Source organism: Syzygium oleosum, unplaced genomic scaffold (genome assembly GCF_021117445.2).
Source record: "Syzygium oleosum isolate NSW1041296 unplaced genomic scaffold, Sole_v2.1 Sole_v2.14, whole genome shotgun sequence".
Classification (NCBI taxonomy): Eukaryota; Viridiplantae; Streptophyta; class Magnoliopsida; order Myrtales; family Myrtaceae; genus Syzygium; species Syzygium oleosum.
This window is the reverse complement of record NW_026607498.1, coordinates 7,191,497-7,247,442: the sequence shown is the minus strand read 5'-3', so window position 1 is coordinate 7,247,442 and position 55,946 is coordinate 7,191,497. Positions and strand designations below refer to the sequence as shown.

At 40.7% G+C, this 55,946-nt stretch overlaps 7 protein-coding genes and 1 non-coding gene across 10 annotated transcripts; 5 read left to right on the top strand and 3 right to left on the bottom strand.

The window, feature by feature from the left end:
• Positions 1-651: 651 nt before the first annotated feature.
• On the top strand, positions 652-2,434 carry LOC115691297 (protein BRANCHLESS TRICHOME). Its single transcript, XM_030617896.2, has one exon. It carries the CDS (start codon positions 1,040-1,042, stop codon positions 2,210-2,212), a length of 1,173 nt encoding a protein of 390 aa, XP_030473756.2. The 5' UTR covers positions 652-1,039; the 3' UTR covers positions 2,213-2,434.
• A 9,326-nt stretch (positions 2,435-11,760) lies between these two features.
• Positions 11,761-14,201, bottom strand: LOC115691282 (NAC domain-containing protein 43-like). Its single transcript, XM_030617882.2, has 3 exons — positions 13,813-14,201; positions 13,416-13,684; positions 11,761-12,721 (listed from the first exon to the last, which is right to left on the bottom strand). The coding sequence occupies exons 1-3, from the start codon at positions 13,982-13,984 to the stop codon at positions 11,963-11,965; spliced, it is 1,200 nt and encodes a 399-aa protein (XP_030473742.1). The 5' UTR covers positions 13,985-14,201; the 3' UTR covers positions 11,761-11,962.
• A 16,520-nt stretch (positions 14,202-30,721) lies between these two features.
• LOC115691274 (uncharacterized) lies at positions 30,722-31,909 on the bottom strand. The gene has a single exon (XM_030617872.2). The coding sequence runs from the start codon at positions 31,568-31,570 to the stop codon at positions 30,944-30,946; it is 627 nt and encodes a 208-aa protein (XP_030473732.2). The 5' UTR covers positions 31,571-31,909; the 3' UTR covers positions 30,722-30,943.
• A 2,176-nt stretch (positions 31,910-34,085) lies between these two features.
• Positions 34,086-37,828, top strand: LOC115691276 (uncharacterized). 3 transcript variants are annotated; one of them, XM_030617875.2, is made up of 4 exons: positions 34,086-34,228; positions 36,791-36,913; positions 37,002-37,126; positions 37,280-37,828. In XM_030617875.2, the coding sequence occupies exons 2-4, from the start codon at positions 36,832-36,834 to the stop codon at positions 37,523-37,525; spliced, it is 453 nt and encodes a 150-aa protein (XP_030473735.2). In that variant the 5' UTR covers positions 34,086-34,228; positions 36,791-36,831; the 3' UTR covers positions 37,526-37,828. The 3 variants fall into 3 exon arrangements, with proteins under 3 accessions (XP_030473735.2, XP_030473736.2, XP_056173583.1); XM_030617876.2 differs by lacking the exon at positions 34,086-34,228 and having other exon boundaries at positions 34,803-36,913; positions 37,280-37,551; positions 37,654-37,828; XM_056317608.1 differs by lacking the exon at positions 34,086-34,228 and having other exon boundaries at positions 34,806-36,913.
• A 3,261-nt stretch (positions 37,829-41,089) lies between these two features.
• On the top strand, positions 41,090-43,131 carry LOC115691292 (GDSL esterase/lipase 7-like). The gene is made up of 5 exons (XM_030617891.2): positions 41,090-41,471; positions 41,646-41,767; positions 42,114-42,362; positions 42,475-42,727; positions 42,826-43,131. Exons 1-5 carry the CDS (start codon positions 41,111-41,113, stop codon positions 43,038-43,040), a joined length of 1,200 nt encoding a protein of 399 aa, XP_030473751.2. The 5' UTR covers positions 41,090-41,110; the 3' UTR covers positions 43,041-43,131.
• A 4,073-nt stretch (positions 43,132-47,204) lies between these two features.
• On the top strand, positions 47,205-48,244 carry LOC115691275 (glycine-rich RNA-binding protein 7). Its single transcript, XM_030617873.2, has 2 exons — positions 47,205-47,387; positions 47,682-48,244. Exons 1-2 carry the CDS (start codon positions 47,274-47,276, stop codon positions 48,048-48,050), a joined length of 483 nt encoding a protein of 160 aa, XP_030473733.1. The 5' UTR covers positions 47,205-47,273; the 3' UTR covers positions 48,051-48,244.
• A 257-nt stretch (positions 48,245-48,501) lies between these two features.
• On the top strand, positions 48,502-48,653 carry LOC115691298 (small nucleolar RNA snoR137). Its single transcript, XR_004006965.1, has one exon. It is a non-coding gene; the product is annotated as a small nucleolar RNA snoR137 (small nucleolar RNA).
• Positions 48,654-51,941: 3,288 nt separating this feature from the next.
• LOC115691273 (uncharacterized) lies at positions 51,942-52,865 on the bottom strand. Its single transcript, XM_030617871.2, has one exon. The coding sequence runs from the start codon at positions 52,702-52,704 to the stop codon at positions 52,069-52,071; it is 636 nt and encodes a 211-aa protein (XP_030473731.2). The 5' UTR covers positions 52,705-52,865; the 3' UTR covers positions 51,942-52,068.
• Between the last annotated feature and the right edge of the window lie 3,081 nt (positions 52,866-55,946).

Genomic DNA, 55,946 nt, shown 5'->3' with positions numbered 1-55,946 from the left:
ATTGTAATGGCCATAATTTACGAGATTAATGAAATCTTTAAGGGCCATAATTTACTTAGATTAGCATGGTCATCCTCCAAAAGGAAGAAAGAAGGATCTTTGTGGATGAGGTAGGCCTAATATAGTGGCAAATTAAGTTTTGATTTAGGTCAGTTGACGATAGAGAAATTTTTAAGTCGGCATGGTCGCTTTGATAACACCTCATAAATTTATTTATGTAGTAATAGAGTTTTTGTACATGCCGATAGCGCTTAATCATATTGTTATAATAATAACGGTATACCTCATAATGCAATACTTTAAAAAGCTTTTGTTTTTCCTTTTTATTACTTTAAAAAGCTTTTGTTTTCCCTTTTTAGACGCGAGACGAGCCATTCAAAGGAGAAAAGTATAACGAGGTACGCTAAGACCAATCTATAAAAAACGTTGTTTGAGGGACGTGATGACATTTGTTAACGAGCATTTCACTTAGTAATCCATATCCCCACATTCGATAAACCATCTATCAAAGTACTTCGGTAAATCAAATATATAGTTTGATTAGACATGACTACCATCAATCATATGTCGATAGACGGGACGGGTTCATTAAATAAAATGGCAGAGGAAGAGAGGGCCACCTTCAAGGCCACCCCCACACCATAAATAAAACGAAGAGGCAGCATCTGATCGTATCTTCCATTCCAAATGCAAACTTTTTTTTCCTCTTTCTTATTTTTTGGTTGCTAGACATATGATTATTCAATTCAAGACGAGCCTCCCCAGTACAATAAAAAATCCATGGCCCTAGCACCTCCCCCTCCCTACTGCTTTCATGATCCCCTTCATCCCCAAAAGATCAATCATCATAATTTCTTAGCTAGCCCAGAGAAAGGAGACTGAAAGGGGGGATCGACAAAGGGAAAAGAAAGAGAGAAAAAGGAAGCAAAAGGGGAGGCCCTAAGAAAGGAAGTGAAAAAGGCTTCTCTAATAGAAAAAAGGAGAGACCCGGAAGGAGGAGAAGAGTGAAGAAGGAGGAGAAGAGTGAAGGAGAAGGACAATGGAACGTGAGGAAGAAGAAGAAGAGGATCAGCTCATAATGATGACGATCGGTCGCAGCATTAGCCCAGAAGATCAAGACCACCCCACATTCGAACCGAGCTGGAAACTTTACGAGAACCCCTTTTTTATTTCCCCACACAATCATCAACCTCATAACCAACATCACCATTCATCAGCTTATCATCGTCGTCATCTTCTTCATCTCCCTCTGTCTAACTCTCGCAAGATTGCTTCTTCTTCTATCTTGGATCTCGCCTTCTTGAGAGCTTCCATGGACTCCGAGCTCCAGCTCCTCCGCGCCCAGATCAAGGACGTGAGGTCCGAGCTCGAGCATGAGCGCAAGGCCCGCAAGAAGGTCGAGCACGTGAACAAGAAGCTGGGAAAGGAGCTAGCCGAAGAGAGGCGGGGGCGGGAGGCTCTAGAGCGGGTCTGCGAGAAGCTCGCGAGGGAGGTGTCCTCCGACAAGGCCGACATCGACCGGATGAAGCGCGAGATGGAGGAGGAGAGGAAGATGCTGAGGCTCGCTGAGGTCTTGAGGGAGGAGAGGGTCCAGATGAAGCTTGCCGAGGCTAGGGTTTTGCTGGAGGAGAAGATTCAAGAACTCGAGAGAGCTGGACGTTCCACCAAGCATGGAGGGCCAAGTGATTATGAAGATGATCGCGTCGAGTTGGTGTCGAGGAAAATCGGCAGGATTTTGTTATTCGGAGACCGGTCGAAGAGTCGGCTGGTCCTGAGCGAGAAGAAGTCGACTTGCATCGACGACAATGTCGTTGATCATTTGACTACGAGAGACGATTCATCGTCGGGCCATGGTGTGGCTTCAATGAGAGAGACAGCGCCGGGCGACAATTGTGACCGCGGGTCCAGTGTCAAAGAGCCCAACAAGGCGGGCTCAATTAGCGGGAAAGCATGCGGTGATCACGACAAGATCGGGGCGGTCTCAGCAGCAGGAGTGGGTCAATGGAGGCCGTCGCCGGAGCCGGAGAACCCGCACATAAGGAGAGGGATCAAAGGGTTCGTCGAGTTCCCGAGGGTGGTGCGGGCGATCGGGTCAAAGAGCAGCCGGCATTGGGGAACGAAGCTGGAGTGCCAAAAGGCTCAGATCAGGATTTTGCTCAAGCAGAAGAGTGCACCAGCTGCAGCTAGATCCAATAGTCTCATTTGGAGCTAGACGACGATGGTCAACCGGTGATCAAAACACATAATTGACCAGGTTCTTATGATTGGGTAAATTTGATGAATTTTTTTTCATATCTTTTTCAATTTTTTTTTCCTTGTACAAGATTTGTTGTTTTCGGTTAGTGTATCTGCTGAAAGTGGGTTACTACTGCAAATGTTGAGATGGCTATGGTCAATGCTGAATGTGAATACTTTATTGTTTTGTTTCTTGGAATCTGATCGAAAGCAGGCATTGATGTGGATCTGCATTATTTGGACCCAAATCATGTACTATGGTCTATGAAGTATATGAAAGTTTTAAAGGTGAGAATTCACTTTGACCACACAAAAAACAAATAAGAAAAAGCTCTGAGAATTTAATTTGATGCAGTAGGTATTGTTGGGTATCGTTCCTGAAAATGAAGACAGCTGCACATGCTTCACTAGTTGACTTTGGAATTTGTCTTATTTTTTTTCAAAAAGTCCTAAACTTATTTGAAAGGCGGCCAATTCGCTTCTAAACTTTTTTAATTTGGCTAATTTACTTTTAAAATTTTTGACGATTTTCCAATGCAGTCCTTCCGACCAATTTTGGATGGAAATCGTTGCCGTGGATGCCGAACAACTTGTGTGGCAAAGTGACGTGGACGATTTTTGCAATTTTTTTCAAATTTTCTGAATGTTTTCCTGTTATGTTCTTTTCCTTTTCACTTGTGGCTGATCTCAGCGATGGCTGGCAACCGGCCACAGGCAAGGGCCACGCTTGTCGGGCCACATGTGAAAAGCAAAGGAAAAAAAGAATAAAAAATTAAAGAAATTGCAAAAATCGCTCACATCAGCGTTGGCCCTCTCTGGCCGTGCCACGTAGACGGTCGGCGCCAATGGGAGCACCACGTCAACAAATTCTAGCTAAAATTGGCTGAAAGAATTATATTGAAAAATTGTCAAAAAATTTATGATTAAATTGGTTAAATTAAAAAGTTTAGAGCTGAATTGACAATAGATTTATGACTTTTCATTGCCAATCATCTTAGAAAAAAATTTTAAAAAGGCATTTTCGCTAGGTGATAAGAAGTCTAATTTTAACACATAAATACTCTACAGTGCATTTAGAGGTGACATTAAAGTCATCATTATGACAAGCTATATAAGTTGAGCAAAAAATTGGTATGATGCAATTTACAATCCTTTGTTGACATAATCCTAGCTCTCTCTTAAATTTTCGAAGAATCGAAGATAGAGAGGACTTGAATGTGTCTGTTATAACTTTCAAGAAGTTAAATTAACTCAACCATCAACAACAATATTGTATAAAGTTTTGAGATGGCACCAACAAATTGACATGATCAATCGAAAAAGAGAGATGAAACCATTTTTTTAATGTCACAAATCAATTCACTTGAAGATTTAAGCATGCACAAAGACACAGAAGTGTGACCTAATGACTTGTATAGAAGGTGTCAATTCATTATTGTCTATCAATTTCATAATCTAAACCACTACACAAGTGATGTTAGTAGAACTAATTGATAGCTTAGCATTAGAGCTGGGACAGTACTAGCTCGTAATTGCATCAATGAATTGTAAAGCTCCTAGAATGATGAAGCGTGCGTGCAAGTCTATGCGTGTGTTTATAGTATGTCTACAAGAGAACAAGCTATAATGATCATCAATATCAAAAGCTAGATCCAAACTCTCATTCTTTAGTTTTTTGGATCTTTAATCAATTGAAATCTCAATGGAAAGAAGCTAAAGGTGTCATAAAATATGATCAAGTATCGTTAGCTAGATAATTAAAAGTAGCAACTTTTGTTAAAAGGGTGTACTGGATATCGTCGCAGCTTGGCAAACAAAACTGTCCTAGCCTTTGGCATTCACATGTTATTCTTGCTTCCCTGATGGTTGTTCATTTTAGATCCCAACACTATTAAGGATGAGTAATCAGGCCGAGTCTATTCAGGAATCGAACTGAATAGGCATTACCTAATTTGTTCACACGGGGATCAAGTAAGTCCTTGGATAAATAAATAAAAAAAGTAGAGGAACCGGCCTTTGTTGGTTCGGTTCTTCATTTTATACCGTGAACCCTCGATTCTTGATATGGTGGAGATGGGTTTCAAACATGTGAAGATTTGGAGATGCATCAGAGCCTTAATTATTATGCCACGGATTGTTCATGTGATTTGTTTTCCTAAAACAATGGTTACATTACTCAAAATTTGGGTTTGGTTTCTAGGTCGACCCTTGAATCCACCTGAAACCTATCGGTTCCAGGCCAGTTCCTAAGGGAGCTGGTTTGGTTCGCAGCTCCAAAAATCGAGAACCGACTCTGACAAGATAGGGTATAGGTTCTCGCTTTGAAATCTATCTGCCCTTGAACTAATCATCCCCAATAATTATGATCCTACGAGGCTAGTAAGTTTCCGTATCTTAAAACAGGAGGACCACAAAAAAGGTTCGCAAGGAAATGAAGATACTACGGGGGTTCGACAATTCTTTACGTTGGTTCGAGTTTCAAGCTACTTAGTTCTTGCACGAATTATACAAAATAAACCTAGTGAAGAAGATTACGCTACACATGGTCTTTACCGGACACGGGCCAAGACGTTAAGAGCGTGTTACGTGAATTCTTTCATGGGCCAAGCCCAATGGACCGACGACGTTGAATATTGTTGGGCCTAATATTGTATTTGGGCTTTCACCTGAAAGCCCAAAACCTTTTGCTTAGTAGTCTTGCCTAAATGCTGGGCTTTCATTGGTTCTTATAGTACACGGCTATAATCGGGCTTGGACTTTAGTGAGGGAAGCCTGCTACAATGGAGAGCAAATGTTACCAAAGTTTGAGCCAAGCCCATCTAAGTTGACCATTTTGGGCGCTTTACTTGTAGACAGGTAATCCCTTGTCCCCTTTCATTTTTAGGGTTTAGGTGAACCCAACACCATCTCTCATGAGCCCTTACCAAAAAAAAAACACCATCTCTCATGAGCTATAGTAAAGTTTTCACGGCTCTTTGAGTACCCGACTCTTGTGAGATGTGGTGTCTTTGTCCTTTGGGAAAGTAGAGGTCGAGGGTTCGAACGCCGGGTCTCGAGATAGGGCGCAGAAATAAATGAATTCTAGTAGAATTGTCGAGTCATTGCCTTGCTTGAGAATGTAGACTAATAATCCCTTTTCCTCTTTCATTTTTAGGGTTTAGGTAAACACCAACACCATCTCTCATGAGCTATAGTAGAGTTTTCGGGGTTCTTTGAGTACCCGACTCTTGTGAGATGCGGCATCTCTGTTCTTTGGGAAAGAAGAGGTCGAGGGTTCGAACGCCAAGTCCCAAGATGTGGCATGAAAACAAATGAACTCCAGTAGAATCATCGAGTCATCGCCTTGCTTAAGAAAAATGAAACAAGAAATACGAGTACATCTCCTACACACACCACACACACTAATAAAATGTAAAGAATTACCAATGCAAAAATGTCCATAGCTACAAATACACAATAGAGCTAACCCTCATCATGAATACTTTTGAATGGGTGCGCATCACTTAAACAGCGCAACTCTATGTTTATGATGACTATAATGTATACATGCGGATCGAATTTCAAGTGGAGGCAGGTCCAGAGCTTAAAAGTGCACGTAGATGCAGAAAATAATACTATAAATTCAGTAAAGCAAAAAGTGTGTTTTGTCTCACTTTATGCTTTCTCATTTAATTCTCCTCCGTGTATGATTTAATATTGTAATGCAATTTTCACTTTAAGAAGGATAAAAAAAAAGGGTATAATTGGCCAACGAAAAAGGATAAAAAGACAAAAGGTTACTATGCAATTCCTTAATTATCGTTACAGTGCAATAGCTGACCTCATCCTTCTTGCACATTCTTTTTCTAAATTTTGAACAAATGTTCGATTCTAAATTCTGAAGGAACAGTAAAATGTCATTCAATGTTTGTTTTTCGGGAAAAGAACGGGTATAGGGGTAAATAAAAACGATAATGCTTAATAATTTATTTCTCTATACGCTAAAGTGATTAATCTAATGGCGATTTCATCGTGTCATCAGACAAGAAATCGAAAATTAATCGGGCATGAGCGTGGCGTACGCAAAAGTTTGCAATCGTTCTCATTCTTCTTACCAAACAAATCCTTGTGGTCCAAAAAGAATTTGGCAATAAAAAATAGAGTTAATATCACGAAAAACCTCAAACTAGTACATTTATGACAAATTTACCTTGAACTAATAATTTACCACCAAAAACCTCAAACCGGTACACCTGTGACAATTCAATCCTAAACTTTTCAATTTTAACAATTTAGTCCTAAATTTTTGCGAGAAATTTCAATGTAATCTTTTCGGTAAATTTTCGTCGGAAATCGCTGAAGTGGCGGAGTGCCATGTAAGACAACCAGCGATGACTGGATTGCCACGTTATCGATTTCCGGTAAAAATTGACCAAAAAGGCAACATTGGAATTTTGCGCAACGATTTAGGACTAAATTGACATCCGCAAAATATATCCAAGACCGAATGGGTAATTTTTCCCTTGGAGTTAAACTATACGTCGGATTAAGTAGTCGGGACGACATGGCACCATTCAAGATTCTTTATCCTTCCTCGAGGATTATGACTTGATCCTATGTTGTGTCCATTACCTACGGCACGGGGAGCTTATGATAAGACCCGTGTTATTTTGGGCGAATAATCGATCGAGCCCCACCAAAACGAGGGGAGGAGGGAAAAGGAAAGGCAAACGACTTGCGTAGGGTGAGGAACATCGTGTAAAAGGACAAAGATTTTGTATCTGATTGCCGTGGATTAGGGTTAGCCACTTTGGAGCTGCCATTGATGAGCCATCAAGTGGGTTTTGATATTAAAGTGGACGAAAGTGCTCTCTACCTCGGTCAAAGAAAAGATCATGTCGTGCCAATAAATCAGCAATTGCTGTCCCGATTTGCCCCGACAAATTTTGACTCCATGGAATGCTATCGTTACATGTGTATATATGGATAACGTCGTCTGCACATTGTCATGTGCTATATTTTTGTATTTTATGTAAAACCCTCACTCCATATTCTTTTCTTTTCTTTTTTCGCGCTTGGCCAAACGAAAAATCTTTCTAGTGCGCTGCAATAATAAGCGATCAATAAAACAATATGCCCTCCCGGTTTGAGAAAAAAATGGAAAAGATAAAAGGATTTGTAGTCTCTTGGCAATCCGGAAACAAAGACAAATTCAAAGGTAAGTTTTCCAACAATTTTTTTAAAGAAATGCATCGCTATTTTCTTGTTATATAGATAGATTTCGATGACCGCCCCCTCCCCCTATCTTCGTCGATGATAAGAGCTAGGGGTGAATTTTGAATGGGGGTGAGCATGACTTAGGTTCCAGGTTCTAAAAATTAGGAAACTTATTTCGACGGGTAAATTTCAGGTTAACAAGTCTTCGTAAGTCTTTGTGTTTTTCTTATTCTATGTCTTCGTGCAATCCTATGGCATTTCATGTAATCTGAAATCACTAGCACGAACTTCCATTTCCGGCAATATTCATGATTGAGACTTTTACTTTGTCAATGTTTCATATTCTTCATGTGTATAAATATGAGTTGTGATCAGTGGATTGTAACAAATAGTAATTATTAGAAGTGATGATTCACTATAATCATTCAAATAAGAGTACAGGTGAAATCTGGGTAGACTCTGGAACCTATGACAGGGTAGGTTCCAGGTTTCTGGGTATGCAGGATGGGTTCCCGATTAAAAAAAATTAGAGAACATATTTTGACAGGTAGGTTCTAGGTTCTAAGTGGAATTTGGATGGAAACTGGAATCACTTATCCCTAATTTTGGCGCTGTCTAATACCGCAATTTAAAGCTGAAACGCCTGTTATTGCTAATCAATCTCAAAGCTGCAATCGACGTCAGTGAGAAAGAAACAAGCCGTGCAATGATTCTATACAAAATTACAAATCGAGTCAAGAAAGGGGGAGTCGGCAAGGCGAGGCATATCAAAAGTGTCTCCACCTTTTCGTGTCTTTCATAATTTTCCTTCTTTTTCCCCTCTTACAAATAAATTCATTAATTGAATATCATCGAGCCTGTCTCTTCTAATCATAATTTTGGCTTAACTAACCTCATTAGTCTTAAATATGTAGATTTTTTTCTGTCGTAGAAGAGATGTCACATGATGTGCCTTTCGGGTCAGATGTCGCATGCTTCATAACACACTTAAAATACCCTTGGCACTACTACTAACACATAATCATTAGAGAAAGACCGACGTCCTTATTTATTTTGACCCTCATTTTCCGCATACAACGATAGTTTATTGGGATAGGAGAGACTTAATTTTATCATTTGGCCATTTATTATATACACAAAAATATAAGATAAAATTAAAAAAAGTAGCAATCGTATTAGAGCTTATGACGAATCGCTTTCGATATTAACTTGCTAGAGACGTTTGTCCATCGATCAATGATTGGTTGATACATCAGCATCGAGTGAAGATATCAGCTGCATGGTAATCTTAGTAAATTGGCCTCTTTGTCGCTTGTTAACGAACATAGTAATAACGTATTGCCAATCACGTAGAAACGAGTCAATTCAGGATCATGCATGGAGATCTACGAAAGCCCATGAATTAATTAAGAAAGCGATTTCTTCATTTTGTAATCTCATGTCGTTATTTGATTCACATAAAAAAACTATGATATAAAGTTCATTATAATACTAGACGTAGAGGTTTTTATTTATTTTTTGGGTTTTTTTTAATGTTTTCGTTTGTTTTGTGCGCCTCTCGCCCGTGAAATCCCAACTTGCGGACGCAAGTGTCGTTCTCAAGCATGAGGAAGTTGTGGATTTCAAGAGTGGTGGCAAATAGTTAGTAGTTATGTATAAAATATTTTATACATAACTACTAACTATTTGCCACATCATACATAACTGCTAGCTATTTGCCACCACTCTCGAAATGTCAAGCGTGCTTCGTGGCCGCTTCAACGATTAGACGCTGAACATCCCGCGAATTCGAACTATTCAACGTCTTTTTTTCCATACTAAGAAAAGAGAAGGGTTCTTGTCAACTTTAGTTATTATTTTTATCATCATGTATCTATAGATGAGTGTAATTGTCTGACCTACTCTCAAGTTGGAACCTAGTGTACTTACGTTTCGGCTGACGACCGAGACCCTCTAAATTTAAAGACGTGAAATTGGTTTATTAACGTCCCTATGTGAAGATAAACAGATCAGCCAAAGAAAGAAAAACTTAAGGGTCTAGACCTGACCATATTATCTGTTGAACAAGTCAGAGTCATCTCCACCAGAATAGGTTTAGCAAGAAGTTCCACCAGAATAGGTTTAGCGAGAAACTTCCGGCTCCTCTCCATATCTCTAAATCTTTATCTATAACTCATTCAATTTTATTCAAACTTCAATTGAATTTTGTTATACAGATTCTCTACAAGTGTATATAAACCCATCATCTCTTTGTAAATCATTAACGGGAGAAATCAATACGAAGCATTAATTTAAAATCTCTGTTTTCGTTCTCTGCTTTATCAATCTCTCTTTTACTGTTCGTAGTTTTAAATTCTCCTTTATTCCTCTGTACTTCGGTTCTTCCTTTATCTAAAGGTCCTCATTTTAATTTACTTTTTATCGAGATATCCACAGTGTACCTGACCCCCGGTGTTTCAAAAGGAACACCACGTACACAAACCTAATCTGATTTTCTTTGCTAATAATGTACTAGGAACCATGGTTGTTGCTTAAGCACTATGGTGGTGTCGACGATCGCAATCCTAGCTCTATAGTTTGTACTAACACTATCACTTGACCGTCTGTACGACACATTGACTACTTCCACCATTGCTCTCTCTCTCTCTCTCTCTGATTAATTGATTATTGCTATAGGTCATCGTCGCCACCAACCTAGGAAAGTTGCAACGGTCGCTGGCCTCAGGCGACCTGGTTTCACGTCACAACCTTCAATTGCAACCTTTTGTTGCAGCAATTTGTGTGTGCGTTCGCATGTGTGCTTGGGGAGGTGGCAACCTCTCGAGATAAGGAATTTTCGACATGTGAATTGAGAATTTGAACAATTGATTGCCAATTGCCAAACCTTAATCGATAGTACTTTGCAGGTAGTTGGTACGATTTAAACGTGCGATCTCCAATGCTTGAGCCGAAAATCCCCCGACGCCCAATTAATTGCCCCAATCCCGGGGTTCTTGTTAAGCATATTGATATGGTATCATGGAAAGATTTTGACAACACATAAAATGGTGAAAAGGATAGCCCATTGAAAATCGCAGAAAGTTGTTAATAAATCACTTAAAAAGTGTCCTGAGGCACTCTTACAATATTTATAGGAAACCCATTAAGGTCATAGGTTTATAGCTGATATTTCCTTGGCCAAGTCGGATGGCTAAAAGCTACATATTAAAGACTTTAACGAAGGATCATAGTTTCCCCAGTTCTGCAATAATGAAACGGTTCCAAAATCTTTTAATTGCTAATCAAATACTTTAAGCACAAATTTCACTGTCAATTATATAAAGAAGCCATCACCCTGACCCATAAACAAGGGGAAGGAATCTTGAATCCCCCCCACTCCGAACAAGACAAAAGATGGTAAAGTTTTTGGCTTTGTGATACTCGTGCTGTTATGGCGAACAACATTCAAATTTTTTTCCTAGAACAATGAATCTCTCCACACAACATTTTCTTTTTTTCTATTATAAATATTCAAAGGTAAAGTTAGGTGAGATAGCTCTCTCTCTCTCTCTCCCTCTTCTAGAAAAACATTAACGGATTGATACTCTTCGAATGACATCTTACCAATTGGTGTTTGGACCATGTCAAGTGGGTATCATGTTAAATGTCTGTGGGGGATGTCTGAGACCCAGCTTCTGCTTCAAAGTCAATTTAGCGCCATGATTAGGCTTTGTCAATCTTTTCGATGGGTTAACGATTTTTTTCCTTTTCTGAGGAGGAAGAAAGGGCCACAACCACGGACAAAAGAGAGAAAAATAACGAAGCTCATATAATGATTGATATTAGGAAAAAGGAACTTGGTACCCCAGCTCAAGCTCTTGTACTCATACTTATCGAGAAACTCGTAGTTTTTTCCTTTATGCTAAGTGGGACTCAATCAGTGAGGAAAGCAGTTGAATTTCCTCCACACGAGGAATATCCCGATATATTCAGAAAAGTCAATAATCACTTGTTCAGTCGATTGTGATTGCATACAGCTCAATTTGTTATTAATTGTATCATCGCTTTTTTTGCACTAATCGTATTGGACGGAAATGTACTTTTTTGTTTTCTCACGAGGGTTTTATTGAAGAAAACCTTAAGCGGTCGCTAAATAGATGATTTGCGGACTCTACTGATCCTTAGGCAATAATTCCTCATTATTGCTCGTGGGAAGATAATGTTAGCTTGAAAAGAAGCCCCATGTGCAAAATCGTTATCGGTTGGTGAGTGGAAGATATTTGGTCATTGTGGAAAGATATGGGCTTGACAAAGCCCCACCATCTCAATTTACACATACGTACGAAGATATATAAATATGTAAATATATATGTGTATGTCTATATATTGCCAAGAATTGATTTCGTTTTTTTTTTATTCACTACATGCATGTACGTAACCTGTATATTTCATAAACCTAGGTCGTCCCTTCTCTTTGTGGTTACAACATATCAAACCCTAGGAATTAGGCAGCGACTAAAGTTTTAATATGATATATCTCAAAGCACCTCCGTTATACTGACAGATGGCGTAATGGGTCTGATGACGACGACGCCGACTTCGTGAAGCTCCACAAGTCGTTGCTCTCGCAGACGTACATCTCCAGACCTTGCTGACTCGAAGGCTTGTTGTTTAATTTGATGTGAGAAAACTGCACCTCATCATCCATGCTCAGGCCACCGACGTCAGAACCGGGGTCGTCACTGAAGCAGCTCGAGAGTTGCTTCGGCGTCTCGGCAACTTGGCCATTGAGCTGAGATGCCACCAGCCGGTCCACGGCAACCCAATCCGGGGTGGAAGACCTGCCGATCCCATGGTGCCCAGAGGTCTCGGCGAGCATCTCGTCCAGCGTGTGGTAAGACAGCTTGAAAGAGCAGTCTTGGTGGTCGAACGGCGAGCTCGCCGCAGGGATTAAAGGGAGGCTCGGGCTGTCAAGCCTCGGGAGATGCATGAACTTACCGTGCAGGAGATCGGTGTTTGAAACGGAGTACTTGATGTTGTTGTTGTGGTTGTAATTATTGGGGGAGAGATTGAGTTTGATGGGAGTCTCGCTTTCAACCTTGCACGTTCTTCCCATGTAGGAGAGTATCTGGTCCAATACGCCGTCATTGGCAGTGGCGGCGAGCATCTGTTGCATGGCCTTTGAGTCCATGGAGGTCGAAGACGATGGGCTCTTGGGGCTGTCTAGGGTTTTCTGATAGTTCTTTTTCTTGAACACTCGGCACACCACCCACCCTTCTTCTGGGGATGGATCTCCAGCTGGACTCAGAGCCTGGATTTTAGATATACAAGGGATTATAACGTTTGGCCAAATAATTTTGATTTTCGCGTCTGTGCGTTTGACTGCATTAGAGTAGAGAGTGACTGATTTATGTGAGGACATTTTATTCTATTTACATGATGTGATGCTTTTCTGTCAACAAGTTGATGCAGAAAAAGTCATGTTTTCATTTGGTGGACAAAGCAAAAAAAAAAGGGTAATTGATTATGCCAAGTATACGCGTACCATCATCTATGTAAAAATAATTTAAGGTTTTGGATTGGATTTCTTTAACATAAATGGTGTCATTCTCTCTCCAAGATCAACCTTGCAAAAGAGTTTTACGAACAGTTCATACAAATAATGCTTCAGATGATGCATTCGCGTATCTAAACATCTTTCTGATATCTTCTAAGTATATGCATAAGCTCGGCTAATGTGTCATTCCACGCGTAAAGTGGATAGACAATATAAATCTTGTGAGTGGTATGTTAAGCTTTAAGTTATATTTTAAAAGCTCAAATAACTCCATAAAAAATGAATCTTCTATTGGTCAAATATTTTCTTTGGCCGGGCTCGACATCAATTTCATGGAGACCACTAAAGAGCGTAGCTCTGAAGAGTAATTTTCAGAGATTGATTCATTTACTTTGTACCAATTAATGCTAATATTTCACTTCAGGAGCAGGACTTCAAAAGGACTTACACTCGGGTCATGTGTGCTCTCATCCAGCCGATACTCATGCATGATCCAATCCGACTTCTGCCCGTGTGGAGCTCGTCCCTTGTAAAACACTAACGTCTTCCTCAACCCTATCCGCTTGAACCCGCTGTAGATGATCTTGTCGCGTCCCGTGGCCTTCCAGAACCCGGCAGCTGTTGCCCGGTTAGTCCTCGTCCCAGTAGGGTACTTCTTGTCCTTGTGGCTGAAGAAGTACCAGTCGTTTTGCGGGGTGGATCCAATCCTACACTTTTCTGCAGAACCAAGAAAAAAATTTAGTTAATTTTGGCGGTACAAGGAGAGAGAGAGAGAGAGAGAGAGAGAGAGAGAGAGAGAGAGAGAGAGAGAGAGAGAGAGAGAGAGAGATGTGGTATGTACATACCTTGGATGTCCCATGGTTCAAGCTTATTGAGATCAACCTCACGAATCACGTCCAAGTCGATCTTCTCATAGGCAACTTTCTTTCTCAAGTAGTAATGCAAGAGCTCTTCTTCAGTGGGATGGAATCTGAACCCTGGTGGCACCTGAGACTGGCCATTGATGGACAGGTTCATCTTCTCTGACGCCAAAGGACCGAATTAACAAGCTGTATGCTCAGAGCGTGTGGAGTGAAAGTGTTGTGTGCGTGGAGATTTCTGTTCTGTATGAGGAACTCTGTAAGAAAAGAACAAAGGAAGAGAAAAGCGAAAAACTTGTCCTTTGAGATGGAAGAGAGACGAACCGGGAGAGAGAGAGAGAGAGAGAGAGAGAGGGAAAGAGGAGGTGGAAGGCTGTGCGTAAAGGGTAATGCAGCCATGATAATTTATAATGGTGGTAGGGCACAAGAGGGTCCAAAGTTGCATGAAAAGTTAGAATATGATTGGTCACTACTGTGTACTTAAGGTGTCTAAGCTTCCGGAAGAGCCAACCACCTAGCTAGAGAGAGAGAGAGAGAGAGAGAGAGAGAGAGAGAGAGAGAGAGAATTTAAAAGTTAGATTAGGTCAATAACATTTAAGAAATTAAGTAGAATCGTATGTATTAGCTTTGGTATAGTTGGACCCGATCCTTGTCCTTTAAAGTTTGAATGGTTTAAGTCTATTAAATGGAATGCACCTAATAATAATTTCCATATAAAGGCTATCTTTTTTTTATAGCTATCATGACTACATTGATTGAGTAAGGTGCCCGTTTGATAACTTAATTAAATGTTGCGGATCTAAGTGTTTAGCCATTAGCACTCTAATAAGATAAAATCCATTTGTTAACATCAATTAGTTTTGTCTCAAAGTGTTCAATAAAGTCAAAAAAATACACTTAATGTGTCAAATGTTTGGTGTGCTACTTATTCTGCTCACGAAAACAGTCAAGATAGAAAATCTAAAGTCATGTTTGGTAAGATGCAATTATTTCTATTGTCGGCACTATTCAACAATACATAAAATTCATGTTTGAAATTCTTTAAAGATTTATTTATTGGTCATTACATATGGACCACTTATCTAAATGGTCATTCACAGTCTGATACATCACTTAGTAAATCGATTTTGTAAATCCACTCTGTCCCTTCCGAAATGAAAAATGTTTGACTCTTAAAAGATTTGGAACTAGAAAATATCTTATTGCGATTCACTGCCATGAAGATAAAGCTGTACTGCCAATTCATCACAGAAAACAAGTATAAGGGAAAACTGATAAGTGCACATATATATGATTAAATGCAAGATTCACTACCTATATATTATATATCACAGCGCAAAAATCCAATCTTTTTCGTATTTGTTTTCGTGGGCTTCAACATGTCGAAAGTATTTTGTATATCGAAAGAATCGCCCGTCAATAACGTCGAAATGTTGTGAAACTGAGTTTCTTGTGCTAGGGTAAGCAAGTGAGCGTGTATCGCAATCAAAAGGCAGAACAAAGCATATCAATCTCCAGTTCCTACACGTTTACCTACTGATTGTCGAACAAAGCATCATATCATACTGCTATAATCGATAGAGCTAAGTCCATGCAACACGTCACGAGGAATCTTACACAGACACAATATGGTACTGCTGAATGTACCGAGTTGAAGCCCCCACGACATTTCAAAAGAAAGCGATTAATCAACCTACTTCATCGCCATAGTCGCGGTTACATGGTGCAGTATCTTAGCTTTCTCCTCGGTATCAGACTCATGATGTAATGCTGAACAGAGACAAAGGAAACATGGGGTCCCACGATCCTTCTGGACCACCCAAAAATGCGTTACAAGAAGCAACAAATAACAAAAGCTGAAAGAGGAGGGCAGGGCTCCATCCAAAAACTATGACACTCGACCTTAAAATCTATTTGAAAAGCCCCTGCGAAACTACCACACTGTCCCCTGCTCTCTCTCTCTCTCTCTCTCTCTCTCTCTCTCTCTCTCTCTCTCTCTCAAACACACACATGGAAAACCTTGGCTCGTTTGGCTTGTGCAACAACCCCGCAACGACACCGAGTTCGGAGAGAGAGGATGGTGATGATGATGGGGTCGGGGACACTGAGCTTTCGAGGTCGCCATGGGGAAGGGAAGGCATGATGGGCTTTGTGGAGACTCCCTCTTCTCTCTCTCTCTCTCTCTCTCTCTCTCTCTCTCTCTCTCTCTCTCTCTCTCTCTCTCTAAACCACACTTTTGTGCCCCCTTGACATTATTGGAGTCCCCGATTTTAACCTACCGCATAATGACATGTACATAAATACTACAAAAATAATAAAAAGAAAAGATCTCAATGAACCGATGAGCCGTCTCGTGTATTTTCATTGTTAAGGAACGGACTTGTGGTTGTGGATTAGATGCAAGACGCTAGTTCGATTCCCTAGATTATGGACTCTTGAAAATCTTATTGTAATTGCAATTTGCATCTTATTTGATTGGCAAGGTTAGTAAATATATTATGGATATAGAATTAAAAACGTGTTGAGGCAACGCAAAGGCTATGTAAGAAGATAATGAGATATATAATGTGGGTGTAGTTACAACAATTCCGAGTATGGAGATATAGAGAGCAAAGATTGCTAGAATGTTGTGAGTGACTTAAAAGAGTTATGTGAGGAAAGCCTAGAGGTGCTTCATCATAGAATTGAGAAATTTTGTAAGTAACCCAACTTGCCGCATATTATAAGTTGTTTAGATTGTCTTGGTGTACTTGGACGGAAGTTAAAGCATTTGTCCCATTCTTTACATGCTACTACTGTGGGTTGTTTGATTATGATGTGGATAGTACCGTACCTTATCTTTCACGTGCAGTCAGGAGAATGTAAACAGTTTATATAGGTGTACATTGTGATGCTTTGAAGTGGATCCTCCTGGTTTTGTTGGGGTTGACAAACATTGAGGTATGTCTCAGAAGATGCAGTTTAGATAGTGTGGTAATAATTGGGTTTGCAAACCCGGGTCACACAGGAACTTGACGAATGGTCAACTTATGAGTAATTCTACCTTTACTTCTGTAACATGTGTTGTGAGTTCGAAAAGTTATTAAGAGACACAGTGGTTTCATCGACGCAGAAACATGGTAACAATGGAAGGGTTTGAAGAGACGGTGTGAGGATTTGGTTTGTGATGTTGGTATGGGACATCGGACCAATGCTATGTTCAGTGAAAGCCAAAGATATTCCTGGAGAATCAAGATCATTGGTGACCAATATTTCTGTGTCAAAAATAACATGTCAGGAGAAGATGTGACTGTGGAAAAATTCTTCCGACAGAGAATCCTACGGACATGTGGATTGAGTTCATTCTTCTAGACAAGTACAAGCTCAATTTGGGCTTGAAAGACGTATGTGATAGTTGGGTGCCTGTCGAGACGTTTGGAGAGCCGCCATAGATGATAAACACCATGACTTGGCTACAAACATCGTGCTAAGCTAAAGAATTGTTAAATTTTATCATGAGTTTGAGTTTATATATGAAACCCAACCCGGTAGAAGTCAGGCCGATATTTTGAATGTCTTTTGACTTGTACTTTATCTCCAAGCATTTTGGTGGAATGTGATCTTGGATCAAAGATGAAAAGGTAGAACATCAAGGTATCCTAGTTTAAGTCGACAAGTCATTCAAGAACAAGTAAAAACAGAATTCTGCTCAATTATTACAAATTAGAGAAAACAAGATGAGTGTTGGGGTTTTCTTTCTATGAGTTTTCGGATTTGAGTTTTCTGTGAGAGATTGTGAGATAACATTTATGGATTTTACTTTTGGTGTAATTTAGGATTAGAAACTGTTGGAGCGATTGCGACTCTATAATTATCCGGATTCATAGTGGATTACTTTGCATTGGCTCTTCCCACATAGTATATATTGACAGTCGGATCGAATCACATAAATCTCTAGCATCCTCATTGTTTCTCATTAACTTCTCTGGTAATTTTTTCTTCTCGAGTTAGACTTGAATTGCAAGATCCGTTAACTTCAATATTATTTCACGATAGGTTATGTGTACCCCGAGTCATTTTGAGTCGTCCTATGTTAAAAGCTAGTAGGATCCACGTCATTTAATGATTTGTGAGGACATAAAATGCATGTATTGCATATATAGGCGAATGTCTCATAAACTTTCTATTATTAACCAATAACCACTAGTGTCTAGGACTAGGATGAACTAAAAGTAGCAGTCTTGGCCTTTCTCAAGAAACTAAAAGGAGAAGTAGTGGCCCAAGGCACATATTGAGAGTATCACCAAAAATCTCTTTCTCTCTGTTTTTTTTTTTTTTTAAGATTGCTTTCATCTGCTACTCGAGATTCAAGTATGTACATGAATTCCCAATGGAACCTGTCATTAAAATGAGAGTTGCATTAAGAAACCCTGAAAAGCTCTTAGCAGATGTGGTGTACACACGAAAAGATGCATCTGCTGATGGAAGGGATTGAACCAGCTTGTGCAATGACAAAAGCCAGTACGCCATACAAAAATCAAAATAAAAGCACTGAATGATATCAGTAACTGAGCTCATATGGCTTAACCAAAGTTATCCATATTTCTGGTGGAGAAAATGGGTACTGTTAGGATTGGAGGCACAAACACAACGAAATAGAAAGTAAAAGCGAGACACAAGGTTTTATCTTAATTTACCGTTAAACTAGGGTTATATCCAATAGAGGATTTCACTATAATTAGCACATCCCACCTCTCTGTTACATCACTCTCAATTACAAGAGAAAGAGAAAATATATATATGCTTCCAGTAGCTATTCATGAGCTTAAGCTCAAACTACCAACAAAATACGAGCTCAAACTATAAAAGTCTTCTGATCACAGGGGCGCTGCCCCCTGCAACCCCCACCGGGGCGGCCCCCCCGATCTCTACCCGCTCATAAGAGAGCGGGACCCCATGCTTTCTTGTCGATGGAAAGTATGAACCACAGCCCAACATGTACTAAAAATCCCAAACCTTATTTGAAGAATGCATTCGGGTTTTTGACCTTTTGATCTCGATTCAAGACCTTTCGTGCATGGAATCAGGGTTAGGTTAAAATCCTTTCTAACCCTAGGGATTTGCCTATTTTGGCGAGAGGAAATTGAAGAAGATCGTTCGTTTCTCTGTTTTTTTTTTTTTGTCTCTAGCGTCGGTGTAGGTCGTGGTGCGAAATGTTGCAAACCCCAACTCCCTTTTTTCCTCGTAAGCCCCACGTCGTGCATGAGGAAGGTGCTTGATTTTTGCTTATGTTTACCGCCATTACACGGAAGCAATTTCAACACATCGCCCCAATTAGTCAACACGACCTACCTGTTCTGTGTCAACATTGTTATCATTGGATTAAAGGGTACCAAAAAAATTATACTAAAGAAGTTTTGCTAAGATCCCCACGCCATCGAACGAACGTGTCATCGATCGCTCGATCGAGAAGAGTGTTCATTAGCCCTAGGATTCGCTCATCTAAAGTCTGTTATCTATGTGAGCTTGATGTCGCACTTGCACCTTATTAATGTCGTATTTGCTCCTAACATGTGGAATTATTTAGTGAATCCCGACGTCAGCAGATACGAACCCTACCCACTCAACGAAGTCAAAGACAGTGTAATTGGCAAAATACAATCTAATCAAGGGAAGAAAACAGCTTGGAATTTGTCGCGCATTAGGGTTTCGTCGACGTTGTTTAAGCAAAAAGCCATCGAACTTGAACGAGTGTAGTAGTGGAGTAGCATACGACGTCTCCATCGAAGCCTAACGTACGTAGCTATCCACAGAAATTACGTCGCTCTCTTATATACTCGTTTGGCATCTTGCATCGGGTAGCCGACTTTGACGGGATTGACGTTGTTCTACTTTTGTTTTTCGTGTTGGATCGTCTAAAATCACCGAAACGTCTATTCGTTTAGTAATAATACTTGCAAAATATTGAGGGAAAGGTCAGTCTAGTTGACATCAAGATTTGGCCGCATAGAAATAAACTGTAACGTGCTCAATAAGTCTCCGGATTTTCGCGGGGACTTATTGACCGAGCATTTCCCAAGCACTTGTTAAGTGTACTTGACGAGAAAATATTCGATCTTCAAAATATCAATCGTGCAAATTATGACTTGTTTAATTGCTTAACAAGTGCTATTGTGGCACTTTATAACGAAATCCTTTTTATAAATTGTACTGAAAGAATTTCCCAAGTCAATGTAAACCGTAAAACAGGTATTTGTTTATTTATTCTGAAGTAAATAAACTAATGCCATGATTTTTATTATATAGAAAAAAAAAATCCCGAAAACGAAGTCTTTGTTTGTGCTTTGCTAAGTAAGCAAGCAATGGTATCAATAACTCAAAAAGACAAAAAAAATAATAGATTTGTTTTTATTTGTCTCTTACCTGATATACAAATTAGTGGAGATAATTCGTGGATCAAAGATTATTTATTTAAATTGACTTTCTCGTCATAAAAACAAAAATTCTCTCCATATATAAAAACATTAGGAACCGGCCACGCGTGTAGTTGAGCTGTAGTTTGTCATAAGTAGCTTTCACTGTATACATGGTCAAATTTGGTACCCTACCTGAATTCTTTTCCCATGATATAAGAGGTTTTTTGTGGTTTCACGGGAAACACGACGGTAATGGAATGGACGCTTGCATAATTCTTCCCATCAACTTAAATTAAAGAATCAGTTTACATATGGCAGTGGCTTGCCGGAAAAAACCCGGAGTCCTTACCTGATACTTTCCTATTCTTTCCCCGGACCCCGCTGCAGAGATCGATAGGCGTGCGGCCTGCCCATAGTTGGGCTTGTACAATATACTCTTATACGAGAAAACTCGGTCCTCCTATCTTTGGCTCGGCCGGAAAGTTCTCGTATGTATTTTTTGACAAATGTGGGTTCACGAAACACGACGGACCCGATCTTCGGGATCGGACCCGCTCTGATCCGACCCCACCCAATGATCTCCTCGACTCACATGTTCTTCACCGCATGAATTGAAGTGAAATTTCGCACATTTTTTTACTTGAGGAGTGAGTTGGGAGATGAGTGGACGCTATCCTAAGACCAATGAAGTCTCCAATGCAATGACAAGATCCGTGATCACCTTGAGAATTCTCTAGAGATACATACTCTCGAATTTAGGATTAATGTAAAGCCGGTTGCGTGACATAGGACGCATTAAGTAAACTCTATTTTCATTGACTAATACACCTTCTCTTTTTAACTAACCTGGTCACTACACCAACTGCGCACCACATGTTTATGGCCATGATGATGGGTTTTGCATAAGTGAAAGACACATGATGCTGCTTACCGACATGTACTTCGAGCCCACTTGCCCTACAAATGGTGATGCTTATGATTACGATAACGATAATTGCATTTTTGCGAGAAAATCCGACGTATTTTCATAAACATGGCTTTTTTAATCCGTCCGAATCATTCGCAGTGCATCGAGCAATATAAATTTCTTTATTTTCTTTTGGGATCGTCTTATTTGGCACGTAGTGATTGACTCGGGCGGATAAAATCATCACGTTTCAAGAGCACCGAAAAATATCTCCTATAGTTAATGTTTTGTTTTTTTTCGTCTTGGGTTCTTAAAAAAAAAATTATCATCTGAATATTAATGGAAGCACTGCGAAGTTCGTTACGTTGTTGTTGGTCTTTTCTCCGTCCAAGCCCCAATCATTATCATTACTTCACGAAATTCCATGCTTAATGATGATCTTTCAGCTGACAATTGACGGAGCAACTAACGTTTTACTCACCTGACGCACTTGACATCTCACCACCCTATCCCCACATTCGCCCCTTTATCATTTCATTAGCAATTCCACAAAAAAAAAAATAATAATCAAAACGTGTCTAGATTTTTGATGGGGGGGTTTATTGAAAGGATTCTTATTTTTCTTAGTTATAAAATACGGAGTGTTTCGGGGGTCGGTCCTTGAAAGTTATAACACTTGCGCGATCGAGATAATAAATTTTCGATTTAAGCAATTGGGCCTTTTAGCACGAGCGATTATGCAATTAATCCTTTCACTATGGACACGTAATTTCGATGATGTAGATACTAGCATGGTCATTTTTTTTAGAGAACAAGAGAAAAGAAAGAGAAAATGATTACACTATAATAATGCATGTGCCACAATTTCACATACATAAATATGAATGTGCTATTTATTCGTCATTAATTTGGAGATGATATCATCGTATATTATGAAAACTTATTACGGATTCGACGGTTGTGCAATGTGAAGATGAAGCGAAATTAATGAAATTACCGACTTTGCTTTACGTATTAGTATAGGTGACAAAAGCAAGTTTTATCATCTTTTAACAAAAGATTACTAATTGCCTGTTTGACACACGAGTTGCAAGGGAACATTTGATCATCTTCCCTTTTATATAATAAAAAGATGGCGGTTGTTGCTTGTCAATCTCCTCGATGGTATAGTGATTATGATAATAATATATTTTCTTCTTATTTGAAAGACAAAAAAGAAGTTATATGAAATGCAGAAATTTAATTTTAGGGAGACCTTTGGAATTTAATCTTGTAAAACAGTAGATATAAAACCTGTGGAGAAATGTATGCGTATACATAATGATGTAATATTACCTTTCTTTTGGCCATATGAATAATAACGCGAAAAGTGAAGAGAGAGAGAGAAAATTATTGTACACCTAAATTATTTTATAATGTGAAGTGTGAATGCAAATGCAAATATTTTAGGGGCAATCGGTGAAACTTTATGATAAAATTTAGTCTATGATATCAGACTACGATGTTTTAATTAGTAGAAAGAGGTACGCGTTTGTGCAATATAATTGCCCGATATCTCACAAGTTGGATTAGTGACAACCAAAAAATATAATGGTTCGAGATTCAATGTATACAGTTTTTTTATTATAAAAATGAAGTGTTTAAAATTGATACCACCCGTTAGCATCCCGAATGATATGGATGATGTGTAATTCTATACTATCATTACTAGACAAACTAGAGATTTGCTAGGAGAAGAGAGTCCATGAAATGGTAGGGCACGAGATTGTTATTAACATGCAATAATTTATTAGACTTCTATCTTTTTTTATGGTAGTTAGGAGAGGTGCTATGTGATTTGAATGAGAAGCAATCTTTTTTGAGGTCATGCCGATGTCCATAGTGGTCGGATTTGGGATGCATGTCGCTATCGTTCGTGGGCAACAACAAAGAGATTTGCCAATTTTTCCAGATACCCTCAACAAGAAATTAGACTTCGAGGCCAAAGAAACAATTATTAGTTCAAGAAACAAGAACTATGCCCTAACAACCTCCAATCTCATGGAAACACATGTGGAATGCTTATGCGAGAGCGACGTTTCCGCTTGTGGTGATCGAAAAGCACTTCTCCAAGTGTATGTCCTCGTCGCTTGTTCTTGTTGGAATAAGCTTTGGTTTTTGTCGATTAGCTCTTTGGTTTGGGCAGTATTGGAAGTGTTATTAGCTGGAAAGAAAGTGAAGTGCTCATCCCCTGATTCGGATGTGTACAAGATTAGACAGTGAAGTTAAAGTTGTTTGGGTGTTCCAAACTCGAGGTGGTAGTGGACTCACCCTTTCCTTGTTTAGGTCGTGTTGCTTTCGGACGTTTCTATTCGGGATTTATGGATCTGTCTCTCTGTCTTTTGCATTATAAGAAGTGGGGATTCTGTTGTTGGAGGGATGTTTTCTGAGTTCCTTCCAATAAGGAGCATTGTAGTTTCGAGGGATAAAGACGCCATTAGTTTTGGAATTATTGCAATTTGTGCAATGTGGTTCCCGAATTTTTTCTTTAATTTGATTAGGTTCCTAAATAGTGTAGTTTTTCATTCATGTTACTGCTTTCGTTAATGACGAGATCTTCCATGTCAGTAACACCTCATCGGCAAATTGACACCTCTACGCCATAAGTGCCGCGGTGGGAAAGGAGAGAGAAATAATGGGAGGCAGAAGGGGCTGAGCTAGTCGGAGGGGGTTGGGTTGGTTGGCAATGCGGTCACGTCGCCCAAACATCGGCATCGACAAGGCCTAGTGACCGTCGCCGGATTCAAGAATACCTAATCGATCTGCAAACCCTTCGTGGGACATGAAGACACAATCTCATTGTCCGCTTCAAAATAATTTTTCAAGAAAACATGAGAAGTAAAACTCATTGTGTCTAAGGCTCCATTTGTTTCGCAGAAAATGTTTTCCAGGAAAGTATTTTCCGGGTTTTCCGGTGTTCGGGGACTGAAAATAAACTAACCCCGGAAAACATTTTCTCTCAATGAGTGAAAACATGAAGAAAAGTAAGGAAAATGTTTTCCTCTTTTGAAAAGCGGAAAACATTTTTCGCCAGCCTCCTCCTTTCCCCGCCGACTGTCGGGGCCGCCGCCGCCGAACACCGGAAAATTATGCTATTTTCCAGGAAAATGACTTCCCGGAAAACATTTTCCAAAAATGTCACATTTTTTGCCAAACAAACGGAACCTAAATAAGCACTGACTTAAGGATGGGCATCCGCGGAGAAATCAATTGTAAGAATAAGCCCTATTCTTCGCATTGTCACACCAGCAGCACCGTAGACTTCAATTATGCGCACTACATTCAGATCAAAGGGAGCAAGGGGAAGCAGCGGTGAGTTCTCCATTAAGATCCTGATCCGGGACGACAGTGGTCTCGGCCCTCGTCCAGATCTAGGTCAACAGTTGTCTACAAGGTCGAGGAGTGGTGGCAAGGGTCGTAATCCTCATCACTGATCTTGACGCGGGTCGTGACCCCCACTACCGTTAATAGCATAGGTTGCCCAAGTGGTGACGGTCGCCACCCTCTTCGGTGAGGGTGGTGATCTCATCGGAGATCAAGAGTACACCACCACGTTGCCCAAATCTTGACTTGTAAATTTTTTGTCTTCGAATTTTAGTAGTTTGTAACTTTTCTATGTTTTCAAAATGCAACATCAGATGCCATCTTTGCATTTAGCGCAACCTAATAGAATTTGGGTTCACATCAGCATTTCCTTCCATTTTTTTCTGCAAATGACCAACATGAACAAAAAATAATATCGTTTAAGAATCACATTGAACAAAAGAAAAAATCCAATGACGATATTGTGCAAATTGTAAAAGTTCATGAACTAGAGATGTCCATATCCTCTCTAAGTCCTTGATTTGCAAATAATCGAAGGATAAAAAAGGAAAAGTTAATTCGGGACAGTTATCAGATAGATAGTATTCCAAAATCTCATTCCGATCCGCATTGTTCAAAATTAAAATTATATTTAATTATAGAAAAATAGCAACTCTCCAACATTACTAATTTTGTTATTGAATTCAAATATAGTGACAATAAAAGAATTCAAAAATAAAGGAAGCAACATTGTGGATAAAAAAAAAGGTTAATACCACAAAAAACCCCAAACCTGTGCATCTGTGACAAATTTACCCTATACTAATTTTTTGACCACCAAAAACCCTAAACTGGTACATTTGTGATAAATTTACCTTCCATTAGTTTCCGTTAAATTTTACTATTAAATTACTAAGTTGAATGACACATGGCAATTAACGGATGTGCCAGTTTAGAGTTTTACCCATCTGTTTGTCACAGATTTACCAGTTTGTGATTTTTTGTGGTATTAATCAAATTTAACGGTAGGTAAATTTATCACAGGTATATCAGTTTGGGGTTTTGGTAATCAAAAAATTAGTTTAGGATATTTTTGTCACAGATATACCAATTTGGAGTTTTTGGTAGTCAAAAAATTAGTTTTTGATAGATTTATCACAGGTGTATCAGTTTGGGGTTTTTCACGGTATTAATCCTAAAAACAATGAGGCTTAGGTTTCTTGGTAATAGAAAAAAGTTCATGTGGTTATATGCAACAATCATAATAATCGAGAGTACCAAAAGAACTTACCCAGAAAACTTAGGAGGAATATTTACTGTTGCATAAAGTGAAAATTCTCTCCCCTTTTTGCACACATCCACATTCCATGAATAAGGAGGAATATCTACTGCTGCTTGGCAAGCAAGTGTTTGCCCCCAGCTAAAGGGAAATTATCTGCTTTTTTGCACACATTCCATCAAAACGGAGGAATATTCACTGCTCCATGCCAAGCAAAGTCTTTCCTAGAGTTAAAGGGGAGTTTATCTTTACTCTTTTGCACACATCCCAACCACACGAGGAATATTTACTGCTGCATGACAACCAATGCCTTGCCCAAAGTTAAAGTGGAATTATTCCGCTCTTTTGGACACATTCCATCGATATTGGGACCAATAATTACTAGGAATACTTTACTGCCCCAAAAGTTGTAGCATAACCACTTCTCTCTTTTTTCTTTTATGGCATCGGGATCTTCAACATTCATCGACAGCCGACTAATCCCGTATTGAATGTGACAATCCCTCATCTAATAAATAGTAGGTAATTAGTGGAGCACACAAGTTTATGGATCTGATCAAGCCAGATCGAGCCAAATCGACCCAACAAAGTCTCAAACTTGAGCTCGACTCGACTAATATATTTGATGTTTGAAACTTAACTCGAATTCATCAAGTGGTGAGCTTGTCAAGCTTGAACTCAATTAGCTCGACTTGACATAATACTCGCTTGAGTAGCTTCAAGATCGCTCCAAATTAGTTTACTCGATCTCGAATGATGATCAAGCCTTGCTGAGTTACATGCAAGTAACATGAATGAAGGAGGCCAAGTATGTTAACCGCTTAAGCATCCCTTGAGGGTTGTACAAGGACTTCATTCACATAAAAGAGACGCTCCTAAAGGTAAGTTTCCAAGAAAGAGAGTGCAAAGTCTTCTCAAATTTACAGCTCAGTGCATACATAACCTTGGAAAAACCATTTTTAACTTTTCTACTACTTCTCACTGTGCTTGTTGCAATCATTTCCGAAAGATTTCGTGCTTCCACCTACTCGGACAGTAATGGTCTACATGTCGAAAGAATCTATTGATCTTACTGTGGCATCCTTATTCTGAATCAATCACTCCAAAGTTTTGGAGTAAATAATTGAACTCGGAAGCTTTTCACATCAAACGAGACCGCGTGCCAGGACAAAGAAAGAAACTCCGAATCTCGCAACAGATCAAAAGCTTTGTTTATCTCTGACTTTGGACGATGAAAGGAATCTCTCGTGCATAATTCATGATTCATGCTTGAAAATATTTGAATAATCGACAACACTTGGTCGATGAAGTTTGCATGCTGATGAGTCTCCCGCGATTTGAAAATTCGTTGCGATTCCTTTCTGTGCACTGTTTTGAACATGAAAATCACGCAACATGCTGTTGACTGAGATTGCTGAGCAATCCGATATTCTCTCTGTATATGGAGAACAATGACGTCTTTCTTTACAGCTCATGCATGCATGAATTGATAGAACCCTAATTTTTCGTTTCTTTTCTTTTCTTTTCTAGGGCAAGGACATGACCGTATGTTTTTTTAATGTATATTAGCTGATTGTAGCGACACGTTTTATAAATTTATTCGCCACCAAAGTCAGAGAAAATAGTTCGGAGATAAAGACCTTGTAGCTAGAAATCGTGGAAAAGAAGAACAGAAGCTGTGCCGCTTTTGGTAAGGAAGATTACAAAGTGCCCTAATCATGACCATCATATCATTACATGGGCTTCAAGTAGATGTCCCCGGACGAGCCTTTCTTTGGTTTTCTAGGCACGGATTGCACGTTCTTGAAGGAATTTCAAAATACTGTTCAATGAAAATCGAGTCTAAGATACTCTGAACAAAGCAGTATTTCTAAATATTGTTTTAATGGAGTTTGGGAATTTTCTGATGTACTAATGTCTTCTTAGTCTCTATTTTATCAAATTTAATATCCGTGCTTACGTACATGTGGAGCCGAGTGTCCATAAAAGGACGATTTCCTCATATTATAATTAACATGCTTCTGTGTGCAAATTTCGTGTATTTGTACAGATAAATAACTAATGCAACTGTAAAACGTGAAACTCTGTTTAGCTAAATGTCGAAAATAAGAGCGCGCTGAAGATGATTAGGGCAAAGCGATCTACATCACTTTAGGGCTTTACCTCTTTACTACATATCATTGGATGGGGGGATGAGCTTCATAGCGCAAACAGAAGCAAACAACCCTTACAATATCATATGGAAATCGAATGAGGCACACAGAGTTTTGTTGCTAGGCATCTGGCTTACTAGTGTTGAGGTGCACGTATAAGCGTATTAAGTGGAAAAAGTCCCACATCAAAGATGCGATGTAATGTAAAGTACTTAATATGTCATAGTCATAGTCATCGGCTCAAGTTTTCAAGTGAAAGTGGGTCAAATTGGATACTTTGACGAGTTTGGACTTGGACTCTCTCAACGATCACCCCACCTCTCCTGATTTGAAGAAATTTTTTCCACGGTATCTATGCGTCCAAAGACCAAACCCATCATCCTTACAAAAGTTAGCGAGAATAGAAAGAAGGGTCCCCCGCTTAGTACGTCCAATGTTTTCAGTGTCCATAGATAAGGGCGTGTCGAGGCCCCATTTTACCAACCAAGAGAATCAATTAAAGTTCGATTAAAGATGATTTAACCGCAATTAAATCAGGTGAAGCTTCTTCTGTCAATCCCACCGTGGTGTTTTTCCAAAACAGAATCTCCGCAAAGCAGCTTTATCAGGGGGGGTAGAAGAAAGGTGCCTGTCCAACGTACAATTATTAGTTAATCATTTACTTTGCCTTATGTGTTTTTTTCCTTGAGATGTTTAGTAAAGACGGGGCGGGAATCAAAACGTGGGGTGAGAGAATATACTGGTGCTGGGTATCGCCATGTGAACACCTCCCGTTTTGAGACTGACATGGCTGCAGCAGCAGCAGTAGTTACAAGATCCCTGTCGCCATATGGCTGGAGATCGGACCAATACATAGCCACTTCGCTTTTGACTTTGTGTCTCGAGAATGGTGCCCGACTACTGATGATTGGGTCTGGAAGAGGAGATCGCACGTCGGTGATGATGGTTTATGATGCAGCAGACAATTCTCCCTTCGCACAACTGTCGTTCCTTTGGGCATCGGACCTTGACAAGACGCGTGAGTATCGACGCAATGATCGTAAGAAGAATCTTGTTTTGGTACATATCACGTGAACGGCGTTAAGCCCAAAGCAGATCCTCGTGAGAGGAGTCGGACCGAGCCGCTTGAAAGAGATTATTAGGTTGATGCATGATTTACAGGTACGGCAACAAGAGCGCCAACTTGGTATAGCTAATCATGCTTTACGTCATTTAGATTTGACATGCATCAGAGTCTGTCTCCCCGAGAGCTAATTTCATTGCTCTTATGCTTTGTTTGGGGGACCGAATATAAGATAGCTTCTACTCTATTCGGTGTTTGGGTTAATACAAAACCTGAATATTATCCGGATATAATCCGAGTAAATAATTTCCACGGGATTGGACATGATTCGGATGTGGCCGGATTTTGCACAACCAAGACTGAGATGTCCACTCATGGCCTCCTTGATGCCCTCTGCCATGTCCTCCCCCACGACGGGTTTGCCTCCACTCTCGACACCGCCATCCAGTCCACTACCGCGACCCTCCATGGCCTCCTCATTGTCGACTGTCAAGAGCCCCCAACTTGCCTCCGGGGTTCTTTATCGAAGACGCTTTGAAGGTGCTCTTTGGGGGGGGCCTCTCTTTATGGGCTCAACACATCCGCCATGATCTAGCTTGGCATCGTGGCTCCGCTGTTTGGACTAATCCCAAAGGACGAGAGGGTTGGATTGCTGGACGACATAATGGCGGTGTGGACACAAATCGTAGGTTGCGTATAGAGTAAAGAGGCCTTCCAAAAAGAGACCATTATCTGGGTTTTTGTGGATTTGCTAAAACGTCACAGCAGGCTCAAGTAGGGGATTTTCAATCCTATCTTGGTCACATAAAAAATGTGATGGGTTTTTTTGCAGTCTAGCGAATTTCTAATCTCACTTTATCTTATCCTATCTCAGACCCATGTCTGGACAATTAGATATAGCCTTAGGAGATTAGATAGGTACGTTTATATCATGAACGATGTTTTGTAATTAGGTTTTTGCCTTGCTTGTGAAGTCTAATAGGCGTGGGCCTTTAGGCGTCAATCAAACATACAGTGATTAACCTGAAATCATCCAGAGTTCATTAATCAAGTACTTGGCTGTAGCAATAAGCATGTTTAGCTGAGGTCTTGCATGCAACCTTAATCCAATAGGTCTATGCTGCACTGGGCTTTCCCATAATCATGAGCCCAATTTAAAATGAGACATCCAAGGAATAGGAGAACTTTACTAAATGAGAATTTAATCGAAGACCCAATACGTTGGGCTGTCTTATCAATTTGAGAATGTCCCAGTTTGACTTAAAAGCCCAATTGATTCATATCTTGAGTTCCACTACACATTATTTCACATAATAGAAGATCCCCCTTCCTCGTTTTTCTTCCTTAACAGCCCAAGGGCTTAGCTGAATTCCCAAAGTCAGTTAAGAGACATCATATAGAAGGGGAAGCAAGCTTTTCTACGAGGACCTTTGCAGCCCGTCCTCATCCTTTGAGACGGACTTCACGGATACGTTTTTTATTTCAATGTGCCGGTACCCGCATATTTCACTCCCCCAATTCTCACCAAATATTTCTTTTTTCCTGATGAAAGGAAATACCCTCTAGGTATTTTACATTCCGGTGATCCCGAAATTGAGCATTTTAAGGACATGATGGTATCCAATCATTTCAGGTAATAGAAGATCCCCTTTCCTTGTTTTTCTTCCTATAACAACCTAAGTGCTTAGCTGAATTCCCAAAGTCAGTTCAGAGACACCATACAATCGCCCAGTCCTTGATCCAAAGTTTCAACCATCTTGTCAATTTGTCCTTGGTCCAATGGTAAGACTCGAGAATTACCCGGTATGCGTAAAATCGAAAACATTACATGCGTGAGATTTGACGGATAGCGTTTTGAAGCGCCTCCTTGCCCTCAGTATACCGGAAAAAGAAAGATTTTTTACTAAACTTACTATAGAGTGCAAGCTAAACATAAAATAAATAAATAAATAAGCAGTCTGAGACCTACAATTCCAGCTAAATATCCACCAGGCCTTCAGTCTTAGAGGAACCACTGGCACTGCTTGGGAGGCTCCACTGGTCGGAGAACCTGCCAGATGCTGGGCCGTTCCCGCACTTCACCACGGCTCTAATGCTCTCGATCAGCTCCTGCGTCCGGCCTTCTTGCGATAATATCTCGAGCAACTGCTCCGGACAAATCACAAGCTTCACCTTCCAAACCCCATTGTTGATCTTGCCACTATCCCTAGAGAAGACCTCGGTGTACGAACTCTTCAACATGCCTTGGTAATCCAGTGACATCCGGTACGGCGAGACGAGCGACGTCGGTATGCTACTGGACCGGACATGGCCTTCTCTCATGACCTCGTTGCCCAACAACAATGTATGATCTCGTGATTTGCTACCGTCGCCATTGTCATAGGGGAGCAAGTAGTAGGACTCTCCTACCACCAGCTCCTCGTGGAGAGGGAGCGGATTCCAGAATAGATCGTGCGCACGGAAGATGCCAAGGCCCGGGAACTCGTCCGTGATGGATCGGACGGCGATCGGGGCGTAAAACTCCATGACCCCACCGTTGGGCGCCACCACCTTGACGAGCTCTTGATTAGCCTCTCCTAAGCCTCCAAAGAGGCAATTCCCCATGTCGATCACTCAGTATATTGTCAAGAGGGAGAATACTGCAACGATGTTCTGCTTTCGTCCTTGTGTGCATATACACTAGGGTTTTGGAGGGTGTCGAGAAAGAGGGGAAAATTTTCTGGAGGGAGAGGGAAAACAAAAGATATCGTCGGTGGGATTCTTCTTGAAAGCTTCCTTGCTCTAATTAACCTAGCCCACATAAATAAATAAGCAAAATTAGGATAGGGAAAGGGAAAAGAAAATTGCCAATAGGGCCAACTTTTTCTATAGTGTATATAATTTATGTGTTTATGTAAGTACAAAGTTTTATGGTGCAATCACACTGTGGGAAGTGGTCCAACTGTTCATGACATGATGTCGATGTTTCTATATGGTGTGACAAAGTGATGGTTGCATTCTTGAAAATAAAAATAATGAAGCACTAAAGTTTTATATTTTGATTTAGTAATGTCGTGGCCAAATATGAATGGGAAGGTCTAAAGACATTCGCTTGAAGTACTTTATGGAGGGGTCCAGTCAAAGAAACAGGATCAATCAAGGAATTGAGAAACATCACTTTCTCTTTAGTTCTTCAAACAACTTTTGGTCCCTTTTGAGGGGTTGTGGCATGGAAACTTGTGACACATTATGCTGATTCTCCAATTTTGGATCTGTCTTGTTCTTTAGGTTTTGTTCGAGGTTCCATATATAACTTACAAAAAAGGAAAATAAGATTAGACAATAATGAGAATTAGGGGTGAGCAATTGGGCCAGTTCAATCCGGGAACTAACCTGAATTTTCCTTCTTCGGCCGATTCACAGTCTATTCACAAGGGGATCAATCTGGTTCCTAATTCTAAATATGGAGAACCCACTGGTTATAACTAAGAAACTTGAACATGGAACCTACAAGGCCGAGTTCAGGGTAGAACTTGGAATCGAATCGATTTTGAACTAGTTTACTCCTAACTCTAAGTTGGTTTTTTTACTCTTTTTTTTAAAATAGAAAATATTTGTTGAATTGGATATGTTTGACATATTATCCCCAAGCAGTAAGAATTTTATTCACGTTTGACACATGCACATTGTATATATAATTAAATGAAACAAAAAAAAAAGCCTCAGCCGATTCTAGGGTCAACGGGGTCGGTTCTCAATTCCAAAATTTGGGTGACAACCCTGATAGGGTAAGTTTCAGATTCCAGACCTAGAACCTATCCCTATTAGGACCGATCACCCCTAATAAAAATCCTAAGCATACATATAATGATTTTCAAACAATGTTCGTGTGAGTGCATGAGCAAAGAAATTAAAAGCTTCAATATTGATGAAGAATGACACGCAATATATTTTATCCATCGTGTCGAATGAATTCATCATGAAATTTTTACATCGTAGTAACCTTAGGAGGACCCTACGAAAGGCCACTTTGTTGCAGTGAACGACAACAACCAGGTTTCATTCTACTTTATGCAACAACAACCACTCACGCAATGAACTCAGCCGCATCATATCTCTCTCCACTAAACTCCAATTCAAACAACGTTACTGTCAAAAGAAATCCCTTTCGAAATGCTAAAAGATCTTAAATTTCACTAACCCTAAAGATGGCTGGAGGCGAGTGAAAATCATCGCCATATACAATTGTAACTTGTTCCAAAAGCATGCTAGAAAATTCAAAAATTCACTCCGGCCAAATCGTAACTTCAAATCAACTATATTTCTAGCCAAAAAAAAAATTCAAATCAACTATTGTAAAATCTCACGGCTCAATTACACCCTAAACTATCATTAACACATGATTTTGTAGCTAAACAACTCCTAGATTGAACCTAGCAATTCAGAATTCAAATATATTTAAATCTACCACTTAACTACGAAAATTCATTCGATTAATTGAATAAGGGTTCGAATCTTACCGGGTAACACGAAACGAAGTTAATCCTACTCGTCATGGCTTCTCCAGTGCGCATGCGAGAACCCTCTTCTTCTTTCTCCTTCTCGTGTTTCCTTCCCTCACTCTCCAGTCTCCATTTTCGCTTTCTCTCTTCTCTAACTCACGATTATTGTTCTAGCAAAAAACAAACTCACGATTATTGTTGCGAGAGGAAGAAGAAGGAGACTTTAAAGGTTTGTTTGGGCTGAGTTTGGCTTCTGGGCTTTTCTTTTTGTCGCATTTTCGTCTTTTGTAGAAAATCAAAGCTCAAATTCACAGACTTGGGGCTCTCTAGAAAACGATGGGGGCAAAATGACAAAAAAATCGCCTTTCAATTTTCAAATCTTAATTTGTTCGTAAATATTTACCTAGTGCCATTTTTATAAATCCAACTCAGCATATAATAATTCACGTTATCGAATGATATCCGATTTGTCATTATAAGTAAGTCGAAAGATCACATTAAATATTTACTGATAATTCAAAAATCATATTAAATAAATTAAAAATTCTGAGATCACGTTGCGTAATAAATCAAAGTTCATACGTCATTTATGTCATTATTTTCCCCCGAACGTCGTTTTTCATCTCTCTCGGGAGCTCCGCCGCAAACTTCTCCTCCATAGCGTCCGGTTCATCCCTTCGATCCGGTCCATCTTCGTAGCTTTAGCTCTTCCTCTCGGTTCCTCGGTTTCTGGCTCGTCGACGCTCGCTAATCTTTGCTCTCTCGGTGGTGCTTTCTACCGGTTAGTTAAGGCGCGATTCTCTGCTTTGCTCTTTCGTTACGAGCCGGGGATTCCGAGTTTAGTTCGTAGTAGAAAAATTAAAAGGTCCCGCGGGGCTTCGCGTTGCTCTCGCGCGCATCGTGACGTGACCTCGCAGCTTCAATCTTGCGATGCCCCGTATGTGTGAAATAGCCGAGAGTAAATTTGATGGCTACAATCTGTTCGACGAAATTCCTGACTGGGTTGTTGATGGATAGGTCTTGTGTAATTCAGTTTATCGGAGATTACGTTCTGTCCGTGAGCGATTTAGTAGCCATTTGAGGTTATGTGTGCTGCGTCTTGCTGAATGTATCGATTGAATAGCCTCCATGTGTGCGTTATGTTTGATGTTCAATGCCCCTCTGTGCGTAAAAAGACTAAGATGAGTTTCTGTGAATACGTGTTGATGAATAGGCATGCTGTCTTTGCTCTTTGCGAGCGCTTATGAGTTGAATATGACTACTTTGTTCTGGTTGCGGCATTTTGTCGAACGGTTGCTGCGCATTCTATGAATTTTAATGTTTTTTTTTTTGGTAAGGTATGAATTTTAATGTTAATGGCTGCTTTCTACCTTTTTGTACATTTGCTCATATTTTTTGTCACGCTGTCTTTACTCATGCTCATGCTCATCACTAGGACTAAAGTCTTTACTGCACATGTTATGGTTTTCCTCTATGCATATCGATTTCACTTTGTGTGTTGCGATTTGATTACTAGATGTTTCTTTTTAGTGCTTGGCCGAAATTCACCCTTGATATGTCAATTTGTACTCCTTTTTCATTGGATGAAAGCATCTTTGTTTTGTCTCATTCGTTATCTTGAGCCGACATAACTTGTTTAGGACACCGAATTGGCTTTGTTCATCCATGCCATCTGAGGTGACTTGTATGACTAGGTGAAATTCATTCATTCACGTCAAAGCTAAGGACCCCTCTTGTATATAAAATTTCTTGAATATGGGATTTGTGCCATTAAAATACAATTTGTATATAACATGCACAGCTGTTCATTGTCATTTTTTCTCTGATGTGATGAATGTTGGGTCTCCTTTACATTTTATTTTGATCTTCCACCCACGTACGTTCATGTACGAAGCGTTATGTGGAATCTATGTCCATTTCTCATTATATTATAGCATCCCCCTAAACATGTTAAAAATGATGGAGATGTATGCCGTCCAGATTTGATTTTGATCTTAATGAAGGGTATTCAGCTTGGTTTGCATGTCAATTTGGTCATGTAAATCTATATACTAATACAGGAATGAACAGTTCTATAGTCATGTCAATTTTGTTTGCCAAATCCATGCATGTCTTATATACATTCATGAAGGAAAGCTTCATGTTAAATCCGTGTCAATTTCTTGTTGAATTGTTGCATTCTCATGTCTTGGATATGTGGACTTCGATCTGAAACCTTGCTGGTTAAGACTGTTCATGCTTTCATTGAAGAATGTTTAGCTTTGTTAACAAGTTATTTGACTGACATAGGCATGTACTTAAGCATAGAAATGCATTCGGTCGATTCCATGCTAACTTATTGTTGATTTCCCACTGTTCCTTGTGCCATTTGTACATTGGATACAACCTCATGCTCGCTGGTCAGTCTAGGTTGAGTGTGAATTAAAGGAATTGCATTCTCACTTGAGTGTTATTTGACTTGCTCATGGTAATATATCGACGTACTATTGGTTTTGCATCATTTTAGTATGCTCGATATCATTTTTTGATGCAAATCGTGGGCTTTGTTTGTCGATACTTGCTGGGTGTCCCTTATTGATTGTGAAACATAGGAAGCTTCGTCCCATTTAAGTGTTGCCTTAATTGCTCATGAAGATGTACTAGCAAGTAATTAATTTCCTAATAATATTGGCGAGTTTAGGCATTATTTCCATGAGCTAGACATAGGTCATGAGTGCTGGATGTCTTTGCTTGGTATCTTTGTTATTTGAGATGTGGCATTTCATCGAACAATTGACATGCATGACGTTTTTGGTATTTTTGCACTAGTTTTACTTCTGTTTAGTCATGTTTCATGTTAGGCTATAGTGACATGCGTGTTTAGTGTGAAGTTGGATGAACCCGTTCATTGGGTAGACACTAGGCCCGAACCATCAAATATCGAACTCCATTACTTTGGGTTTGATCGCCGAACCATTAACGCCTCGGATTTGACCACTGAGTCGCGGTTGGTTCAAGTTTGATGGGGAGTTGTTGATATCATTCGGGCGATGTTTTGTGTGGGCCTAAGTGATCTCAATAAATGCAGAGCATCCTTATTACCTATCTGCATTGGTTTCATGTTAGATTTGTAGAATTGCATTACATTTTAGTTAAATTTAAACATGGCACTTAGGTGTTAGTTTTATTTTCCTGATCTGCTTTTAGGATAGTCAGATTGCAGTTAGATGATGTGTCAATCATCCAGTAAGATTGTTTATCAGAAAAAACTGGAATCATAGGTAATTTCTGTCTTTTTTCTTTTCCTTTTGGGGAATATTTGGTTAATCAGCATTGGCCAATTGACATTTTTATGCTGTTGCAGGAACTTCTGGGTTTAATTGGAACCGTGTGAAGATCAAGACTATGAACTTCGCAGCATCATTTTGTAGGAGAGTTAGTATCAAAGAGCTTACCACCAGCGTCTCAGTTTATAACAGCGCCAGTGGTAGATATCCCCCTCTCTTTCTCTCACACGTGCACTTGCAGAGGCCTTGCGATTTGCTAATTGCATTAATTTCTTCTGTTGGCTTAAGATGCATCTGGCGGAGGATTGAGTTTGCTGTTCAGGCGTTGGGCCACTAAGAAGTCGGCTGGATCAACAAAGAACGGAAGGGACTCAAAACCGAAGAATCTTGGAGTAAAGAAGTTTGGTGGAGAGGTAAGTGACTACTGATTCAGCAATTGCAGGACCACAATATGAAATGGAAGTAGCAAAATTTATCTGAACAGCCGGTGGTAAAAGAAGTGTATCTAGCCCATCGGTCTTTCTTATCCTCTCTGTGATGAATTTTTCTTTTCGATACCTCTGTAGAGAGTCATACCAGGAAACATCATTGTTCGACAGCGGGGCACTCGGTTCCACCCTGGGAACTATGTCGGAATGGGGAAAGATCACACCCTCTTCGCGATGAAAGAAGGGTCGGTGCAGTTTGAGAAGCACAAGCTCAGCGGGCGCAAGTGGGTGCACATCGTTCCAAAGGATGGCCACACGCTTCACCCCGTGTACGGGGAGGCCGCCACCGCTGCCGCAGCACCTGAGCTGAAGACAGCTACTTAAAACAACCCCGATTCCGAAATTTGATGGTTGAATTTTCAGCGCGATTCCATATTTCTCCTCCTTCGCTACGACAATCACCAAAGTTGCGTCTTTTACCGATCTCTCTTATCTTCTTTGTTGAGGCACAGGAGTGAGCTTGAGAGGTACAAGCTGGAACGCTCGGGATAAAACAGTGATGAAGGATCTTAAGGGGGTCTGTCTTGCTGTGTAAAATTGCATGTACATTTTCGCCGTGCATGCTCGTTTGCTTGCATGATGAGAATAGCGATATACAATTATTTGAGCAAGATTTTTCTCAATCAATGGTTGGATCACTAGTAATTTTTCAATAAACATCTAATAAGGAGAGAATAATAACTATGTGATGAATTCATTTTATTCGTCGTTCCTGTCTTTACCAATTATTAAACATACGCAATTCTTCTCTTTTTCGGCGAGATGATTGGATATACATTAAGCATTTACTTTTTCTCATTGATCTTTTGAACAAAAATTTTCTAATATGAAAGAAGTTCGAAAAATCACTTATTTAAAATGGAATTCTACGAGTTGGAAGTAGTTGCTAGTTTTACTTTCTCTGATAACAAATCACCGCCTTTTTGCATGATAAGTTTGAAAATACATGGATGATTTCAAATATACCAAACGAACACAAAACATTAGCTAATATGGATTTTTGATACCGAAGTAATAACTATGGGGCACACTTTATTAATTTGATGTCAAGAAATTATCGGTGCACATTCGTTCAGGAAAAGTCATATATATACAAGAATAATGTAAATCGAAGCACGATAATTATATGTTGAGTTCAAATTGTACTCTTATATAATACCCTGAAATGTACTATGTTTACACCATGCGGGGTCGAATATTGTCCAGTACATAAAAAAAAAAATTAGACAATTGAGTTAGAATAATAGACAAATACAGGGAAAAGTTCTTTATTAGAAAAAAGAAAAGCTTGGAAGTGGGAGTGGTTGAGTGAGTTTCGTAACACTTTAGACTTTTAGAACTTTCGGGCTTGACTCAATGGGTTCTATTGAATTTGATAAGCACCTAGTAAAATATTTATTACAAAGCAACTTAAAATGAAAAAAAATAATATAAAAAAAGAGCATACTGTCTACGAGTCTACATCAGCTTCGAGACCCTCACCCAGTCGCGCCGTGGCCAAAGTCCCCGGATCTTAAAGGCGCGCATGGAATCCATTCTGGAGTAGAAATTCTGCTCCAGAATGGATTCCGAAATAAAAATGCGTTTGTTAAGAAATTTCGAAATGCATTCTGGAGCAATTTTTGTATTCTGGAATAAAAATGCGTTTATTAAAAATACTTGATTTCAGAATGCATTCTTGATTCCAGAATGCATTTTTTATTCCAGAATGAGTTTTGGGCAAGAAAAAGAGAAGCTACTTTTTGTAGCTTCTCTCTTCCAGAATGCATTCTCCCTATTTTCTCTCTTTTTCTCACTAATTTTTTTTTTCAGAAAATGCATAAAAATTGAAAAATTCCAGAAAAATTCATAAAAATTTCTAGAAAATAAAAAAAAGTCAGATTTCGGGAAAATAGGAAATTTGGTGAATTTTTTTCAAAAAATATAAAAAAATCAAAACTTTCAAAACTTCACAAAATGGCTTAGAATACCTTTGGGCACCCACTTTGAGTGAAATTTATTTTTTTTGAGGTGCCCAAAAAAATCAAAAAATTAAAATTTTCAAAACTTCACAAAATGGCTTAGAATACCTTTGGGCACCCACTTTGAGTGAAATTTATTTTTTTTGAGGTGCCCAAAAAAATAAAAAAATAAAAATAGATTTACTTCGAAATCAATTTACTGGAGCGAGAATTAATCATGTTTTATCAAACAGATTTCTCCTTCAAAAATCAATTTCTGGCAAGAATTCCGGAAATCAATTTCTGGCAAGAATTTGATTTTTGGAGCAGAATGGTTACCATTCGCGCCCTAAGTAACCGGATGTCGGGGTAGCATGACACAAGGCGACCAGTTGAGGCAAGATCTAGCTCGATTGCTCGTCGGGGGTAGTCGCGCCGATACGTTGCCAGTTGAGATCTTCCTTGCTCATTGGGGTCACGTTGCCCTAGGCAAGGCGCCATCACCACACGACTCGCAAGCAAGTCATTACTAGAGTTGCACGGCACGATCCCATGCCAGATCTGACAGGGGTTACGCGAACCCAGGCAAGATCTGACCAGCATCCCATTACCCCCGACTGGACCTTATCGGTGTCGCGTGACCCCCGAGCTTTCATGAAGTGGGAGTAGGTAGACACTTTAGTCAATCTACCAATCTTAATGTATCAAGATGGCTTCCCCTTTGGCCGTAACGATCAAAACCTTAAAAGATTTAATCATCTGGTTGGCACAAACTATGGAGATGTTGGATCATGCGGCGGGTGTGTACAACTCCCCCACCATTTTCTCCATTGCATTAGCGACCATTTCGTTCTAGGCCTTTGGAAATGATAAGCTTGATCTGAACAATCCGCGAGCAACATCCACTCGGGTATAACGGCCTAATATCCTAAAAAATCCCTAATTTTAGGTTCGGTCTTAAATCTACTCCAAACTTTTTTTTGTGCCATTAAAAATCCTTCATTTTAAGTCCAGGCCCAATCTATCCTAAACTTTTTTTGTCTCATAAAAAACCATCACTTTTTACTCGAATTCCAAATCTGCTCTCGTTAATCCTCCATCCAAAATTGTTCTTGGCAATCAAGAGACGAAAAACTCCCGAGCGCTACTTGTTCGAAAACTGAAAAACGACATCAAATGGACTCCCCAAATTTAGGCACGACATTAAGCTCCTCTACGCGAACATCCCCAGTTAGAATAACACCCGAATAATTTCTCCCGAAATCGATAGTTATGGTTGGTCAATTATGACGCATGTACTCTTGTTCCGACCCCACCTTTTAGGGCTATTGCTTACAGCTTACGCTCCGGAAAGTCATCCGCAACTGCGTCCACATCGACATCTCAAATGCCATCTTTCGCAGCAATAGTGATTCCATTGTTAAGGCGTATTAGAGTCAAAGTCGTAGTAGCTAGTATATGTCTCCCCATGTAAATTGCTTTTACAACTAAGCATCTATAATTTAAAGCCAAAAGCGTCATTTGTCTCGCTTTATAAATGTTCCATAACTTGCACCATCACCCTCGCATGAAAATAAAAAAATAAAAAAAGTACCCACTGCTTTCTCCTTAATCAATTGTAACCATCTGATTCACCGGGGTCGAGATCTCTCGGCGGCGGCCACCGGGGAGGGCCGCTGCGGCCTGAGCAAGGACCGACCGGCGACCCTCCCCGACCGCAGGCAAGGATCGTTTGATGTGGTGCTGGTGAGTTGGGGAGAGAGCGAGAGCATCGTTTGGAATTTGGAATTTTGAGAGTTTTGAAGTTACGAGTGTCTTTAGCTGTTCTTAGTTACAGAGAATGAAATCCAGAGAAGGAAAAATTCACCGTATTAGGGAACGAATCCCCACGTCCTTCAATTTTTTATCCCTCAAATTAACATCCCTTTTTTACTGCAACCATGTCGAACAATATAAGCATGCGTATCGGATGATTGATCAAACGAGAGAGGTAGAGGCCGAAATGAAAGCTCCTGAAGATGCGATTGGCGAAGGGCATGGATTTCGATCGTATCCCAAGGTGCGCCGAACACTTGATAGGATTAGATTGGTCTCTACATTTTCCGCGTTTCTGCTCGCGGCGATTCGGCTTCAGACGCGAGTGGCGTGCTCGCCATCTCCTGGCCCGCTCGCGCCGGCCTTGTACGTTTTCGGGGATTCGCTGGTCGACAACGGCAACAACAACAAGTTCCCCACCCTTGCCAAGGCCAATTATCTCCCTTACGGAGACGACTTCTCGGGCGGCGTCACCGGGCGATTCACCAACGGGAGGACCGTCCCCGACTGCCTCGGTACGTATCGGAATCCCAAGCTGCGATTCTCGGCTTCGAACGCTTTTCTCTCCTTAATTACGAACCAGACATCATCGTGACCATATTGATCGCTCGGAACTGGTTTGGATTTGCAATTTTTTTGATCCTTGCTTCTTATCAACATGTTCTCATTGATCTTTCTTGATTTATTAGCTGAATTGCTGGGGCTGCCGTATCCTCCAATGTACAGGAGTTTTAAGGAATCAGCAGTGACCACCGGACTGAATTTCGCGTCCGGGGGATGCGGCATCCTCCCTGAAACGGGAAACTTCGCGGTACGAGCTCCTTACCATCCACTCCCTTTTCTATTGCTAACTTGCTTCTACTTATGTTTGTGTCCGACGCACGTCTATTTGGGGGCTTGTGCTAAGCGATATTTGGAGTGCTCGTTGACCAAGTAAACGGCGCGAAATCCGGATTGGGAACCGGTCTCGAAATCAAAATGTCATCGTGCGTGCCGTGCATGAAATGATATCGAGCTCTGAGAACCCTGATCGTGTGAAATGCGCGTGAAGTTTCGCATGGACACGACAAGAAAAGAGAAGAGAAAATACCGTCGCGAAAACCAGCTTTGGATTGAGCTTTGGGAACGCATCATATATGGGAGCTGTTTTTTGGCAGGGCAAGTGTCTTAGCTTGGAGGAGCAAGTGAGGTTGTTCGAGAGCGCCGCCGTCAATGATCTACCGAGACTCTTCAAGAGCTCCGATGAGTTCTCCGGCTACTTGGCCAAGTCGATCTTGACCATCTTTATCGGCAACAACGACTACATCCTCAACTACCTCAACCCGTTGATCTACAACACGAGCAGAACTTACGAGCCTCAGCCATTCGCGAAGCTCCTCGTCGCTACGCTCTCTCCGCATCTAGAGGTACTATCGGAACACGAACAATTATACATTGTTTTTATCATATCGCGCATATTGAAGACGGGATTCGGTAATCGACCGCCGATTTCGATTTGAAGAAGCCACGGATGTGCAGAGGTTGTATAATAGGGGAGCAAGAAAGTTTGTTGTCTTCGAGATTGGCCCGATCGGGTGCATCCCAACGATCGCGAAGGGATCGAAGCACGAGGGAGTATGTGACGAAGGATCGAACCTACTAGTTTCCTACTTCAATCAAATGCTTCAACCGATGCTAGAGAACATGACAACCAGTCTCGCGGGATCAATGTTCGTTCTCGGTAGAGCGAATTCGCTTTGCTACGATGCAATACTCAATCCCTCCAACTATGGTACGGACTCAAACTCGTGTGAATCGAGAAAAGGGCTTGCCGTGATTAAGATTACATTCATCTATCCCTAACCGAGATTAAGCTCGTGTTTGAAACAGGATTGACGGACTCGAGAAACGCTTGCTGTACAACGTGGATAAACGGAACTTTGCCGTGCGTCCCGTTGCTAACCCCGTGCCCCGATGCTGATAAACACTTCTTTTGGGACGGATATCATCCGACCGACGTGGTTTCCTCGTTCTCGGCTTCTCGGTGTTTCAACGACACAAATGTCTGTTCTCCGGTCAGCATACAAGATCTCGTGCAGATATGATCGTCTCATTTAATTAGTCATATCTGAGGCTGCTTATCACCTTGGGTTATCATCATTGATCAGAGGTCGTCTCTAGCGTACTATTTCGTCGATTTAGGCCGCGTTTGATCGGTCACTCTGAAAAGGATAGAATATGAGATCCATAAATCTTGTTATATCTTATCCGCTGTTTGGTGAATCATAATAATAAAGTCAAATATTTTCTTATCCTATCATGTCTATTATTTGGTATGATCAGCATATTAGTGTAAACGAACTTGAAAATGCACAAACGAATATGGTAAGATTCTTTTTACTATTCATTGCAATCGATCTATAATTATTATATGATCTAAATCTTAAATAGCAAAAGAGCTCATTGCACGTTATAGAGCCATAAGTTTGACTGCGACGTCAATAAATGTAAACAAGCTATAGTAATACCGACGGCTTAGATCAACCAGCAAATGCCAAATCCAGTAAGAGAGTGAAAACATGACCACCTAGCTTCATGATTTTGAAAAGTATAGTTATTTCGACTCTCTCGCCTATTTAGTTTTTATTTGCTTATTTTATTATTTTCCCTCTCTGTTTTTTATTTCTTTTCTCTTATTATTTCTTTTTTATTCCCTTACATCATTCCATTATAAAAATTTTATTATAAATTAAATATACTAATATACCTGAAATACTAATATACCTAGATATGTAATAAATATAAATATTAGATATATACACGGTTTATATAATAGAATAGAAAGAAATTCAATTATATAAATAACAATAGAAATAGATATAAATGAAAATTTGTCATTTAATTTGAGAAGTTTGCTATTCAAGAAAAATAGTTTTTTGTACAACGGATATAAGAAATTCTATCCAAGTTGATCTCACATACTGCATGAGATATTTTTATCCGGGTTATATGCCTCTTATATCCGACTTTATCCTATATTGGGCAGGAACCAAACACGGGATATGATTAAATTTCATCCTACCCAATTTTTTTATCCGAACTACCAAACGCAGTCTTAATGTAATTTTGCTGATGCAATCAAAAAATCAGACTGAACAAGCCAACTAAATTGAATATTTTGACCGTAAAGTACAAGTTAGAACCATAATTTCTTGAATAATCCATTCAAATGTAAAGTCACCATTCATCTTTTCAAATTGGATTCGTCAATTTATCATGGCTTTTCGTCATTCTTTTGTTAATTGTTTTAATATGTTTTGCAAGTTCCGTATTGATCTCGCTCGATATCCGTAACATTCAAACACGTCGAGCGAGAGTATCGCGAATCGATCATTTAAAGATTTTTCTCTGATTTGTTTTTCGATACACAAGCCCTTTAAGATATTGGAGTTTTGTTTGAAGATGCAGATCGTAGATTTCCAAAAACGGACAGATGCGAATCGGTATGGACCCGAGATTTTTTAAGATTTCCTTTCTTATTATAATGTTTGGCTAGCTTTTTCCTCGCGAACCCTTTATATTTTGGACCGACTAAGAAAAAAAAATGGAAAGTGGAAGGAAAAGATGGAGGAATCACTTTGAGCCCCACCATTAATTTTCCATCCCAATAATGGGAGGAAATATTAAAAAAAAAAAAGAAGAAGGAAATTAAACTTTGGCGTTTTTTTCTCGATTTCCTCCCTTCATCTTGTTATGTACACAAATAAGATAAACGGAAACTTTAGACAAAGTGCATATCCCAAACAAGTCGGAGAAATTACGGTTTCCTCCCTGCTCAGTTTCGAAAATTGGAGAGGCCTTCAGGCTTCTCACTCTCGAGACGGGAAGAGAAAAGCCTTACTCCTATACAGGGGCAGTCCTGTGATCCATCGGCTGTCGTAAAGTACCGTAATTCTTCTACAAGAAAAATAAAGTCTCGACGCACAAAATCTTTTAAACTTTACTGCCAATTATCGGGATTTATTATTATAATTATTTTTGTTCCAAAGGGCATCTAATGTAAGGGTTTAGACCAAACATCATTTGGAAATAACACCTCACTATGTATAAATATAATATCATCAAGTGCAAGTGGGGAGACAAAAGGGGGAGCTCCTCGCAAACCCCCGCGCGGCGCGCTTTTTCTTACACGACGGAAGGTAAGGGGTAGTAGCACGAGGGGCACGTACGTAATTGCGCCGTTCAGATATTTTCCCCCCCGCGGTGGCTTGAATTTAAAAATATTTTTCACCGGGGGGGGACCACCACCACCATCGCAGCGGTCACGTGACCCCCGGGGCCCACCCGATCCCCCCACTGGCCCCTTCCCCGGGGTCTCCTCTGGTTCGGTTACTCTCTTAACCACGGTTAGCGTGGACGCCTGGTCAACTCGGCCGCCGCCTCGTTCCTCTCTCGCTAACTCGTAATCCAGGGTTAGGGACAAGCCGAGCCGAGCCGAGCCGAGCCAGGGGTGCCGCTCCGGTCGGCTCCGGACACGTGTCGCGTTCTCAATGGCGCACGGGAGCGCGATGACATCGCGGTCCTGGAACCAGCGAGTGACAAGCCTCCTTTCCTCCGTGCGTTTTCTTTTCTTTTCTTCTTCTGCTTTTGTTTTTTAAGCGAGAGATTAGTGAGATAAACTCATTCCGAATTCGATAGAGGAGACGTGAAACAAATTAAATTGTAATCGAGAGATTGCCGAGTTTAGTTCTTTAACCACCATGTCGATCGCCTTTAGCGGCGGACCCTCAATTGAGAAAAGACGTGACCTACATATCGCGCGTTCTTTATACAGTTACGATCAATTATACCTGTCACTTTGACGATTATTAGTGAATTTTAGGACATGAGGTAGGTCGTCAAAAGAATGTCAATTCGCTTTTGAAATGAGAATAGATCTGTTATGAAAGCATGTACCCATTCGCACTAATTCGAAAACCTCAGGCGGGTCATCAAATGCGATGCAATATTTCAATCTCGAATGTCAAAAAAAAAAAATGCCATTATATACCGATGTTATCGTCGTGGCAAGCTCTAATGATATGTTAAAGACAAAACTAACGGTAACATATTTAGAACGATCAAGATAATTGTCAAGAAAGTATCCTACATTCTTATGTCACTTGCTAAAATCTAATTTGAATCTCTCTCGTAATGCTTGCACTAATCTTACGAGTGAGAAGAAATCTATCTTACGTATCATTAACGATAAATCCCTCGGCAACTGACTCAACTTGTTGATCGACGTGATGATGGACCGTCATAAGTTATTATTCGATGAGGTGCCGAGGTATTAAAGGAAGAAATTTATCCAATGTACTTTCTCCAAATCTGTCTATTAGTAAAATAAAAAAAAAAAAGGTCCATGCCACATCAAATCCACCCAGTTCCGATTGTTTCTAAAAACTTTCATAACTAACTCTCTATAATCGTCCTTTTCCAAATTTAGAAAACGTCTTCCCTTGTTCTCGTTTTTCCTTTAATTTCATAGGCACATTTTGGTAAATTCCCCATTAAGTTGTTTTTCTATTTTTGGCAAGCCAGCACATTTACTTTCTTATGGCAAGTAAGATTTACTTTCTTATGGCAAGTATTCGGTCCGATTCAACTCGGCAATCAGGCTGAACGGTTCAGGGCCGGTTCCTGCGGGTACCAGTCCAATTCCCGGTTTCGAATTTTCTAAACTAACCTTGACCGGTCCAATTCTACTCGGGAATCGCTCGGGTCGAATCGCGCCGAACCGGGACTAACTCCAGGCGAATTTCACGGCGCGTGCATCGAGACGAGAATCGGGTCATGTTAACTTTCGAACATCCTTAATACGTAATGTATGTAACGTATCATCAATAATTTGTCATGCCCTTTCAAGAAATATTAAAAAAAGAATGAAACCCCCCAAAAAGAAAAAAAGGAATCGGCCGATTGCCGGGTCGATCCTAGTACCGGCTCGGACCAGCAGGGCCGGTTCCCGTTTCCAAAAACCGGGTATCGATCTTGACAGGATAAGTTCCAGGCCCGACCCTTATCCACGTCGGAACTGATCGCTCTCGAGATCTCACTCATCCCTAGACCCGACTATTCATTCATCCACATCCAAACAAACCACAGGAAGCTAACCATGGTTAGCATACAAACCCCACGATGCGCAGTGCGCACCCCTCCGCCTCGTCCGCTATAAATACCAGCCCTCCCCTCCTCCAAAAATCTCATTGCTAGCCCCCGGTGGTAACCCTAGAAACCGCTGCTCTTCGTTTCTCTCGCTCTCTCTCTCTTAGAGTTCTTCTTCGTTTTGTTTCTCAATGGCTTCAGCAGAGGTTGAGTTCAGGTGCTTCGTCGGCGGTCTCGCGTGGGCCACCGACGACCAGTCCCTCGAGAGGGCGTTCAGCCAGTTTGGCGACATCCTCGACTCGAAGGTCCGTTTGTCGCAGCAGGAGATCCAGATCTGACCGCGATCCGAATCGATTCCCGATCCGATCTGATCTGATCCTGATCTGTTTGTGTTACTTGATCCTATGCTCTCTGCCCTTACTACTCTTGAAAAAATTTTTGTTACTGTGGCTCGAATCGGTACGTCCATCTTCATCTTCTTCACCAGAGACGGAAGATCGATCGATAGCGCAGCTTTCTCTTCCGACGCGTTCTTTGGCCCCCGGATCTGACCTGTTTGCTTTGCCTTGCTTTCTCTTTCTTTGTCTGTTCTTTTCCAGATCATCAACGATCGCGAGACCGGGAGGTCCCGCGGCTTCGGATTCGTCACCTTCAGCAACGAGAAGGCGATGAGGGACGCGATCGAGGGCATGAACGGCCAGAACCTCGACGGCAGGAACATCACCGTCAACGAGGCCCAGTCCCGCTCCGGCGGCGGAGGGGGCGGAGGCTTCAGCCGCGGAGGAGGCGGCGGGTACGGAGGCGGCCGCCGTGAGGGAGGCGGGGGCTACAGCCGCAGTGGTGGAGGCGGCGGCTACGGAGGCGGCGGCGGCTACGGAGGCAGCCGCGACCGCGGCGACGGCGGGTACGGTGGTGGATCCAGGTACTCCAGGGGCGGCGGCGACTCCGGCGGCGACTGGAGGAACTGAGTCTGTCGGTGCTGCTTTGAATTTCTCTTTCAAGTTCGCGTTTGTGATGTGAGGGCTTTGGTGGATCCGGTCCCGGTGTCGTCGTGGTTTATGGTTATGGTGATGTTATGGTTTCGTGTTCGGTTTCTCTGCTTTTTTGATCGATGTTGCGAATAGGAATCAAAGAAATGAAGGATAGATCTTCTTCGTTCTCAGCACTAATCTTCCCTTGTTTTGATGCTCTGCCTGTGTTCTTTTTAGATGCGTGAGTATTTTGGGTCGCTTTCGATAGGCGTTGCGTCTCTCTGTGTATCCTCAGTTGCTGAGAGGCGCGTCAACGGAAGCGTAAAGAAAATTTCAATACCAACCCCCAAGATCTTTACGATCTGCGACCTCGTTCATTCGATCGGGCGCCAGATCGTTTTTTGGGTTGGGATTGTGCCATTTTTGTTGCAATTTTTTTGAAGGTGCGGTTGCTTCCTAATGGTGAACTCCCTGTAAATCAAAGATGAGGGATGTTTCAAGTTTCCGAAGCATAGATCAAACGAGTTCTCAATCAGTGTTAAACAGCGCCAGCGTGTTGTTTCGTGTTGCGCTGGGTGCTACCTGTCTGCTGATACATATGATTTGACCTCTCTGATTCCGAGAGGTTTCCTTTTTTTAAAATATCCGGAATCGTTTTCTTGCGATGCGATCTATGTCACTTTCAAGAGGGCGTGTACCAATTCTCCACGGGACGATGCGATGAGGATGAAATTCTTTCGTTGTGGTGACAAGCGAACAACCAATACCTTAGGAAGTGATTTCTTTGTAAAAGTGGGTCCAAACTATTGAATACGGCCGAACTTAGGCCGTCTCTCGACGACCTCCCAAGTGAAGGTACTAGGCATTCCGCCGGGTAGTGCTTAACAAAACTTATACTATTTGAATAGGTGATAGACCTTTGAAATGATGCAACCCTTGAGACCATTTGAAAGGGATTACAAGTTGTCTATACACACTTGAAATATTCTCTTACATCGATCGAACCGGCGCTCTCTCAGAATATACACTCGGATCACACAACATTTTTCCTAAAAGCATAAACACGAGCAAAGTAAGAACATGTTTAGGAGCTTTTTAATCTCATCAACCGCCTTCATTTCTCGCTTTGATACACACTTATACATAGTCCTCCAATCCAAATGGGTCAAAAGTAAACCATTGCATAGGCTGGCCATAGCTCAGATTGTCTTTTCTCTGCTGTTAATAGATGGACTTTGTCCAAAATACATAAAACCTTTCGCGCGACAATTCCTCTGCTTGGACAAAAATGGCAAACCCTATTTCTGACTTTTCCAGAATGTCTCTATGGATTCCGAAGGTCTAAAATTGGTTAAAACTTAGCAATTTAATCCTAAACTTATACACGAAATTCCAATATAGTCATTGAATCAATTCCTATCATAAACTGTTAAAGTGGCGATCCATGTAAAGACATTGTTTCGAGTAAAAATTGTGACATTGTTTCGAGTAAAAATTGTCCATGTCGGCACACCACGTACGACGACTGGCGATAATTGGATGTCACATTAGCAATTCCCGGTAGCAAATAGCCGGAAGTACTGCACAAAAATTTCGCGGAAATGTTTCGGACTACATAGGCAAAATTAAAATGTTTAGAACTGAATTAGCTTCCGTTCAACAGATCGAAGATTGATTTGATAATTATCACCAAAGCGCCAATTTGAATTTGAATCAAACTAATTTAGAGTTGGGGTATTCGTTCCTAGATACATGGAGTTGTATCCACTCCGTCTGTAGCGTGAACTTCCTCTCCAACGCGGTCCGTCCAGACTTTGCGATTTCACCCAATTCCAATCCGTTCACCTTCTGCACTTAGGTCCTTCTATTATATTGATGTCAATGTTATCCAAGTTGCTCTCTCCGTTGCCACCTTCGCATCATACTTGGGTGTATAACCACGAATTTGGGATTGAAACCTCTCATTCGTAACCTCATGTTAGTCTAATCGAGGAGATAGGGAAGGAGAGAGCCAGGATTTCCGGTGGGCGAGATTAATTGGCTATATGTCCTAAGGTTAGGCTAGGGTTTTCGATAAAATAATTAATATCCTGATCAAAAGTCGAATGCTCGTGCCGGTACGATCATATTCTTGACCCTCATATTGTATCGAAAAGGCAATATCTTCATCAAAGTCAATTTCTTAAGCCGGTAGATTTTACGTTCTTGATTCTCATACGTGTGTGGATTCTCAAATGTTCATCATAAGCCTAGCTAGTACATCTAAAGTAGAGAAAAGAGTAAAGATGGTATGGAAAAATATATGAAAATGGCGATGACAATCGGGAAAAAATCGTAAATAACACCGATCCAACCCGAGCTAAACCTTGTCAATAGTTAACAGGGCCTGTTACCAATATATATTTGTTCTATCATTTATATATCGCGAGTTTCGATCTTTCTATCACTTACACGCATCAAATTTAAGCTTTTGGAGTAACCCGGCATACTAATTACTAAGTATATAATCTTCCGATCTTCGACGTGAGCTCTACACTAAATGGTTGTGTAGAGGCCCCATCTTTACCAACTGAGAGAATCGATTAGAGCTGTGTTAAAGATGATTTAACCGCAATTAAATCAAAATAAGGTGCCTGTAATTAATTAGTTAATCACTTTCTTTACCTCGTGTTTTTCTTTAGATGTTTAATGGAGATGGGGAAATTGATCAAGGCAGGGCGAGATTTATATTGGTGAAGGTTATGCTGATGTGCGTTGATCGGTTAGGTAATTATACTTTTACGTGATTTTTACATTTGACATGTATCGGAGCCCGTCCCCGTCGAGGTCTTATTCCTTAACTCTTACGAGATCGGATAGGTGCGTTTGTATCACGAACAATTACTATGTAATTTAGGGTTTCGCCCCGTCCTGCGGAGCTTATGTGGGGGCCTTTGGGCCTCGATCAAACATAGAGTGATTAACCTAAGATGATGCACAAAAATCAGAAGTATTTAGCTGTGGTAATGAGGATGTTTGGCTGAGGTCCAGCCATGCAAGCTCAATCCCGATAAGTCTTTCTGTACTGGGCTATCTTATCAACTCAAGCCCACCTAATCCAGATCTGGAGTTCAACTGTACGTCATTTCACATGATAGAAGATCGCCTTTCCTTTCTTTCTTTTTTCTTCCTGAACGACCCAAGGGCTTAGCTGAATTTCGCTCAGTCCACGGATACCGTAGAATCGCCAATTCCTTGATCCAATATTAGGGAAAATTGTCTAAAAAGTCGTAAACCTATTGCACTTTTGCCAATTCAATCACAACCTTTTTAATTATGTCAATTGAGTCCTAGACATTTTCATAATTTTCCAATTGAGTCCATCCGGCTAATTTTAACCGAAAATCGCTGATGTGGACGAGGGTGTCCTAGCCCTCGCTCAGGGCGGGTCGCCCAGGGTCGGCGAGGGCCGCGACCCCCTCGCTCCGGTCCTCGTTGGCCACAGCCCTTGCCCAGAGCCGATGAGGGCCGTGACGCCCTCACCCAGTGTCAGCGAGGGTCGCCGGCCTGAATCCAAAAAAAAATTATAAAAAATTTCAAAAAACATTAAAATATCATTAAAAAATGTCTACTTCAATGTCGATTGTGCCACGTAGGACGGCCGGCGTCCACGTCAGCGATTTCCGATGGACTCAATTGGTAAAAGGCAAAATGGTTTATGACTCAATTAGCACAATCGAAATGTTGGAGACTGAATTGGCAAAAGAGCAACAAGCTTAGGACTTTTTGGGCAATTTTCCCTCCAGAATTACAACCAATCTTGTCAATTTGCCTTTGGTCCAACCATAAGACTCGATAATTATCCGGTATGCGCAAAACTAAAAACATTAAACGCGTGAGATCGACCTATAGCGTTCCGAAGCGCCTTCTATGCCCTTTGGTAAACCGGAAAGACTAAAATTTCAACTTGACAATAGACTATGAGCAGAACATCAAGTCAAGGAAGAAAAGGAAGTTTTGAGACCTACAGTTCCAACTAAATATCCACAAGGCCTTCGGTCTTAGAGGAACCACTCGTGCTGGCACTGCTCGGGAGGCTCCACTGGTCGGAGAACCCGCCGGATACCGGGCCGTTCCCGCACTTCACCACGGCTCTGATGCTCTCGATCAGCTCCTGCGTCCGGCTTTCCTGGGATAATATCTCGAGCAACTGCTCCGGGTAAATCACGAGCTTCACCTTCCAAACCCCGTTGTTGCTCTTGCCACTATCCCTAGCGAAGACCTCGGTGTACGACCTCTTCAACATGCCTTGGTAGTCCAGCGACATCCGGTACGGCGCGACGAGCGACGTCGGTATGCTATTGGACCGGACATGTCCTGCTCTCACGACCTCGTTACCTAACAACAATTTATGATCTCGCGTCTTGTCATCGTCTTCCTCGCCATCGTAGGGGAGCAAGTAGTATGATTCTCCTACCACCAGCTCCTCGTGAAGAGGGAGTGGGTTCCAGAAGAGGTCGTGCGCGCGGAAAATGCCGTGGCCCGGGAACTCGTCGGCTATGGACCGGACGGCGACCGGGGTACAAAACTCCATGATGCCCCCGTTGGGCGCCACCACCTTGACGATCTCTTGATGAGCCTCTCCTAAGCCTCCGAAGAGGCAATTCCCCATGTCGATCACTCAGTATATTGTCAAGAGGGAGACTATTGCAATGGTGTTCTTCTTTTCTCCTTGTGCGTGCATATACACTACGGTGTTTTTGGAGGGTGTTGAGACAGATGGGAAGAATTTCTGGAGGGAGTGGGAAAACAAAAGATGTCGTCGGTGGGATTCTTCTTTAAAGCTTCCTTGCTCTAACCTAGCCCACATAAATTAATAATTAATGAACTAATTGATTAATTAAAATTCATTAAAATTGGGCAAGAAAATCTCTAATAGGGCCAAAATTTTGTTAGACCATATATAATTCAATTCATGTGTTAATAATGGTACAAAATATTCTCCACTCACACTGTGGAAGTGGTCCAACTGTGCATGACATGAATGCGATGTTTTTTTTGTGGTAGTGACAAAGTGATGGTAGCATTGTTATAAATAACAATAATGGAGCACTAAAGTTTTCATATCTTGATTTAATAATGTGGGGCCTAAAATTATGGTGGGTCTAAAGACATTGGATTAAAGTACTTTGTGGAGGGGTCCAGTCAAAGACAATTGGACCAGTCAATGAATTGAGAAAACACCACTTTTCTCTTTTGTTCTTTAAGCAAACTTTGGTCTCTTTTGGAGGGGCTGTGGCATGGAAACTTGGGACACATCATGATGATTATCCCAACTTTAGATCTATCTTGTTCTTTAGGTTTGGTTCCAAGGTTACGTATATAACTTACAGAAAAGGAAAATAAGATTGCAGAATGATGAGAATCCAAAGCCATGCATATCACAATTCTCACACTGTTAATTTGAGTGCATAAGCGACGAATTTGAAAGCTTACATATTGATTATAGCATAAGCTCGACCTATTATTGTCGATTTAGTTTCTAACAATCATTTTTTTAATCCGCTGAATGACCACCTAATCAGTGAATGGTTAAGCGCTTGATTTGAATGCGGCAGATCTCGTTTCCAAATCACAACGTCGTCCGCTCCGAGTAACTTTAGGAAGCCACGCTCGCCGTCAAAGGGGCAAAGGTTTAGTCGACGACACTCGCGGATGGAGTGATTTACACGCGTTCATAAGGATTAATTGAACCGATTCAATTGCCCGTACCTTTATAATATAAGAAATTAGTAAGGTAAGGGTGCGTATGGCTCACGCAGATGATGACATGTATCGATACATAATCAAATGCCATGTGGTCGATTACATTAAAAGAAAAGTCCGAAAGAAAAGGGAACATAACATGGTCATGCCTCGGCTGGCTTGACCGAATCAATAGTGGGAAACTGCGTAAAATGTGGGATGGGGTCGCTTGATTGATACACTTTTGTGTCTCATTTAATGGAGGATCGATTGGCCTCTTTGCTTTGCTATAGTTCCCAGTATCACTGGAGAGAGATGCAGCTTTGGCTTATGTCATGAACTTGGACGAGTCGGCAAATATATAATAAGAACCAAGTGAAGAATCGTCCAAAAGGTCCAAAATCTTTTGTACGCCCATCAATTCAATCTTAATCTTTCTAATTTATGCAATGTAGTCCTAAAACTTTTGATAATTTTTCAATTTAATTCATCCAACTAATTTAGGGCGGAAATCACTAGCGTGGCAATCCAATAAGCATTGACCATCTTACGTAGCACGGCCGACGCTAATGAAGACGTTTTTAAAATTTTTTAAAATTTTCTAAATTTTTTCTATTTTTTCATTTTCTTTTCTTGCTTTTTGCTATTGTACTATTATTATTTTTCCTCTTACAATTGCTAGGGCCTCGGCAATGGCCAGCCTTCACCGACCTCAGCTGAGGACCGCGACACCCTCACCAAATCTGGGCAATGGGTGGCCTATGAGGGCCATGATGCCCTTGCTGGCCATCTTCGAGGCCCAATGACCGGTAGAGGAAAAAGATGAATTAGAATAGGAAAAAAAAATCAAAAAATTCAAAAAAAAATTGTAAAAAGCGTCTACATCAGCATTAGCCGTGCCACGTAAGACGACCAACAGTGACTAGACCGCCACGTCAACACCTAAATTGATTGATGGATTACATGGGAAAATCATTAAATTTTTTTGGATTACATTGACCAAATTGAAAAGAGTAACACAAGATTAGCAATCGTAAGTTTAGGACTTGTTGGACAATTTTCCCTTATAAGATGTGTAGAATCAAATAGGCCTCTTTGCTTTGCTATAGTTCTCAGTATCATTGGAGAGAGATGCAGCTTTGGCTTATGTCATGAACTTGGACGAGTCGGCAAATATATAATAAGAATCAAGATGGGAAGAATCGTCCAAAAAGTTCAAAATCTTTTGTACACCCATCAATTCAGTCTTAAACTTTCTAATTTGTGCAATGTAATCCAAAAGCTTTTGACAAATTTTCAATTTAATTCATTCGACTAATTTAGGCCGGAAATCACTAACGTGGTAATCCAGTGAGCGTTGGCCGTCTTACGTGGCACGGCCGACGCTAATAGAGATGATTTTTAAAATTTTTAAAATTTCTTTAAATTTTTTTTAAAATTTTCTGAATTTTTTCTATTTTTTCATTTTCTTTTCTTACTTTTTCGTATTCTACTATTATTATTTTTCCTCTGCGAGTCGCTAGGGCCTCGGCGATGGCCAGCCTTCGCCGACCTCAGCAGAGGGCCGCGACACCCTCGCCAAATCTGGGCGATGGGTGGCCTACGAGGGCCACAATGCCCTTGCTGGCCATCTCTGAGGCTCGGCGACCGGTAGAGGAAAAAGATGAATTAGAATAGGAAAAAAAAACTCAAAAAATTCAAAAAAAAATTGTAAAAAACGTCCACGTCAACGTCAATCGTACCACATAAGACGACCAACAGTGATTGGACCACTACGTCAGCACCTAAATTGATTGATGATTACATGGGAAAATCATTAAAAAAATTTGGACTACATTGACCAAATTGAAAAGAGTAACACTAAATGGGCAATCGTAGATTTAGGACTTGTTGGACAATTTTCCCTAATAAGAAGTGTAGAATCAAATATGCAAATGCAACCAATGATTTCAAAAGTTTATGCCGATAGCTAAAGAGTAGCGGGATAAATATTACGTTGCATCTCAACGAAGGAATTTCTTCATAACAATAATGTCATATTACGAGGCTTGTAAGTACAATTTGGACAACTCGTTCACTCCTCGTCGCCTACAAACATGCCATCCTCTATAGGGGTGAGCAAAAAAAACTGCCCATATCGGGAACTGCCCATATCGGTTCTTGAAGGCA

Coding starts and splice junctions, on each gene's coding strand:
- LOC115691274 (XM_030617872.2), bottom strand. CDS start 31,570: ATGGGGAATTGCCTCTTTGGAGGCTTAGGAGAGGCTAATCAAGAGCTC.
- LOC115691292 (XM_030617891.2), top strand. CDS start 41,111: ATGATTGATCAAACGAGAGAGGTAGAGGCCGAAATGAAAGCTCCTGAA. Junction 41,768..42,113: donor CTGAAACGGGAAACTTCGCG/GTACGAGCTCCT, acceptor GTTTTTTGGCAG/GGCAAGTGTCTTAGCTTGGA. Junction 42,728..42,825: donor ACTCAATCCCTCCAACTATG/GTACGGACTCAA, acceptor TGTTTGAAACAG/GATTGACGGACTCGAGAAAC.
- LOC115691282 (XM_030617882.2), bottom strand. CDS start 13,984: ATGAACCTGTCCATCAATGGCCAGTCTCAGGTGCCACCAGGGTTCAGA. Junction 13,685..13,812: donor TGAACCATGGGACATCCAAG/GTATGTACATAC, acceptor TTGGTTCTGCAG/AAAAGTGTAGGATTGGATCC. Junction 12,722..13,415: donor AGAGCACACATGACCCGAGT/GTAAGTCCTTTT, acceptor TCTAAAATCCAG/GCTCTGAGTCCAGCTGGAGA.
- LOC115691297 (XM_030617896.2), top strand. CDS start 1,040: ATGGAACGTGAGGAAGAAGAAGAAGAGGATCAGCTCATAATGATGACG.
- LOC115691276 (XM_030617875.2), top strand. CDS start 36,832: ATGAACTTCGCAGCATCATTTTGTAGGAGAGTTAGTATCAAAGAGCTT. Junction 36,914..37,001: donor AGTTTATAACAGCGCCAGTG/GTAGATATCCCC, acceptor TGTTGGCTTAAG/ATGCATCTGGCGGAGGATTG. Junction 37,127..37,279: donor TAAAGAAGTTTGGTGGAGAG/GTAAGTGACTAC, acceptor ATACCTCTGTAG/AGAGTCATACCAGGAAACAT.
- LOC115691275 (XM_030617873.2), top strand. CDS start 47,274: ATGGCTTCAGCAGAGGTTGAGTTCAGGTGCTTCGTCGGCGGTCTCGCG. Junction 47,388..47,681: donor GCGACATCCTCGACTCGAAG/GTCCGTTTGTCG, acceptor GTTCTTTTCCAG/ATCATCAACGATCGCGAGAC.
- LOC115691273 (XM_030617871.2), bottom strand. CDS start 52,704: ATGGGGAATTGCCTCTTCGGAGGCTTAGGAGAGGCTCATCAAGAGATC.